Genomic DNA, 72,089 nt, shown 5'->3' with positions numbered 1-72,089 from the left:
AAAAAAATTTCTTTTTTTTTTCATGGAAGTGATTTGCAAACTTTATCTCTCATCAAAAAAAAAATTGAAAAATAAAAAATAAAATGAGGAGGAAAAAGAAGAAGAAGAACGGCCGGGCACAGTGAAAGAGGGGAACATCTACAAGTGTGTGTGATCAGTTTTTTTGACTTGGAAGTGGGGTTTTATAAGGAAATTTTGAGGGGTGTCAAAAGCTCAACTCTTTTAAAGGATTGAACAGCGGTTGCTGGGCCGAAATTACAACATAGATAAAATGTGAAAATGGGCCAAATTGAGGGGTGATATTTTAATTTTTTTTTAATGGAAATTGTAATAATAAACTATATATGCGTGTGTGAGAAAACGAGTATGGATGAATAACTGAAATAATAAAACATAATGATAACAATAATAATAATAATAATAATAACAGCGAATAACACGTCAAAAACATGTTGATATAATAATAATACACAATCCTCCGCTTTGGATTACTTTGCATCTTTGGTTCTTTAAAGTTTAATCCAGGTATAAAATATTAATTATATATCTTAAAAAATCACACACACAGACGGATTGTGGATGATTGGAACCATAAAATGCCATTAGACTTCCAAAATTCGGAAAAAAAAAATTAGAAAATGACAGATTGCTTAATTATATAAAAATAATAATTACGAATATATATTCTTATAGATATTCCAATTTCCAAGAATTCTCATTCATTTGTTGAGATTCCCTTTTTAATTATTCATGCGGTTGTCCACGAGCTTTTTGATTTTGGTCTTGAACCATTCCTTTTAAAATACCCTTATCACAATAAAGTATTCCAATTAGGAGAAGTTCTTTAGTATTCTTAGAGCATTAGTTCTTATTCACTATTTATCATCAATTTATTTCATCAACTTTCAATACTTATCTTTATGTTCAATTTTATTTTTTATAAGAATCGTTGAAAAGTATAAGGTCATTAATATTTCAATTAAACTATTTTTGTGTAATAATAATAATTTCAGACTATAATATTAACCAAAAAATAACATAAGGTGGCATCTTTTTTAACAGAACCAAAATTCAGCATCTTTTGATGTTTCAAAGCAAAATTTTTCTTTTTTCTTTAATTTATGAGCTACAAATATTTCACTTTTTTTTATAAAATTATTTTGATTAATAAATTAACCAGCAAATATTTGGAAATTTTGTTCATTGATTTATAAAATAACAAATGATGAACTAAGTTCAAGCATTTCTTTTTCTTGCATATTTAATTTCAGTTTTCACGAATCTCGAAGATGGTGCAATAAACAATTTCTTTTCTTTTCTTTTTGGTAATTTAAAAGGAAAAGATATATGAAAAATGATAATGAGGATAAATTGGGGTTTATATAAATTTTTTTAATGGGATTAATTAAGAGATGGGGTTGACACGATTATTATTATTATTATTTTTTTTTTGTGAAGGGTTGATTAGATAAATTAAGTGTTCACATTTAGGGATAGTAATGGTAAGGGGAGGGGACTGACATCCCTTTACCCATCTCTAATATTCTATTTATGTTCCCGTCCCATCCTTATCTTCATCAGAATTGCTTACGGGGATCTCTATCCCCTTCTTAAATAATAAAAGAGAATTTCCAACAATCCACGATCTCTGAAAAATATCTGATTCCAAAAAACTTTAGAATAATTGATATATTTTTAGTTTCTTAATTTAATTTAATTTATTAAAATAAAAATTAAATAAAAGTAAAGTTTGACAATATATTTTAGTAAAGTTTAGATGTTATAACTTTTGCTTTTGCTTCACTTTTTGTTTTATTAGATAAAAGCTTAAAACAAAAATTTGGGGCGAGGCCTTTTGAATAAGACCTAATCGAATAGTAATTCAAGACTACAAACAATTAACTAGGCCCGTAAGTTTTATAGTATATTTGTATAAGTATTTTAATATTTGTTATTTATACTGATATTTAATATTTAATAATTTGAATTTTATTATTTATTCATTAATATTTCTAAAAAATTATAATTATAAATCAAAATGAAAAAATGGGCCTCCTCAAATGGGAAAATTCCCCAAGGGGCTCCATCCCCATGGGGATTTCTACCATCATTATTTACATTATAATCATTAACCACACTCTATAAGAAGAGTGAAGCTATTTTCAAGCCTTCATTTTCAAACCCCATTTCAAATAAAATTTCATATAAGGACAAATAAGAATTAAATACACTTAAAGAATTTTTTTAGTAAATTATTATTATTCATAATCAACCCATTTTTTTCTTTTTTACTATTCGTCACTACCATCTAATCAAAATAAATAAATAAATAATTAGAATAATTTTCCTTCTCACCAAAATAAATTATCAAAATTTAAAACAATCTATTGTTCTCTTGTTTCTTACTGATTAAGAATTTTTATACGTAAGATTACTTTCAAATTATAATATAAAGTATGTGGAATTAAATTTAATGATTGACATTCAAAAATTCATAACACATAAAAATTTTTTATTTATATATAAGGTAACAACAAGATTTAAAAAAAACAGTAGAATACTATTTTAAGTTTTAACAAAAAAAAAAAAATAGAAGAGTCTATTTAATAAAAAAAAAAGAAAAAAAAAGAACAATTTTAAAATTAAAAATAAAAATAATTAAAAAAAAAGGAGTTTAATGAAGAGACTAGAGAGATGCCAATAGTCGACTCCGTAAAAAGACTCGTAAACGGGTAACTTCCACAGCAGTTGATTGGTCCCAGGCCGCGCCTGGACCAGCAGCATATCCGGCCGGCGAGATTTTGGATCCCATTAAATTGGTAATTTAAGCGGAAAGAAAAGGGTATTTTTGTCATTCTATTTTCCCCGAATTTTATTCCACTAAAAATGTTAGGGCCCATTTTATTCGGTCCGTGCAGAGTACGTCCTCCGAGGAGGTCGGACCCATTATCTTCTAACCATTCATCGTGGGGCCAATTTCTTTTGTCTACAAGGTAGGGATTCGCTGAAAAAATATATCCAACGGCCAGAATGAAAGATCACGTGCATCCGACGACACAAATGGAAAATCCCTTTCTTACCAATTATAATCTAGATACCCCATTAGAGAAAATTCAACAGTCTCAGATTTAACAATTTTAAATGGCACGTACAAGATTTTTCAATAAAAGCATAGTTTTATTATTAAGGAGGCACTAAGTAACGTAACTTACGGTCTTCTCATAATAACAGTATCACCGGTGGGATCGGGTACTGTTGCTGTGAGAGGTGCCAGCCTTATTATTAATATAATATAATTCAACCGATATATTTATAATTAAAATTTAACTAAAACTCCTTTAGATAATTATATTTTATTATTTTTAAAAGTTTTTATAAGATAAAACAGTCTTTTAATTTATTTGGGGGTAAAATTATTTAATAGTGTTAATGTAAAAGTGGCTAGTTGAAACAAATGTGAAAAAAAAAATGGTGCAAAATATATGTTAAAATTTTATAGTGGTTAGATGAACGTAAGGCAAAATAAAAGTGGTGCAATGATAATTTCCCTTCAATAAAAACATAGTTTTTTTATTAATATAATATAATTCAACCGATATATTTATAATTTAAATTCAACTAAACTCCTTTAGATCAATATTATTACAGAATTTAACTCTAGCAATTTTGGAAGGATATAACAATTTTACTTATACACTAGCTGGAGAAAAACCAACTCCTACCCAATTATATGTATAATTGGAAGGAGAATCAGTGATCTAATATCGATCCAGAGTTTCCAAAATAAATATGAGAACTTGAATAGTACCAATTTTATTTACTAAATTAATTAGAGTAGTATTGCTATCGTACGTTTGTCATTTGAGATTATGTCTAAGATGGCCACCAGTGAAAATATTTTCAAATAATTAAAAAAAATTCTTATTATAAACATTTCAAATCGATAATAGCCTATTTAGAAAATATTCTCAACTGAGATATCTTAACAATAAAAGAAGTACCCATTTCAAATAAGAAAAAGAAAATAAAAATATCTTAGTTATCATACTCAATGTTGAAAATGTAGTTGTTAAATCATTTTTTTTGTTTATTTATAATGGGAAAAATGATTTATTTAGTCGATTATTATTTTTTCAATAACTCTAATTATTTTGAAGAAGCCCAAGGGGACTAGGGGAGGGGATGTTCTAGAGTGTGAAGTACAAATAGAAACCACAAAAAATTGAATTAGGGATTTGATTTTCAAGTACAGAAAAATTGATGGGTTTGTTTGTACTGTACTTGTGTGGGAGCACATGTGTCCTCAAACGTCCGTAGATGCCACATGGGGGACGAGATACCTTTGATGTCTACATGGACATAGTTGAATTCGTGCTATTGGCTGTTAAAGACACCTCATTGTCGGCTATGCTTATGATTCTAAACCCTACCACCACCCACGTGTCCTCCTTCGCTCCGCTCACCGTCCACGTGTCTTGCTGCTTCAAAACTCTTCATTTTTTTATATAACGATTACTCCCTTGCCACTATTGCCCCAAGCCCCCAACTTCAACCTGTTCCGTTGCAGCAAGAACTACAACGACCGTCATATTATTTTATTCCACTTTAATCCAGCCGGGCGTCTAAAACGGCACGGAGCGTAAAATAAACCCTTTATATAAACCCAGTTTATTACGCTTTCTCTCTCTCTCTCTCTCTCTCGCTCTCACGCACTCTCTATCTTCTCTGTTTATGGGTTGGTATATGTTTTAATTTGTATTTGGGTTTTATTTATCGAATATGACCAACCAAGGTCTCTTTGATATTCTTTTGTTGCCCTCTTCAAGCAAAGGTATAACAGCAGACTCTTGACCTTTTTCTTTGTAAAGGTCTTCCTTCTATTCCAGGCAAGAAAATTAAAGAAAACTCCTATCTACGGTTTCTCTCTTCTTTTGTTTTTGTTTTTGTTTTTTGATTATTATTATTTTCAATAAAGGGAATAAAAATAATTAAGAATGGGCAGCGGAGAGAAGAATCTAAGGCACTTTCATTTGCACTTGCCTCATCTTCATCATCATGGGAAGAAACAAGTGATAAGAGATGTTCCAAAGGGGTGTTTGGCGATTAAGGTGGGCCAGGGAGAGGAGCAGCAGCGAGTTGTGGTGCCAGTGATATATTTCAATCATCCATTGTTCATGCAACTGCTGAAGGAGGCCGAAGAGGAGTATGGATTTGATCAGAAGGGCACAATCACAATTCCTTGCCATGTTGAGGAGTTTAGGTACGTTCAAGGCATGATTGATAGGGAAAACTCCCTTCATCACCATCATCATGTTGGCTGTTTTAGGGTTTGATTATTATTATTTTTTTCCCTGATTGTGGTCTGTGGTGGGTGGTTGATTTGCCAAAAAATTAAGGACGCCTAACTCCATTTGTATGAAGATATGGATGGATTTTGTTGGCACTATACATCGCTTGATCTTTGTAAAAAATCTTGGAGTCCTTTTAATATTTGTTACCTAGGTAGGTTTTTTTTTTTTTTTTTTCCCCCGTTTTCTTGCTTGACCGAGACGGTACCTGGGTAGTGGGTAGATGATGATGATGATCAAATTAAATTAAGAGGATATGATGACGAAAACGCTGCTTGCAATTGTACTGATGATGATGATTTTGTTGGGAACCGTAATGAACAAGGTTGAAGTAAGTAAATGCTTTTCTTATCTTATCTTTTTTTTTTTTTCTTTTCCTTTTCTTTGCTTAAACAATGAAGCATGATAATGAAAAATTTGTTAATTTTGATGGTTTTGGCATCATACGGTAGCATCAACAGTAACAACACTGAGAGAGAGAGAGAGAGAGAGAGTGCGGAAAGGGAACAGACAAATCAGCCAACCGACGGTAGGGCCAATTCAATACCAAAGCTTTTGCTTTAAGCCCTACAGTTCGCGTGCACAAGTCAATGATCATTTTAAATTGAATCACAGTCTCAATCTCTAGAATTATCAATCGGATCATAACTTTTGTTTTGCTTAATTACTTTTTTGATCTTCCCTAATCATTCATATCAACGCCAATTTGATTCACTCAAGAAGAAAACGGTTAACGTTTATTTTCTACCGAAGAGTATTTGAAGAATAAGTAATTAATTAACTATAAAAGTAGCATCATTAGTTGTTGTTATTCGTTATTGTTTTTATTTGGGGACCTGAAGAACAAAGGTGCTCAACCTTTTTTTTTTTTTTTAATTTTCAAAGTAGCATTGTTGTTATTCATGGTATAGAATAAATTGCAAAATACGAGGGACCAAAGAAATAAACTAAAAAACTAACAAATATAAAAAGGACCACTTACTCTCTGAACAGAGAATTCATTGAAATGGGTGAATGATGGAGATGAAGGAGAAGCAAGCGAGCTGGGGATCGGGGATTGTGAAGTGAAAGCATATGTATTGTAGATAATAAATATGTTGTTGTGTTGTTTTTTTTTTTTTTATTACATGAGACTATTGCTCAGATTACAACTCATATTACATGAGAATATAATTGATATTTACAAATCAGACTATTACTGGGACCAACTTATATCAATGCTAATAGAGCTCTGCCCAGATTTTAACCCTCACAAATATTCGAGGAATATCCATTCCTCACTCACAAATATTCGAGGAATATCCATTCCTCACTCATGGGTAAAGAAGATGGCTGCCTTCACTCAATTTTTAATTAAAAAAAGAAATACCCCCATAATATCTATTCCTCACTCATGGGTAAAGAAGATGACTGCCTTCACTCAATTTTTAATTAAAAAAGAAAATACCTCCATAATGCTTTTGCTGCTGTTTGGAATTGGAGCGCATTGAATTGAGTTAGGTGATGAAAAAAGAGAGAAGCGAGGCAGCAACATAGTCAAGGCGGAGTCAGTAATGGTGGGTACTGTACAGTGTCCACATACGATCGTTTGGTCAATTTTTCCGTTGGTACCAAGGTTTGTGAGTTGCGTAGGGGACCTAGCAATATCTGCCCTTAAAACAAGCACCGAGTAGAATTGTCGAAAAAAAAAGTAGAATTGAGTTTATAAAACCTCTTTCAGAGTGTATTTATTTATTAACAAAAGTATCTCTGGCACTGTTTATGTAATGTCGAAATTAAGCAGCAGTGCGAGTGTGGGCCTGGTGGTTGCTGGCGATGTTTCACTGGTAGTGATATGCACACTACATACATACCGATCAAGGAGCTCGTATTTTTCGGTTGATTAATATTTGGTGAGGATAGATAGTGACATTTTTGTATTCTTCGTTTTCCAATATGTAGAAATGGAAGGCTGATTGATGTGTGTGATAATGACAGTGGAGCAAATAAATATCATTGTGGAAGTATTCGATCTGGCATTTAATATTTATTTGAATTTTATTTCAATCATATGGTGGAACCGCTCTATCGTAGAGCACTAATGATAACCATCATATTATAACAATAAATATAAATTTAATATTTATTTTTACGGTCATTATCAGTGCTCTATCGTAGAGTAATTCTAACCTAACCAAACTCTTATTGTAATTATAGGAGAGAAAATTTTGTATTAATTATTATTAGAGTAGTGATATGCTTACCTAGTTAGGACATTTGAATTTTATTTCAATCATATGCTAATAATTAATTAATACTAAAATTAATTAATAGCATACACATGATAATAAATAATTATCCCGATTGAGTAATCATAATAGTACTGTTATTCCTTAAAAACGGTTGATTCAATTTTTCTTAACATAAACTACTAAATTTCATTGCACTCCATTCAATATATATATATATATATATATATATATATATATGACATGACATGACAATAATAAAGTCCATAACAAACTTTTAATTCATAATCAACTAAAAAAGATGTTGGATAAACCATTTAAACACTCATCGATGAAAAATGGGCCTACATTAGTGTAGTACATAAGAGTTATATTAAAATTGGATTGTAAATAAATCAAAAGGTTTGTTATGGACTGGTTTTGCTACTAATCTACATTGGTGAAGAAAACTCAGCATAGATATTTTATATGAACGGGAGCACCACTTTTTCAGGTGGTGCGTCTATCTCGCAAAAGATGTTTCGTTTTCATGCCAGAATATGTCACGTATTTACTCTTAGATTTCTTAGCGTTTGGCCACAGTGGCTTTGACGTAGTGGCAGCAGATGCCCCAGCAATTACATTAAGGACGGCTGTTCGAGCACCTCCCATATAGAGGACTGAAACAGTTCATTTCAATTAATTTCTCCTCCTAAAATGGACAGGAGCCGATATCTCCTTAGAGAGAATGTTCTTGGTACTTGGTAGACCTCTGAGCTGTGCTGTATAATTATGCCAATTCAAATTCTCAGAAGACCTCTTGCGTGAAACCATTATCGCACTTAGTAATTGTGGGCCACTCTGATTAAGCAAGCATCCTTTGAATGCCGAGAAACAAAAGGGGCATATGTGCATTTAACTTTATACGTGCCTACTTGTGTTGCCTAATCAGTCTCGTCCCATATTTTGGCATACAAAGACGTAGGTTTCAATCATTCTCGATGGATATATAATTCCATGAGAAATCCACTGCTTTAACTTTTGGAGCTCTCTAATATTATCGCATTCTAAACCCAAAGAACGCTATAATTAAGAAAGTTTGCTGATGGGCCGTTTAAAGGGAACATTTTACCTTTCTTCTCGTCCTCTGTCAGTGCTTCCTTGCCATACCGCTTTGTTTGCAAATATGATAGAATAAATGTTCCCATTAAATTTATGTTTAAAGTCTTGTATAGATGATATTGTCAAAAGAAAAGGGGTCTTGTATTGATTGTACTTGTACATTTTTTAATGTAATAAACCTACGGCAAGTTCCCAAGATTGCGCATTTGATACACGTCTAATTCATCAAAGGACGTGAGTGCAGCTGAAGTGTTAAATAAACTATCAAAAACGGATTAAACAAAACATTTCATCAAGTATTTTTAGATACGGATTGCGATTGGACAATAACTCAATATAAATTCAATTTAGAAAATGTCGGTTTAATTACACAAAGACCAAATCAGTACTTTGTTAAGTTTGAGTTCTCTAAACTTCAGTATGTGAATTATGTCAGATGCACGTGCAGTGTATAATATTAATACAGTATATAGCCTCTACATCCTCATGTTTAATATGGACGTATGACCAGAAATAGTTTTTATTTATTTATTTTTTTGGGGGTTAAAAAAGTGTGCGAGAACTGAGAAGCGTGTCACGTTAAATCATATTTTAGCTAGCTAGTTAAATGCCTAAATAAAACATCATACAAAAATCCTTAAATGAAAAATAACAAGAAGAAAGAAATGTTGGTATTTGATGTCATATATGTTTCTGTGTCATCTTCGTAGGTAACTACAATTTATGTTATGTACGTACTACTCTGTTAGAATTGTAGAGTAGTATTGTGTTCTTATCATTTTCATTCTCCTCTCTTTTTCCATAAATAATGAAGTATATATATGTGCCTTACAGGAAAAATGAAGAAGAAGAAGAAGACGAAGCCTGTAATTTGTTTCATCAACATTTGTCAGTTGACTAGCTAGTGGTGCACCACAGTAGTCATCACCAGTGACAAAACTAACCGACTGCGTTTTAATCTTTTTGAGAATTGTATGCAACGAACTCTTCAAGTTAACAAATATTCCTCGTTAATTGCTTTAGCAAGTGCAACCACCGATTTCTTCAGGGGGCCAAAAAAAAAAATTTCGATGAAGCGCATCCTACTTTGTTCCCTCTAAATAGGTTTTAAAATATTAGGACTTAGGAGGGAACGTACCAACCGTTTAAGTTTTCATCAGAGAGACTATGAATCATAGGAGTAGAGGCATCGTTGAATCCATAATTATCAAGGGATTTTTTTTTTAATTATTGTTTTATTGTGGAAACATCAAACATCTGCCCTGCTTGCCCTTAATTGCCTCCGTCCCCAGTTTAATAATTAATACTACTAGAAAACCGTAATTATGTAGATGATCCATTTGAAAGACCAAAAAAAAAAACCAGAAAATAACCTATAATATCTCGTTGGATACTAATTGCCAGTATTATTTGAGTAAGCAAGCCTAGAAAAGCCAGAAAATAACCATTAATATCTCATTGGCTACTAATTGCCTATGTTATTTGAGGGAGCAAGTCTAATAAAATCTTTAAAAATTAATGTACAAATAAATTAACACAATCTTTCACACAAACTCTTCTTAATTTTTAAGGTATAACTATTCAGCACATTCCAATTAATCTTACATCATTTAAGTATGTAAAAGTAAGATTTTTTTTTTAATTACACAATAAATTAACACCATAACATGTGAAAACATTTATGTAATCGTTTTTTTCTTTTAATTAAAACAATAAAATATAATAATTTTAACTGTTACAAACGAATAATTGATTTTTATTTTTAAAAAATAAAGAAACAAATTGGTTCACGATGTAACATAAAATTAAAATGAATCGTTCTTGCACTCGGGTAGAGGAATTGGATATCTCTTACTGTCCACGCAATAAGAGTAAGTCACGTACTTGCTCCGAAATTCCTTCATCTTGTTCCTTTCCTCTGTGGTTAAACTGTCATCACAGTCTGAGTTTGAGCACGCTTGGAGGACAAAATTGGAATACTGAGAAACAAAAGGGGCATATGTGTAATCAACTTTGTATTTGCCTCCACCCGTTGCCCAATCAGACCCGTTCCATATTGTGGCGTACAAAGACATAGGCTTAGATGGATAGTCCCCTGCCATGGCTTCAACTTTTTGTGTCACTCGAATGGGTACATAATCCACATAAAACACCGTCGTTTTTTCGGTCCAAAGAATACTATAATTATGGAAATTTTCCGATGGGTCAAAGGGAAGACTATACCTCTCTTCACGGCCTCTCCCAATGCTTCCATTGCCATAGAGATTTGTTTGCAGCACCCAACTACCATTGTTAGCATGTCCCAAGAACTCGAAATCAAGTTCGTCGTGAGAATCCTTGTAAACGTCACCGTTTGAGGTGTAAAACGTGACAACAACTCCTGCTGTGTAATTAGCCGCAGGTAGTTTAACGGAAGTACTGAAGAATGCGTATTGATAGGTGCTTCTGGATTTGAAGCCACAGCCGGTGTGTTCATCGAGTGAGATTCGGACTGACTTGCCTTCTTTGAGGACGATCAAGTTTTGATCTCCATAAAGCCTCGAAAACGCTTCATCGAAGTATGAGGTTGTGAATTTTTTTGAAAGAGAATAAGCGGGAATGAACAGTACTACTGATGTCATGAAAAACAGACACAAAATCAACTCTTTAAAAGAAGCAGCCATTAATGTTGTTTTCCAATTCTTTATGTGGGTAAAAATTAAGGCAATGAGAAAAAGATGAACATTGATAATTCATATAGATTAATTAGATGTATGTGTAATGCGGTACTTAAAAATAACAGCGGCCGTGGGTGCTCTCGATCCGGATTGACACAACACGTATAAGGATATTACAGAAGATATGCATGCATATATGGAAGATCATAATGAGCTGTAAATTATAAGTCATGCAAATATATTAGGAATCTGCGATATCAAAGTATTATTAGCCAATAAGTGAAGGGATGATTAGCTATTAAAAAAACGAAGCTAGTATTTGGCAACAAAACAACTTCAAGCTTTATTATAGCTGTGATTGTGAATTAATTATACACTGCCCATGAGGCCATGAATTGAATTAAACTCTAGTATTTGAGTTTTGGCCGCTCCCAAGTTCCAATATTATATGTAAACTAAATTCGTTTCTACGGAATATATAAATCTTGAACTTTCTGAGTTCTATTGGCTATAAGCCCATCATCATTATATACGGGGGTTCTTTTTTTTTTTTAAGGTGAATCTCGACTTGCATGTGTATGTAAATATATAGTTTAACAAGCATGATGTCAGGGTGGGCAGTGGGCTCTAACAATAATAATTTTTTGCGTTTATAGCTAGGAAAAAGAGTGGTTTATTATTAAAGCGCATTAGTTGTAGAATTTATCCAAGTCAAGACACTATCATGTTGCAAATCATAAGTGATGCATGTGGTATAATTAATTTGTATTCCAATTTTTTTTTTTTGGTAAGGCTGTGACGCCCTTCGCTTTACTTTTCTCTATTTTATTAATGCTTTAGATTTTTTCTCTTTAGCTTTAAAATAAGTTTTTTTCGGACGCATCGACTGGTGTTAAGAATCTCCTTTTGGGCAATTACCAGTTTTACAACTGCAACTCAATCTGTGACCGAAAAGATACGTCAGCGAATGGGAGCCAAAAAACTGGGAATACAAACAACAAGGCAATTAATCCAGCCTGCATGCTGCCATGCCATTGTAATCGCAAGGCAATCCAGCTGCAATTGCGTTATTCAGCCTGCGTATTAATGCCTCAGTCACAGAAAAGCATTCAGTGACACAGAGGGTATGTGTAATTTGCTATTTTTAGATTCCTCTATCTTGAAAAGATACGACTACAATATTAAGATAAGAATTCAATCACTATCGAAAATGATTTAATAAATAAACATTTAAACATTCCAGTTATTTTCAGACCCTGATTGTGACTTGTGACATGAACGGCAACTAAACATAAACTTCAATGAATTCAACATTGGATTACTCAATGACCAATTCCAACAGGCGAAGTTCTGAATTTTCTTACCAATAGATAAGCACAGTCCAGATATATACAAGTGCTGCGTTCATCCAGGCTCCACCATATCCCATTTATCATTTTGAAGATCTGAGTGGTCATTAGACGGACTTAGGGTTATATATTTCGGCATAGCAAGTCAACGGTGCAGTTGCAAGGGTCGACTTGTTTAATCCATTTGGCAACACTGACTTGCATCAATAATGGCAGCAGTTGCCGTCTGGCTCTCGGCCCACTTTTTACTTATAATATCTTTTTTTTTTTGTCACTCAAGTTGGATTAAAATCCTCTCTCTTATGATATGAAATTTTAAGAATTTAGGTCACTTATTAATTATTGATAATTTGGTGCGGAGATTTAACTATTATTATTATTATTATACTTTTATCTATTAATTACCTACATGAATTTTTGTATTTTTGTTAAAAATAAATTCAGATCAGAAATAGACTTCTTTGTAAGATTCATGATATTAATCAATATAAAATGTAATTTAAATGTAGGAAAATCACTTGAATAAAATTGGTTAGACTATGCTCTCACGATCATTAATGAGATGGTCATGAATTTAGGGATGGCAACTGGATCGCTCCATAATGGATATCCATAATATCCATCCAATTGGATCGGATAATTTCCATCCAAAATTTTTTAGATCTTGAAATAGATATTTTAAAATTATATCCAGATGGATATGGATAATTATTTTTACCCAATGGATATCCATTTAACCCAACACAAGTTTAAAAGGTTTTAATTTTATAAAATTAAAAATGAAAAATATAATAAACAAACAATTGTAAAAATATTAAAAATAAATAAATACAAAATTGTCCTCAACTAAAATATTTATTGTCAAATATACCCCCACAATAAAATTATAGAAAAATATTTTAAGTTTTGAAAATTTAGAAAAATTCACCGTTTACATTGTTCCACCGCCACCGGAACCACCGCTATTCCGTCGCCGGCAGTAAAACTTCATCCAATGTTGACACCGCTGACATAAATATATTGGAAACTACATGATCTATACAAATATGGAACTGATCAACAACAATCACGAACAACGATGGTGCACGCGCCGCAAACGTGGACAGCCATGTGGTGGCCGCGGATCTTTGCGATGCGCGTGCGCCTCCATCATTTGGTAGTTTCTAAATCAAACACCACCTTTAGATAGATCGTTGAATTTCCGATCTGTTAGTGTGTGATGTGTCGACTAATAGTGATTTTATGGCGGCGGCGGCGGGAGAGACGGCGGTGCCGGCGACGGACTAAATTGTAATTTTTTTTCAAATTTTCTAAAATAATTTTAATTAACTTTTTAAATTAATGATTTTAGGAAATAGAAAATAAAAAAGATTTTTTAATGTAATAAATCATTGATTAATTTTTACTTTATTATTATGTTATATTATTTTTTAAATTTTAGAAATACAAATTTAATATCTATGGACATCCATGGATATCTATATTTATGTGGATAAAATCCATATCCATATCAAATATTTAATATCGGATATAGATATGGACAAATCCATCATGGATAATCATGGATTTACACATGGGTGGACAATATCCATATCCAACTCGATATTTGCCATCCCTGTCTCATGATGATATCGACTTTTAATAATGCGTGGGAAGCACGGCAGCAAAACAATTTAAATAAGCACATTATGATAATTTAGATTAATAATATTCCCTAACATGGATAAATGTAAGCAAATATTAGAGACTATAAAACACACACACTCGCGCGCGCTCTCTCTCTCTCTCTTTATATATAGTTCTATAAGTGAAAACTTAGAACAACTTAATTATTTGGATTCACGTTTCATGTCATTAGTCATTACTCCCCATTTATGGAAACATTCATCATTTCATTATGCCTGGTTAGGCAGGCCGCAGTTCTTGGATGATATTGTAAAGCTAACAAATGGGATGTTTTTGATCCAGAAAGAAGAGACCGCTTCATATTTAATAATACTTCCTAAAAGTGGACTGCTCCAATTTAATTTGTGCAACAACAAATTTAATGAAGCTTATGTAATGATGCTTCCCAATATATATATATATATATATAGCAGTCTTGATTCATGCGAAAAGAAAACTCGCGGGAAGTCAACTTAGACCCACCCCGCTTTCATTCCCAAATTCCGAAAGAATCAAGTGGCCGACCATTGCGATTGCCTCGGACCTGGACCTGCTCTTAGATGTTGGAATTTTACTGTGTTGACATTATCACTACTTACTAGCATTGTGTGCCGCATGCGTATATGTCCATGGAGGTCCTTACTCTGAAGCCCATCATCATCATCCTAATCACAGGATATCAAATTTTAATTATTCAAGTAGAAGAGCGATAATTAGCAAGATTAATAAAAGTTGTGTGTGTTTTAATACAATCAATATGAACTGTTCTCGACGGAAACGATGCAGGATGTGATGTTTTTAGATTATTCTTTAAGGATAAACTAAACTAAATTCAAAGTTGATTGATTGATTCCCTAACCGCTAACTCGGTCAAATCTCGCTGAGTCGATGAATACTGAAAAATAACTAATAAGCAACCTAGAATTCACTTCATTGAAATAATTGATCACTAGTAACTTGTTAAAAACTTTAAAATTCTCTTCCTTCTCATCTGCATCAGAATTGTTATTAAAGAAACAAACAGTTAGAAGTTGATCTATCCTGTTGTCGATTCAAACATCCATCAACAATTGTATAGAAATATTTTTGGTGGTCTTTGTTTGGAATACTCTTGATATATTTTTTCAAAAGAAAAAATTAATAATAACAATAATAACTTTTATATGCATACAGTATAAGGCTTGGGATCTAAACAACCTTCACTGTATGCTGTAGTTTCCAAAATTCGTACAAAATCGTCCCATAGATTTGTGGGCGTTGAAATAACAAGAATAATTCCACATGATATGCAATTTAGGATGAAGGCCTAATAAGTAATACTGTAATAATAATAATGTACAGCAGGTACAGCAACAGAAAAAACTGAAAGCAGCTGTTATGCCGCCTTTAACCATCCGGCATCCACATATTAACCAAATAATCACAAATTGAACTCAAAACCATAATCTATATATGGTTTGCAAAAAATAGGGCATGAGCAAAGAAGAAAATTTTCAATGTAAATTTGCCTCAACATTCTCATAACTGACTTTGACTATCATTCATATTTATGCACATCTTTCTGTACCCCCTCTCCCCGGAAGAAAAAAACAAACCCCCAAGTTCTCCAAACGCATGAATTTTTAAAGAAACTATATGTCAAAAGCTAAAAACTAATGGTGTCTTGTGTTTGAGCTACGGAGGGTCACACCATGTAAAAATTTTGTATATCCATGTAAACTAAGTTTTCCGTCCGAGTTTCTAATCCAATCTTTGAGAAACGAATAAGCTGAAGGACCAACATTCAATTCCTGCAGTAATGAGTTAAAACAAATGGAGATGAATAATAAACATATACATGATGAATAATAATAATACATCAGTCAAAAAAAGTGGGACTTCAATAATTTTGAAATAAATGAGCATACCCTTGCCAATTCCTCTATTGAAATGACTCGGTTGCCCTCCTCCTCAAAATACTCGAAAGCAGTGGAAGCTATCTGTTCCCACCCTTCAAGGGCCTCCAATTGATGCGTGCTGATTGCAGCGGCGCAAAACTCTTCAAAATACATCTTCCTATAAGCAAGAGATTCCATCTGTAAATCAATGGACCAGAGTGAGATGTAGATAATTCAAATACATAGAAAACCAAATATTTCAGCAATATCATTAAAAAATAAATAAATAAATTCACAACACGCAGATAGACAAAAGGAACTCGATCAAAGTAAGTTAAAAACTTCTCTAGATGCGGATAATGAAATCAAGTATATTTCAAACCATCTATTAATGATGAAGGAAAATTGCTTTCATGTATAGAGACCCCCCCCCCCCCCCCCCCCAAAAAAAAAAAAGAAAACTAAATTGTGGTAAAAATTGAAAAATTATAAGATGCCTTACTGAACTAAGAACATCAGGAACCCTTGATTCTCTCATGGCATCAGTTGCATTTCGCCCTAGCACCTGCAAAAGAAAATTCCGATGACTACATATTTCTTTTAACTTCCAGATGAAAAAAATGAAAGACCATTAAAATAATGGTATGCAAATAAGCCATTCAACCAATTTCTTCCATATTTCATAAACCACTCTAGACTGGAAAAAGAAAATATTATAGATGAGCAGATTACCATTCTGAAATTTTCAAGAGATACGCTCCCATCTTTGTTTGGTTCCAACAACCTAAACTGAGCTCTAAGATACACCAACTCATCCTCAGTCAATGCTTTTGAAAGAGCCTGCAAGCACAAAGTATTAACAGAGAGGTGAGTGCACTAGACAATCTATTTGCTCTAACTTTCAAACTTCAGCCCCACGAAGCAAAATGTTAACCCAAAAGCTCCAGATAACCAATTAATATAAAGACCTTTCAATGATAGCAACTCAGGTTATTTCCATATTATTTTCATAAGAAACTCAAGGGTTAGCTCTGTAGGAAAATTGAGATTTTATTTATCATGAAAACAACTAAGAAACCCTACATAAATTTGTGATTAGAAATTATAATGTCGCCTGTTCTAAAAAATCTCAGTGGGAAATGCTAAGGCTCTCAAAATTATATACAATAAGCATGCCACTTAAATCAGCAAATATTTTTATGAAAATTACAAGAGCATGGACACGTAGCTGAATGAAATATCATTCATTTTGTTAAACAATACAATAGGTCAAGAGTCGCTTTGTCATATAATGGTCAACAGGATTAGGTGATTATTACACAAAGAAAATACTCCCTCCTCCCCACAACACCCAGTAAGAAGAAAAGGAGTGTGAATAGTATGATTATGCAAGAATGATACCTTTAGTGCCGCACGTTTGAAAGGTGTAGCATGAAGGTATGACTTTACCAACTTGAAGATCAATATATCCAAAGGTACTGGACGACTATCATCACGCAACCATGGGTGAGCTACAGTTGTACAATTGCTTTTATTAGTATTAAAACCAATTCCACTTGGTACATGAGCGAGCAATATTATGCTAAAAATAAAACATAGATAAATTTAAAAATATCTCAGATTTGAAACACTCCACAAAGGTATAATTGCAATAGCTGTCTTGTAAGCAGTCACACCAGCTATGCATAATATTTGAAAACAATACCATAGAAACAACCAAGCAGCTTCTCAAATAGTCCCCATTTTTGCATGGAGTTTGGGAGGCTATGTTTATCAACTTACCATTTAAATATATATTATATTTACAGATAAGAAGAATCCAATAATTTATAAGGAAATAAAGATGACGGCGATGATGAAGTTGCAAATCTAAATATACGACCAATCATTCAATACCTGCATACTATCCTAAAAGACAATATAGGAACCACCAACTTACTTAGAGCTTGAACGGCAGTCATTCTTTTCCTATAGTCCTTGTTCAGGAGTCTTTTTACAAAGTCCTTAGCCTCAGGAGAGACAGAAGGCCAGGGTAGATCGTCAAAATTGGGATCCGATCTTAGCACTGCTCGGAAAATTCCTGATTCCGTCCGTGCCCAGAAGGGCCGGCTTCCACATAACAAGATATAGCTGATCACACCTATGCTCCATATATCTGCTTCCAGACTATAGGACCTATGCAAGACTTCAGGTGCAACATAGTATGCACTACCAACAATATCATTAAGTCTTTCATCTGCATATACGTAGTAAAAAGTAAAAAGTTAAAAAGGATTTTCAGGCTTCAACTGACTAATATTAGGTAAAAGAGATTGCAAATGCACTCTGGTAGTATGAATCAGCAATATCACAACAACGGTGCATGCCCTGGAATCCATTAACTAAATTGCTAATGCTGATAATTCCCATTTTTTATTGTTTCTTCCTCTTTGACCTCAAAAGATAAGTTAGATATGCCAATAGTTCCGTAGTGCCACATACCATATTCGTCATCCAATATTAGATCCAACCTCTGGGCGAATCCAAGTTTGGTAAACTAAAATTTCCATAATCATGGCCCACAAAGGAGCCAGACCACTGATCCAAAATTATCCCTCTGACAAATTGTCATTTGGACACTGTCCCTCTAGACAGGAAAACTAGTAAGCCTATTAGTAGATTTAACTTCCCACTTACGTAATTTATGACGGAAAGGAGATAATGTGACACGTGCATAGAGAGAAGTTGTGAACTTCAATTACTACCTGGTCTGATAAAGTCAGAGAGACCAAAATCAATAAGCCTCATATCAGCATCATCACGTCCAGAAGTAAAAAGAAAATTCTGTTACAAACATGTGAAAGGTATCAATAAAAATTTATTAAATAGAGTGAGGGAAATGAGACACAACACACGACCTCTTTGCACACCCTCCAACCCCACCACACATGCTAAATAGAGAGCAACAAAAGCCCAAGTGTCACAATTCGAGTAACTTAAGAATGAATCACATAAAGACCTCTGGCTTTAAGTCACGGTGTACGACGCCTTGAAGATGGCAAAAGGCAACCACACTTAGAATTTGCACAACTATAGCTTTTGCATCCTCTTCTGTGTACCTTCCCCCCCTGCAGTAGAAAAAAAATCACCTAAGAATTTGAATGTTACAATTTCAATTATACACATGCCCATTTTCTTGTTCATAGAAGCTGAGTTGGTTCATTATGTTTAGAATATAATTTGCAAGTAGTTCTTCAATGCAGTCATAGAATACACAAAGTGCTAACTACATCATCACTGAAAGAGAAATATGATCAAGGGCAATTGTAAATCTAAAATCTGATATATCCCATTTATAATGGTATTTGAATCAAGTTTAGCAAATAGCTCCATCCAAGATGATGGTTCGGTGCTTTAGATGTCCATGTTATATACATCACTCTTATAGATTACTTCAGATATTATAAGACTGAAATAAAATGCAACGAACATTTGTACCTTGCTAAAATTCTATCTAGAAGTTCTCCACCCTCACACAATCTGCCAAGAGGAAAAATAAACTTTGTAAAGATTGCTACTAAATAAATTGTGGCAACCAAGAAAATGAGATCCTAACGTTGTTAGATAATATATCTGTAGCTAACTTCAGATAGAAGAAAAGAAATGACATACTCCATGACTATGTACACATTGTTCACATCCTCACAAGCATCACAGAATTTGACTAGATGCTTATGTCCTGACAATGCTTTCAATATTTTCACCTCCCTCCGCACATCCTCAATTGATATTGCTGTCGTCATCTGCCAAATAATTAAAGTAAAGATGTTGCGGTATCAACAAGCAATTATTAATAAATTTGAAAAGAGAAACAAAACATTTCATAGATTTGGCTGGTGTAAGAAATGCAATGTTAGATGGAAAACATCATTAATGTCTACATTTACTGATATATGCACACATTAATAAATCATTGATTACCATTAAGTAGAAGAGGCACAACTTCCGAGTTGCCCAAAAAGGGTGAAATTTTAATAAATTGATGACAAGATCCGTATATGTATTCCAGGATTTTGAGTAAAAGGGAATTCAATAAAAACCAACAACAGTACCCAAGCTGTATGACACTAACGTGCGAAAACACAAAGCAGGGTTTATAGCAATCAGTGAGAGACTATCTGAATTTCACAATCGGATAGCAAGGATCAGCTTTGGGTAGGGATGCCTTTTGAGTCATGCAAACTATGAAACATGAATTTTTTTTTTTTCCAATTAACTATGAAAGTTATGCCATAAATATTGTATCATGATTCTCATTTATTTACAACGATGAGTATATTTTAGGTCCATAACATCTCTCCATTTGAAATATTGAGAGAAATGAAAGCGAAGTTTAGGTAAATATTTATTGGTTCGTGTATGGTTGGCCAATAACTCATTATATGGTTATTATATAGATGGCCAATAACTCTTTCAAGCATTATGAAGCTAATAATCTGGTAGTAAAATATGCGATATATAAGTGAAAGGTTGACAACTGTGCATCAAGCAACATCATCACTCAGAAACAAGCAAACAGCATCCATTTTATGCTGCCATGTATTGCAATCAGGCTGAGACATGTCATTATAGTACATTCTCCCCCTAGCATCTAACACAAATTTGTACAGTATAATCTCGAAATGTAGAAAACAATAAACTCCATAACCTAGGTATTGCAAGAAAGATGCACCCAAAGCATCATCAAGAGATCCACAAACCACAATGTACTAATAAGGTTATAGCCAATTCAATCTCAGCCACCTCAACGAAATTTAAAAAAAAAAATGCAGCCCCGGTATGCATCTTTATTAATTTGGAAAAATGTCAATCTAGATCTACTGAGTTTGAAATAGTTTACAATGTCATACGTGATTATGCCATAATTTCCAACTTAGCAACTGCAGCTTCCGTCTAGAACGGAATACTACGACAACACATGACAAGCTCCAATTTGTGCTTCTTTCAACTTACGAATAAATTGAAATAGTGACCACTTGAATAACATCTTATTATGTTAGGCTGCAGCTACAAAGCATAGAACCTACCAATATAATTATCCATCAAAACTAGTTAGTTATCTTGTTTTACACTTTTACCTGAAAATGTATCTTAGATAACTAGAGGCTCTTATTTTTCACCAACTACGATAATAAGCCAAAATGTTGTGGAAGAAGTAATGTGCTTATTCTTTACTTTTACTCAATCTTATTCTTTTCCTTCCACTTCCATCAGATGCTCACTACCAATGAGATAAGGCACTTTGGATAACAACCTTTTTCTTTAGGAAGAATTTCACCAATGTGTCAACACGATACGAATCACATCAGATAGAAATATACACCATATGAAGCATCTCAGGTGCTTAAGGAACCTTTTTCTTTAGGGTGAACTAATGAGTTCCAGGTCATCATTTCTTTATTCTTAAAAAAGGAACTAACTAACCTTGTTAAACCTGGCATCTAGTTTGCTTACACTACTTAGCATACATACTATTTTCAATTATTTGCCTGTTTGTATTAAAGCTCCATGGCAACCCACCTCTTAACTATAACAGTCAGCTACATCTTAAATGAGAAAAATAGTGCACGAACTAATCTAGTGTAGTATAGATCCATTTCATATGTTTTTTCCCCTAGGATACCACATGCTCAGTAATAGACATTAATGAATTCCCAAGATGCATTCAACTTTTTCCCTTTCACATCTACTGTCCAGGTTTGTCAGAAAGAACCTGAGTAAATTTCAAAAGAACCCATCCGGCAAGGTGCTTATGAAAGATGCTTTAACTTACAAAATAAATGACAAAGGAAAAAGAAAAGGGACTTCAAAACAAATACGAGATGCAATCATTTAAGGTGAACAATATGTCATACTTCAGGGATGGTCAACAGGCATGAAAAATGGTTCTATCACAATTCCGTTTGTAAACTAGTACAATTAGATAATGATCGCCCCGGGGGGGTTGGGGCTGTTTAGATCTACACTACTGAACAAGGCTTTTTTTTGCTGTGTCTGCAACACTTGACCATGTGCATATCATGAAGCAACATGTCTATATTGCCATAGCACATTAAACCATTCATTATCAAACGTCTTTGAATCCAAGCCCTATATTCTCTTCAGGTAACGCAGGTCAAAATCGGACCTCCAAAACCAAACAGGGTTCCGATCTTCATGTTTGAACTTGCCATTTCAGTGACAAAAAGATACTGCTGAGTAGCACACTTGAAACAGAGTAAGCTCTGTAATATCTCCACATTGAATAACAAGCTGCCAGTCGCCCTTACACTTTTAGGCAAAAGATATCCTTGTCAAGCCAACAACAGCTTTGATTGTCATCAATTTATATACCAGTCAATTTATTTAAGTTTGTTCATCTAAAATTATTCACACTGCCACCATGTGCCCCAAAAGTTGGCAACATGGATAAAGTTACATAGCATTTGTCCGAACAAAAAGATCTCCACGTATACCAGTTATTCATCAAACCACTCCTAGCTTTTTTCTCATTTAATATTCTTATCAGTATATTTCTTCCTAAGCACATAAGGCTATGGCTCATTTAAGGAGACAAGGAACTCTTCAGAAGCTATTTAAGGTATGACATATTGGGAGTTGCAGAAATCTTGGATTTACCAGAGGTGCCGTTAATTTCTCAGATTCAGACAAAAGTGCTAATGTTTGTGGTGTCAACATTATTATCATTATTGATCACAATTGATGATTCTAGAGCTTCTAACAGCAGGCATAAACTTCTAAACTTTCATCCATCATTGTTCCAAAAAATTTTAAAACTAGAGACAAATATCTGAAACAGGAAATTCAAGCACAATCAAATATATCCTAAACAGACTAGTCTACTATTGGTATCAGAACCAGTCATTTGCATACATAGTTTTCACTTCTGATACAACCTGATAATCACATTGATAAAAGCGCACCATATTTTTGCTGTAAAAATAGTTAAATCCCCAAACAAGAACCAAACAGCGTATTTAACAAACTAAATCAATGTCTACAAGCCCGTACAATAACAACGGGAGCAATATTTTCAAATAATTGAATAAGAAAATTGAACTGAAAAACAAATGGACAGTAGCATTGTATTGTACCTTGGCTTTAGATATTATCTTGACAGCAACTTGCTGATCCTTGAGCTCACCCTTTTTACCTCTAGCAGAGCAAGTATGACCAAAATGGCCTCGCCCTACTTCCTTTCCAAGCTCATACTTAGCCCCAAAATTCTTGTTGTACCCGAAGCTCTTGTCGAGCGACTGCTCCGGTTCGGTTCCTCGCTCTTCGGGAATCGTACTTTCTTTTGGCTTCCCACCGCCAAGTCGCTTAGCTAAAGACGCCTTAATGTGTTTCGCCGGAGATGGCGGAGGGAACGGCCTTCTAAAAAATCTCCTCGGCGTCGACGCTCTAGCCGGAGACGGAGAGACGCCGGCAGGCAGTGGACTGGCCGAAACGCCGTGAGGATAAGGACTCGGCCAGGGGCTCGGGTGAGAGGACCGTCCCGGGGTATTCTTCACCGGCATGGAACCGTTACCTGGAGTTGACGGCGGTAACGGCGTTTGATTTTGATTGGCGGATACGACCATAGTCGTTGTGGTTGCGCTCGTTGTGGCGTCATTTTCAGTTGTTGGGATGGTCTTACCGTAACACTGCCCCATCGTAAGGAATCCAGCACCGGCTTCTCGTCCGATCGAGACTCAATCAAAGTCCACACATCGGACGGTACAAAATCTCCAACACGGATCTGATGATCCCCGGAATTTTTTTTCTTTTGAAGTAGCAAGAAACACGATAGAGTATAATAATAAAACAGAGAGAGATCTACGGCGAGAAAACGATAAAATAAGAGAATTTTTGAGTCAGAGAGAGAGAGACTGAGACAGACAGACAGGGAGAGAGAGAGAGAGAGAGAGAGAGAGAGAGAGAGAGAGAGAAAGCTCTGCTCAGAGAGTAGAGTTAAACAGGTCGAGCTGAAAAATTAGTTGGGGAATTATATGCAACATCACGGCACACAAAAGGGAAATAATCTACCGACGTTAGATTTTTAGAATCACAATTGGAAAGTGAAAATCATCCAAGCGAAGTTCATGATCTGCGACGTGGATTTTCTAATTAGGAAGCTTCAATTTCGGTCATAATGTCTTCTATAGTGAATGTTTCTATTTTCTTTTGTTTTTTTTTTTTTGTTTTTCTTTTTCGCTTCCTTTTGTTTACAAAGTACTTTTCATTTTGTCTTTTGCTACTTTTCTTGCCGTTATTTTATTTTTTTATGTTAATTAATTTAAAAAAAAAAAAAAAGCGATGGTGGTTTTCTATCTTCTGTTGTTTAGTGTACACATTGTCCTCATGCACTGCCATTTTTTACCATTTTGTTTTGCCTACGTAGGGGTAATTGGGTAATTTCAGTGACAAATGGGCATCCTCAGTTGGTTGTTGTTTTACTTAAATGCCGTGTTGGACACGTGGCGCCTTGTGGGTTTAAGTGCGCATGGCAGACCCGTGGACCGAGTAGCATAAACAGAGTCCGCTGATTGGGTGGTTTTTTGAGAGAATCGGAGAGCTGACGAAGACGAACATACACACCCTGAACCGAAGGTTCTAACTTCTAAGCGGGCCAGAATTAAGTGCTGGTGAAGAAGAAAACTGAATCCAATATGACAAAATCACAGCCGTTGATTTCTTTCTTCCCTTTCCCCTTTGTTAGTCTTTCAATGGGAAATCTAATTTGATCGGTGTGTGATTTTGCCCTGGAAAGCACTTTATTTGCAAATTTGCATGAATGGATGACGAGAACTTATGGAAACTTGTCTTTTTTTCCACTATTAGGCATTCAATTTTATAAAAAGAATCTTATCTAAATATGACAAGTCAATAAATTTGCTTCTAAGCAATTAAAAGTTTTCCGCGTGATTTGAATGTGTCAAAACAAAAATAGGAAAATGCGAAATAAATATAATAGCACAAAGATGTGACGAACATTATGATGATGCAGCCATATATGATTATAAGGCTGAGAAAATAAATGAGTTAAATCAAATTGGTAAATTTTTGTTTTATTCAATTTATTTTTTAGTTCAGTAATGTTGAAATTGATTCACAGTAAAATACTGTTGATAACCGTACAATCATAAACATAAATATTAAATTTACACTTATTGTTATAATCTTATAATTATCATTTGTGCTTCACGGTAGAGCATCTCTACCATAACTAGTGTAGATGAATGACACTTCATAGTGTGTTTTGTCCCGAAAATATGGCTCAGAGGCAACAAATATATTATATTAAATTGATAACGCAAAATTAATTGAGTTTAATTTAATTCCCCCCAACACACAGACATATAGAGGGAACTGAAGATAAATTAAACAAAACAAGAATTTAATGGCATGACTCATGAGCATGAGCTAACTTGATCGACAAGAGGATTTGATTATTTTAATCAGAGTCTTTATACCCTAATGTTTGTTTGTATTAAATGCTACACATAAAGTTACAGGGAAGAAGAAAAACAGAAACAACGAAGTTGTAAAACCTACCCTCCTGGCTGTATTACATGGTAGTAAATTTTATTACTCAAGTCGGTTAAGTCTAGCCCTCAGGCTTATTTATTAAATGTTTGAATTTTAAAATTTTATTAATTTAAATAATTTTTAATTTTATTTATTTTCTTTTATAAATTATGTTTAATTTTTCAAACATTAACATTTGAATAGAAAATGTGAACTTTTATAATTTTTATTTGAATGAAAAGTAAATAATAATTTATTTCAAAAATATCTATGTTAAATATACTAATTTTCTAAACTATAAAAATCTAATCATTTCTTTATTTATAAGGATATGAATGTCAACTATATTTTTTTAATTTAAAAAATAAATAAGATGTCACTTATATTTAAATATTACTAAAAAAAAAAATCAAACATAACATTCAAACATTTGTATTCAAACTTAAAAAATATTCAGATTCATAAAGATTTTAAATAAAACAATAAAGGCTACCTAAATTTCTAACCCAATGACTACAGACCAACAAACCAGCCTGGAACCACTGCTATATCGTGTGCATTCAATATACGCTGCTGTCAAAGTTTTATTGCACTGTTTTATACAATTTCGGGAAAAAAAAAAGGGGGGGGGGGGGAAGAAGAAGAGAATTAAGGTTTAAATTTATTGTCTTGTTTGGTCCAAAAAAAAAAATAATAATAAATGAAAAATAAATTGGACAAGAAATAAAAAGACTGATGAACTGAAGAGTGAAGACAGAAGTGGGATATGAAAGCCCAGCCGCAGCAGATAAAGCTGGAGGACACTCTTTCTTACGCTGCAATGAACTGAAGCCATGAGAGGCTCAGCACTTTTACGTTACGCTGCTCCTCAGTCTTTACCTGTGGAAATTTATTGCTATAAATGAAGACTGGTAGAGGCTGCTGAAGTGAACAAGCAAACTCGAGACAAATAGGGGAGGGGCGGGGGGACCCATTGTTTTATTACTTACTGTTAATTGTGAATATGGACCGAACCCAAAAAAACCAAAGAAAATATCATTATTATTTTTTTTTTCTTCCCAACATAGATAATGCTGCAGCAAAATACGAGTAAGTTTGTCTTGCGAATAACAAATCAGGAAATGTGTTGACGTTACAGTTGTTGGTTCGACCGAGATGGGGAGATTTGCACGATCAAATTCTTTCTATTCGCAGCATTATATATATCCGACCGGACCCATCCAAACACAAACAGCCGATCCAAAAAAGAACTCATGCCAATTGCATGCCCAGATCCATGAATAAAGAATCTATTCGCAGTAAACCCATCAACGTTCAAATCCAAGACCTGGTCGTTTTGTCGAGTTTTGCCCCCTTTTAAGCTGGTCTCGTCACTTCTCTCGTGATGCATGCGCGAGTTTCGATAAAATTTCAAGAGTTGAGTTCCTAAAAACCCCTTATAATCCTTGTAAAATCTCACTTCTTATTTCAATAGCATCAACTTTATTAAAATTATGAAAAAGGATGAAATATTATAATATAACTAATTATATTTTAAACATACTTTTTAATAATAAAAAATTGGGTAATTTATTATTTCATTGTGTCAAAATTAATTTGAGTTTACTCAAATAAAAAATTAATCATATTACAAATCAAAATTTAAAGATGGGAGAGTTCATAATTTATGGTTGTGAACATATTTTAATTTAGTTAAATTCAAAACTGTCTTTTTATGTAATTTACTCTAACGACAGTAGCATGATTTAAAAAAAAAAAAAAAAAAAAGCTTTACAAGGATTTTAAGGGAGTGAGAAAAGTAACACTCGTTTCTCAAGTATAATATGGGTCAAAACTTTGAGGCCCATTAACACAGGCCGATGATCATCATTTATTGGCAATAAGAAGAGTAGTGCTACTCACCCCTCAAAAATCATTTTGTACGAGTAGAGTTATTGGCACCCCTACATTATTCTTACAAAATCTCACTTTAAATAAAATTATAATTAAGAATAATTAAAAATTAAACACATATAGATTTTTTTTCCAGCAAATTACTTAATTCATTATCAATCATTTTTAAAAAAAAAATCTATATGTTACTTCCTATTTAACTAAAATAAATTGTACAAATTTAGAATAATCTATTGTTCTCTTTTGATTTCTTATTGATTAAATATTTTTATACTTCAAATTTCTCTGAAATTATAATTTAAAATATGTGTTATTTCGGCCAATGATTAACACTAAAAAAATTATCACCCATATAAATTTTTAATTTGTGTGTACAGTAATATAAAATTGAAAATAATTAAAAAATAACACAATAATACTTTTAAGTTTTAACAATAAAAAAAATCAAATGAAAATTGAGAACTTAGAAAAGTGTATATAAAAAAAGGATATTTTCGAAAATAAAATTAATATAACTAAAAAGGAGATTTTATGAGAATATCATATGGGTGCCAATAGTCCAACTCTTTTTGTAAACCGGTAAAGTGCTCTTACGAAATGGATAATTTTTAAAAACCTCCCCTGAGGTTTGGACTTGTTGCAAGTAGATGGCGAGAATCTGTTTATTTGTAAAAAATCCCCTACCGTCAGTTAACTTTAACATTGACCGTTAGTTGACTGTGCAAAGACAATATTACCCTCAACAACAATTTGTAGACGGAAATAACTAAAAAAAAAATTTAAAATTGTTGGCGCGAAAAGTACAAACCCTATTTTTTGACAATTTTATCCTTGTCAATTCCAAAAATTTACAATATCATAGGTAAAGATTATAACTATTTTATTTTCAAGTTTTTAATTTTATCTTTTTTGTAGAAACTTTAAGAAAATATCAATAATTTAAAGAGAATTTTTAAAATTTTTAATTTTATCTTTCTTGTAGGAACTTTAAGAAAATATCAATAATTTAAAGAGGGTAAAATAACCAATAATTTTAATTTTTTTTTAGTTATTTCCGTCTACAAATTATTATTAAAGGTAATATTGTCTTTGCACAGTCAACTAACGGTCAATGTTAAAATTAACTGACAGTAGGGGGTTTTTTACAAATAAATTAATTCTCGCCATCTACTTGCAACAAGCCCAAACCTCAGGGGAGGTTTTTAAAAATTACCCCTTACGAAATCTACTAAGCCCAAAAAGGAAAAATAAGGGGCTTTAAGAGGAGTTTTAAAGGGTGCAAGTAATAGTAGTTCCACTCCACTAAGAATAGCCCATCAACGAAACATTGCCCAATCGGAAACCAAAATCCAAGATTGCAGAAGACGGCCATGCCAATTGCTAATGTTCCTTGATTAATTTGTTAATATTTAGTGCATGTTTGATATAACTTATCTTATGATCACAGGTATTTATTTAGATTCTATTTGGTATTAAAATGCTGTGAAAAAAAATTATAACTATAAAATAAAAGTTAATAATAAGTAGTAAATATAATTTAAAATAATAATTTTAACAAAATTAGCAAGAGATAATAGATTTTTTTTCATATAAGTATAAAGTTAAATCTATTTTACTTTTAAACTACAATTGTCCAACCTGAATTATAAATGGGGATTTAATCTCAAAAACTCTTTTTAAAATTATTGTTGTTCTTTGATTTTACTTTGAATAAATATTTTCCAAAAAATATTTGGTCACTACTAGCAAAAATCCAGAGTAGAGAGAGCTTTATTAAAAAGTTAAATTATTTGAAATGTCCATTATTTGGTTTACATTCTTATTTCGTTCATTTAATAACATAATTTTAAAAACTCGACCCCTAAAGTAATCTTACAATTTTAGGTAAAAACTCTCATTGACAACTAGGACAACTAAAAATGGTAAAATCCTCTATGGGTTTGGAGGCCCCGCCTAAAATGGGGTAAATTTTGAATAATTTTTAGAAAATGAAGTGAGGAATGAAGAATAATCCCCAAATTCTTAATGGAGTGGGGTTTGATTTTGCACTCCCTACCCCACCCCCAACCCAATCCCTATTATATATAAATTTTTAAAAAAAATTATTTTATCAATTACGATGATGGTTAATAATTTTTTTAATTTTTATATAATATAAGTAGGATATAACTAAAAGAAAATCTTACAATAGAATTCTTATTTAACCTAAAACATTGTTACATTTTTTTTTTCTTAAGGCGGTGCTCTCTTCAAACATTTTTCAGTTTTGATATTATTTCAATACATCATTTCAATTTTTTGGAGACTTTTTAAAATAATTTAAATATTTTATAATATGGTGATGATTTTATTTGTGTCTCTAATCTTTAATTTACTGAATTCATGTATTTATACTTACTATAAAATAAGTAAATATGGAATGGGGTGGGGATGGAAAAATCATTCCCCACATGGGATTTCCCTCTCCCACCCCACCCCATTGCCATCCTTATAGACCACTAAAAAAAAAAAAATTGGGTAAAAACTCTACATGAATAAGATATAATTAAAAAAAAATTAAACCAAACAAAGTGTTAATACAAAATTTCAGCAAAACCATTTCAAATTCAATTAGCCGATGCCAAACCCCTAACATCATCATACCTTAAAAACTTAAACCCTGTCGCTGTGAAAATATTGCTGGTAAAAGTGCCAGAAAAAAAGTGTATTGACAAGTTATAGTTTCTTAAAATAAATAATTAATCAATCAAAATTTTAGCAAATTAATCCACTGGTTATCTAGCTTTGACTAATAACCTAATTAATAACTTGTATAATTAAATGGCTTAAATCTCAAACCAAAGATTCAGTAAGAATGAAGTTCATTTTAGTTGATGTTTTACTTAAGGCCATACACGGATGATATCATTTAACCTAACCTCCCAGTCTCACGCCATAAAGGATCATAGATTGTGGAGTAGCTTGAAAGAAACTGATAGAAAACTAACCCGATCATAGAAGAAAATGCCTCGCTTCCTGTCCTTTTACATCTTCTTTTAATTTGCATGTGTGAGTATGTATCTGCTATGATTTGATGACATCAAGCAAATAAACTAAAAAATAAAATCTTTTTTAACTAATGCAAATACTATGTAATTTGGTAGGATATAGGTGTGAAGCATCATAATCGTCATCAATTAAATAATTAATCGATTTGTAATTAAATGTCGAAATATAAACCCAAGTAAAGATATTAGACCTCAGGGCATCGGTAATCTTTTATATTACAAGTTTCAACTGAATTTGACATCCATCGTTTACCTGACACGATTTCTTGGAAGTCGGATGGAAACTTTCAAACTTAATTTGCTGTGGAGATTAGTCCAAAAATACATATACATAGAGATTAATTATTTAAAGAATTAAGCCCTATTGGTCCACTATATAATTAATATATTATATTGTTTTAAACGTAATGGCCTGTCACAAATATCATATAATTAGAGCTAGCAAAACAAGTCATCGAGTCGTGTTCGTGTCGTGTCAAATTTAGGTCGACCCAAACCCGACCCATTTAATAATCGTGTTAAAATATTGAGACATAAACCCGACACGGAAAAATAATCGGATTACCCAATAATCCGCTTAATATCTATACATTAAATAAAATTTACATCAAACATTTACACATTGTCATACGTACATAATTTATCAATATTATAAAATGTACATATCTACCAAAATATTACACATTTACACTATTGAAGTTTTAATTTTATATATATATATATAATGTTATATATCGATATTATAAAATATACATGTCTAACAATATTTTACACATTTACATTATTGAAGCTCTAAACGTATATAAAATTTTATAAATAAAATATTGTGTTTATATTCATCTTTTCAAAAAATAAAAATAAAAGAGAGAATCATCTCTAATATTTGAGTTTTGATAACAAGTACCTACAAATTATTTAAAAATAAAAAATATAATCGGGTCATTTATCGAGTAAATGGGTTAAGAACTTTAACCTTAGTCTGATACGGAAAAAATCGTGTCGACCCGAACCCAACCTATTTAATAATCGTGTTAAATTCAACAACTCATATCTATTTATTCATGTCGTATTCGTATCAAGTAATCGAATCGTGTCAAATTTGACCAGCTCTGCATATAATACAGGTCTCCCCTTTCATTGTTGTCATTTGGAAGCATGCAGCATGGGAAAACATTGAACGGATTAAAGAGTCAAATCCATGAGGTCAAATTGCCATGTTTGATCGATTACTGATTCATCCTGAACCTGAAGTTATGCTAAGCGTGGGACTAAATAAATAAATAGAAATTTTCCAGAAGATAAGACAAGCATTCATAAGTACTGTATTATTAGGATCTGCCGGCTTGTCTTATCACGTGTTATTAAGGAATCTAGTACTACAAGATCAATGTGTTTTGATTTTGGAAGACAATTGTAACTTGTAAGCATTCTGAATAGGTACTTTCTGATGTAGGATTGAATTATAAATAAAAACAATACAAAGAAATGGGCAAAAAAATATACTCTAATAATTATTAGACCAAATCATGATTGTAAGTGCCCGAGAGACAGAATGACTGACAATCTATCCCTGCAGTTATCACATAATACCCCCCCTATATCTCTTATATCGAAATTTTTTTCTTCAGAAAAAAATAATAATCATTTTATGGCCGAGATAAGGATTTTAGAAAAATATTTTGGCATAAAAAAGTAATTAATATAATAAATTATGAAAACTACTGGAGAGATATTCGACAAAAAGCTAAATTAATAATGAATTACGATTCTTTCTTTCTTTCTTTCTTTTTTCTTTTTCTTTTTACCTGCATAATTTAATGAAAAAAAATGGCTTAATTATCAACGTGAAACATAAAATTCACTGCAAACAAACAAAGAGTGGATCCTTATTCAAAACTAATATAGAGAGAAATTAAAATGAAATAATCTCCGAGAGAACCATTCGACCGGGTGATTGATAAATTAATATTTAAAAAACTTTACTTACGAATTTAGTTATGAGGATATATAAAGTGGCCACCGCAACCATCAAATTGAATCCGTGGTCCCACTCGCTCTTGGGAATTGGGGACCGCAGTCCCGCAGTCCATATGTATGTACGTGTACAGAGTTTACAAAAGCAAAACCCACCGTCAGATCAACGTCTAGCAGAGGTGTCGGATAGCTGTGGGTTGCATGAAAATGTTCACGTGCCAATATGCCATGACTGTTTTTCTACTGCTTATTCATTACTATATATATTATTGGATTGGTTATTATCGGAATACGATGAGCGATTTTATGTTTGGAATGATATGGAAATAGAATGGCATCAAATTTATGGGACCTGAAGCTGGAGGTTCTTTTATTGCATTAATTAATGGTGAAACTGCACGATGATTAAGTGACTGCGTGAGCCCACGGTGAGTTTGAGTTTGGGAACAAGAAAGGAACAATTCACATGTGACCGTCTAATATAATGTCAGGATTCGGGAACTAGATAACAAAACAGCGAAAAGCCTGCCAATTCTTCATAGACCCTAAAATTAAAATATACAGATCCGGACCCTCGTTCCCAAGGCGACTTCGTACACGTGTGTTGTTTATTGCTCAGTGCTCGCAAAAAATCTTGAAATCTCTTCTATAAAAAAATCTTACCGAAAGTAAACAATTCTTTTCCCTTTCAAATATATATTTATATTAGGGTAATGCTAAGTTACATGCATGTACCTTACAATCCTCTCACATAAATAGTATATGGATACTATTAATGTAAGATGGTTGTAAGGTACATGCATCTAACTTAGAGGGATCCTTTATATTATTCGAGAATCCAAGCAAAAGCTACGCTCGCTAGCCTTTAATCAGTCCAAAACTGAAAACCCACGTTACCACCACCTTCTTATTATATTCTCTTGAATTATTAGCAGCAATAAACTTTCTTTAATTTGAAGTCCATATATAACATATAACAGCACCTCGAGATCGTGTACGTGTATATATAATTAACTAACAAGAAAATTAATTAACTAATTGCCATGCATATCCACGTTAATTTGTAACGACCGATCTTGGAACAATCGTTCTCGCTTAAAATTTAAGAAAAAAAAAAGGAATTAAAATCGTCTCTTTAATTGCTTGAATCACTGAATTTCATTCTACCAGCCAAGAAGAATAGAGACCCGTGACCGGTTGACCACAACAGACCCTTAAATTAACGTAAAATCACCACTTTGTAGTTTAGTTACTTATTCACCCTCCCTCGAATTCGATCGTAAAGCAAAAACACTTAACCGAAGAAGAAGAAGAAGAAGATAAAAAGATAAAATATTATTTGTATCTTTGTTTCAACTTGGCTACTCAAAACTCTGAAAAGATAAAATATAATTTTGAATAAGAGAAAAAGGAAAGTTGTACTGCTAATTATTAGATAAGCAAACACGAAGTAAAAAGCAAACGGAATGTCTCCATCAGCACTCATCACCATAGCCATTAGCCACTGGCTGTCTATCTATCTAGTACCTCCTTCTGCCAAAATCATTCCTCTTTCTCTCCTTGAAGCAATCTCCATTGAATCTCAGTTTCTTCACCCCACCAAACCCCGCCACCTCACCCCCTTCTTTATAATTAACTCTTTTCAGTTATCACCCACATTCATTGTTTACTATTTTCATTTTCATTTTCATATTCCCTCCTCATCCTTTCACTGCATGTATACAAATTAAGTAATTAGAGTTTCAATGACTCGACACTTTCGATCCAAATCTTGCGGATTTGTTGGACTCACTGAGTTCAACTCCCCTCCTCCGAGTCCTTTCTTTCACCACAGTAACAGGAACAACGACTACGACGACGAAGAGGAGGAGGAGTTCGAATGCGATACTGATACTGATAATGATAATGAGGGTTATGATAACATTTCGGGAAGCCCTTTATCGACACCGTTTATAATAAACCCAGGGTCAAGATTTGGAGGAGTAAACGGAGATGGGCAAAGTGGTAATTCCACCTCGACTCACCACCACCACCACCACAACAACCAGTTTCAGATTCGTGATATTTTGGTAGCCGCTTTGAGGAAGTCACTGGTCACGTGCAGTGTTGAGGGAGAAGATGAGGCTTCCATGGATATTAGTTGGCCAACCGAAGTGAGACACGTGTCTCATGTGACTTTCGATCGTTTCAATGGGTTTCTCGGTTTGCCTACTGAGCTTGAGCCCGAGGTACCACGAAAAGCGCCTAGTGCCAGGTCCGTCTGTAGTATTTGAATTTCTTTCGATTTGATAGGTGCTAGTCTTTCATTATTTTCCAGTTATATACATATATATACACATTTTCTAATGCTTATCATATTTTGAAATGTTGTTTGATAATTTGATTTTTTTTTCTTTATTATTAATTAGCCAGAATTGTATATAAATAATTCTGATATGCGGCATCCAATTTACTTCTGTACAGTATCATTATTAATACTCTAACAGATTTGTGAAAGGAAGGGAATTAACCGTTGAAGTTTATGTTTAACTATCAGTTGTCTTTAAGCACTGCTCTGCTCATCAGGATAGATGCAAGAGTGGGAACTGTACAAACCTCAATGGAGCGGTTGAATTTTCGTGGGACATCTGATTATAAACCACATTAAATATCTATATAGTTTATAGCTGTATATTCCTTATACGCCATCCAATTAGAAAGAGGGATTCCAACTGTATCAGTGGGGTTAGCTAAGGAAATTGTTGTACATCATAATGGTTACTTCATGACTTTTGTCTCGTATGTACCTGCATATTTGCTTTTAATTAATTAGTGTTATGTAATCTGCTGTATTTCCTGTTGCGGTTTGGTGTCAATTGAAGAATTGGATAATTTAAGTGCTTTTATGCTTTCCTGGAATATTGCCTCTAAACAAGATTATTTATGCGTTCAAGTGCTCTATTTATATCGTCTCTCCACACATGTCCTAACCGCGAGAAAAATTAGAATACGTTGAAGGTATTATATCAGTTATATAACAAGTAAATGATGTTATGTCGTGTGTTTGTTTATTTTGAAAAATTAATATGGAAATGGCAGTTATATTAAATTTTATTGCTCATGTAACATGTGCACTAGTTGGTTATATAATCTCAGATGTACCGTAGACTATCTCACTAACCTCTGCTGGTACTATATGAGATTAAACTATAATGTGTCAGATCGACGCAAGACAGTTACACAGAAACAAGTCAGGGATTTATGTAGCCTGTGCCTGTAGGGATGTGTCGTGTGTGCATGTGGTAATGATTTTTGCCTTAAATTATCTGCCGTAATGATTTTTGCCTTCCAAGAATAAACATCCAATAAACATATTTTTTTTTAAATAAATTTGATTCTTAATGGCGGATCTGGGTAGGTGGTTTGTTATATGAATATACTGGAAGTTAATTTCTGTTTCATCGTTTATAATCCTCTGCATTCATTTTCTTTTTTTTTTTTTTTTGACCCAGCTGGCCAGCTTCATACGCGTTTTTCATCTTTCATTTAACTTACATCATATTCTTCTTTTTTTGGTCCAGTGTAAGTGTATTTGGAGTTTCTGCAAAGTCTATGCAATGTTCTTATGATGACAGAGGGAACAGTGTGCCTACAATTCTTCTCATGATGCAAAGGCATTTGTATTCAGAAGGCGGCCTTAAGGCATGTTTATGCTTGTACATCGGTTTTAACTTTTATTGGTACATGTTATACAAAGTTAAATGGTTTTGATCAATGCTTTCTTTATTTCATGCAGGCAGAAGGAATATTCCGAATAAATGCTGAGAATAGCCAAGAAGAATATGTGCGAGATCAGCTTAACAAAGGTGTAGTACCTCACGGAATAGATGTCCATTGCTTGGCAGGTTTGATAAAGGTATGCTTACATGATCATGCTATATCTTGCATTTATTTACATTTAGAATTGATGTATTTTGCTAAACACTAGAAGGAACATGTCAGTTTATTGGATTTGAAAGAATTAATCTTTGGTCTTGACATAATAGGATAGAAAGTTCAATAGACAATTTTAAGTTTTTGATTTAAAATGGAACTTTTGATAGATTTACTCTACATCATTGTTCACGATTTTTTATTCCTCAATTGATTCATATTTGGGTTGATGGGTGTTTGTTTCTCTGATTCTTCGCAGGCATGGCTTAGAGAACTTCCTACTGGGGTACTTGATTCTCTTACGCCAGACCAAGTAATGCACTGCAACACAGAAGAGGACTGCACTCAACTTGTGAAGTTACTTCCTCCATCAGAGGCAGCTCTGCTTGACTGGGCTATCAATTTGATGGCAGATGTGGTGCAGCACGAACAGTACAACAAGATGAATGCACGCAACATTGCTATGGTTTTTGCGCCAAACATGACTCAGGTTAATTTCTTCATTGTTTCATAACTTCCACTGTTTCATTTCATCGTTCCGACTCATGAGGTGTCGCTAGTTGGTTGCTATAATGCCACACCCATCTACAGAAAGAACTTCTTGTGCTTCTGCCAACAATTTAGCAGCCTTATTTTGTGATTATAGCCATCCATGCATTACGGCTGTGGTCTAATGTGGTCTCACAAAAGAAAGAAATATTTTTGATGCAGATGGCTGATCCTCTGACAGCCTTAATTCATGCCGTGCAAGTGATGAACTTCCTCAAAACACTTATCTTAAAGATCCTTCGAGAAAGGGAAGAAGCAGCTGCCAAGGCTCGGTTGCTCTCACCATGTTCAGATTCTCCCAACAACAAGAATGATTCACATTTGTCAAATATAAAGACAGATCCGGAGGTGGAGGTTCCATTAGAGCTAACTGATCAGGATTCTTGCACCCCTGAAGGACCTGAAATTAGTAAGTTCTCAAGGGCTGTGACTTTGGGTAGACTGGAATCTGATGCTGAGGAGAAATTTTGGAACTTCCATGAGAAAAGTGTTGGGGAAGAGGACATTGAGTCAGTCTCAGACAGCAGCAAGCCTGCTTTATGCGAGAGAGAGACGGGAGCATCAGAAAATGGGTTTGGAGTTGGATACAACAATGGGGACTGGCTAAGCTTAAGACGAGGAGTGAGGAGACTATGCAGGCATCCTTTATTTCAGTTAGGTAAGCCAGCTAAGAAGACTAGAAATCTTGGCATTGTAAATACTGAAGAAGGAGGTGAAGAAGAAACATGTGCATGATTACATACACAGTTGTTCTTCTCTTGTTCTGTACCATTTTCTGTGTTTGTGAGTGAGTCTTTGTCTGTGTAAAAGTTAATGTAACAGAATAGATGTTTTAGTGTTTTGTCTAAAGTCTAGTCAAAGAGCTAAAAAAGGGAAAATAATGTTGTATGTTTAGTGACACTGACTTATGCTTTAGGTTAAAATGAGCAAGTACATTTGGGGGGTTAATCCTCTTCTTGTCTGATTTATTACATAGTCAGCCTCAATTAGGATCAATATTGGCAACTGGAAAGCTACTGCTTCGCCACTAAGCCAAACGGGTCAGTTGGGCCTTGAAAGTCGGCCCAACTTTTTTCAAGAAAAATAATTGGCTTCGAATGTTTCAAATATAAAATTATTCGGTGAATTTTTATACTTAGGTTTCGAAAGTCATTGATTTTTATCCTATAAGCTTTAATTTTACCAAATACAATAGTTATTACAACCTTTTTTTTATAACAATTATAACTAAAAAATTACAGTACCTCATTACCAAACAAATACTTAATCCATATAATTTAAGCAAATTATCTAATTAATCTGTGTATTTTAAAAAATTAATCAAACTTGAAGATTCTAATTAATCTAATTAATTATTCTCTATAAGAGAAAATTCTCATTTTACCCTCAAACTTGAAGATTCGTACCTCAACCTCAATGATGATTGGATTGTGATGGCATGAAAGTTATTTGATTGTTAGTGTACCGTTATGACACAATTGGTCTTAATGAGTGGGTGCGTACATTGAGGGCACCTTTCGCTTTCAAGCCTGCTGTATGGTCGGAAAATTGAGCAAATACTATAAAATCCCATATCACAACAATAAAATTTAACGTATTTTATTTACACTCCTCGTATCAACTAACAGAGTAACAGAATCAGGCTACCGTGCTACAGTTGCATCTAATCGTTGGATGCAGTTAAATTGGTGGAGTCTACTGACATCCAACGACTAGATGCAACTGTGACACGGTGCCACAGTTGCACCTAAGGTTTCCCCCCACTTTTTTCAATTTTTTTTAATTATTGCTTGAATCACAAGATTATATTAAACATAAAAAATTCCTATATACGTAAGTTTAAAATTCTTAGATTAGGGTTTAAAAATGAAAAGAGGATTTATGGTACTTGTACCTGTTTGAGAAAAGATGAGAAAAACTATGGGTGTACAGAGTTTTTAGAGTGGGTCTAAACGGAAATTACCATTTTGCATAATTCTGTCATTTTTTAGGCTGGTGTTGTTAGTTGGGGGAAACCTTAGGTGCAACTGTGGCACCGTGCCACAGTTGCATCTAGCCGTTGGATCAAGTCTAAGTAAGATTGTTGTATCAATGGAAGTGCCAAAAGAATTTAATATTACTTGTAAATATTTTAATGCGGTAAATAAGAAGATGAGTTGGGGCCTAGGGGTGCCAATAATTCAACTCCTTTTTCAATGGTGTTAAATTAAACGGATGGCAAGTCATTTGGCACGAGTATTCTGTGGAGATATTGCAAAATATTTTATTTGGAATTGGTCAACTTTGTTCTAAGTTCGGCTTTCACACTTTTATCAGTTACCACAGAATGTGAAATGTTACACACTTACAACCACCACCACTGAAAGTGAAATGTTACCTTTTTTTTTTTCAGCGAAATATCATTTTAATATTACGTAGAATATAAATAAATATACAACTAAAATCTAAAGTAAAGGCCCAACATGGGACGTCCTCAAAAATATATTCACACAAATAATGTATGAAGACTCAAATTCTTTATTAAAAAAAAAAAAAGAAAGGTGTTAACCAACTCACTTATTAGCATATAATTTTTTATATATATAAAGATAAATATGCGCATGATTAACATACTTTAGAAGTAACGGAGATTTTTTATTTATTCTATCTATTTCTCTTACCGGTCCCCAATAATCATTTTAACATTAATTTTTATATTCTCCTAAATCAAATTAGAAAGAGATTTCTCTGGTTTTTTTTTTTTGTCTTAACCACGAGGTATTCTGAGGAGGACCCCAATTGTGAGAGACACCTTTAAGTCCGTACCACAACCTAGACTAGAAGTTCCTGCTCGAACCGGGAGGCACAAGTTCTCCCAACAAATGCGACTTCCTTGTGACTCGAACTGGGGAGCAAACTCAGTCAAGCCACTTAAGAAGACTCCGTTGTAAGTGGAGCCAACACTTTGTTGGTAGATTTCCCTTTGTTGGTAGATTTCCCTAGTTAATGTAAGTTATATTCATTCACAAATTGAGTTGCGGATCCCACTTGAGCCCACAATAGATAGAAAAGACTCTACCTTAAGTTAATTGTAAGGTAGCATCTCCCTTACAAATTGTAAGAAGACAAACAACTTTTGAAGTAATGATTATTATATATTATGTTTTTCAATTACTGGTAATGCTTATGCAACTCATTCATCATCCTGGTCCTAGATCCACGATCATAGCGAGCTTGTTAGTCAGACGATATCTATCTAGTTCGTCGCATGATCATGGGCAATTTCTTAGACGGAGATCTTTTGGGTTGCCATATATGCCAGCACATGAGTCAGATCAAAGTCATTCTGAAGCAACAATTGCAACACACCATATTCGTTATCAGATCCTCAATGTTTCGCTTCTCAACGAGGCTAAGATCAATAAGATTCAACACACACATTTGAGTGATCTTATCTGCAGTGATTGGTTGGGTTCATTGAACCAATATAAAACGAATAATGTTTCTTTCATATGAATTCTCAAAATCTTATTTCTTACTATGTGTAGCATGGTCCATACTCTTAATAGTAGCTTTGTTTTTTTCTTTTTTAATAGCCGCCGCCCGCAAGTTTATTAATTGCTGTGACATTATTATTAATTAATGGTCATATTCAAACTTAATCCTCCTTCACGTGTTATAAGCATTTAATTATTCTTTCGTATCTAGTTAATAATCTTTACCGTAACATACAGTCATATATTTTCTCAACCAATTATATATGCACATGTCGTATGCAAAATACTTCCATGATTCATTTGATTTCTCAAATTCTCATTTTCAACGAAAAACGAGAAATTGAATTGATAAATTGCCCATTTAATATAAAATTTTACATTTGGCCCCCTCATGGTTTATACAATTATGTTATAGCCTAAACATTATATAGTTTATCCATTATAACCCGTAACGTGGTGCGCTGCAATTTTACAGATTTTTTTGTTATAGGTTAGCCAAGTTTAGAGTTTCTCTGTTTTGTCCCTATCAAACCCAACCCAAAGCTTAGTTCTACTACTGCCTAAATGGATTGTTTGCATTATAGAATATTAATCAAGTAGATGCATTAACCAATAAAATTCAGGTTTCTATATATTTTTTAATGTGTAAAAATAATATAATAACGTGGAAGCTTCTTACGATTCGGCCCCTCTTCATTTAAACTTCTTTATTTCTTATGCTATGGAATTAATGAGGACATAAAATGCAAAGGCAGTGACTATAAATTCGGCGACATTGAGCTGGCAATTTTGTACCAACAGACACAGCTCAATGAACGATTGTCATCAATATTGGCCCTGCAAGAAAAGGACGCAGTGATGTTGAATGGTGAATTTTTAGACATCAAAAGTTGATCTTAAATGAAATGATAGCAAGGCTAGAAATGGAATATTGGCGTGATTTGTTGACTTGAGATGTGTATAATCTAGATGCACGTTAGTCGTTAGGCGAAGTGTGCAGACCCGAGTTTTTTTTTTTCCTTTTTTATTGTTCCCTTCAATTCCGTTCTTGAAGAAGATGTTAGTTAATCCTTTTACTTGCATATTATGATTGAGAAATTTTAAAGTGTGTTTAGGATTGAAATTGGACAGTTGTAGTTTTTAAATTATAGTATTAAAGTATTTGGTAAACACTATCTACTGTAACTTAAAAGTTATATTGATATGATTTTTTACTCGTATAATACAAATATATTATATGTTTAATAATTTCGTCAAAATGATTATTTAAAATTTATATTTATTATATATTATTAATTTTTATTTAATATTTATAACTTTTTTTTACAGCAGCTATAGTTTAAAAATTATAACATCTCAATCTCAAACAAGACCTTAATATATAAATTTGGGTGCCTTCTTCTTCCTAACCCTTTTTGATCTGTTGATTGAATATTGCAAATGGAAGATCATAACTCTTTTGTATTCGAAGAAGTTGTTTAGGTGAAAGAGGAAAATTTCAATGGAGTGTAATCAGTATCTATACTAGGGTTGGCAATGAGACGGGATGAAATGAGATTTTCCAATTTTAGTCTCGTCCCGTGTATGCAAGTAGGATGAAAAAACGTCATATTTCCGTCTCTATATTTTTGTGGGACAAAAATATGTCCTGACTCATTCATAGTCAGCAATGAGACGGGATGTAACGAAATTTGTCAATTTAACTCCTGTCTCGTATATGCAACTGGGATAAAAAAATATCTCACTCTCGTCCCTAAATTATTTTATGGGATAAAAATATGTCTCAATCCCATCCCATCGAAAAAAATTACCATCCCTAATCTATACTAAGATTTTGTGTGATAATTAATTGTATTATTTTAAAGTCGTTTATTGTTTCCTGCCCAAGCGCCTTCGATTGTTTGCATTAAAATAGTAAATGTTGCTGTATGTCTTTCGTAAGTGATGAAACGTTTCCTTCATTTAGTTCATTCGATTCTTCAATTAATTAACGATGGTGAAAAGCGAATTTGCAAGTTGGGTGTCTCAATTGTGTTCGAGAGAGCAAGTTGTGGACGTGACCTTTCAATTATAACGCTATCTTATTCTAATCAACATAACAAATTAATTAAGAACCGGCCAATTAGGTTGGACGGCTTGGCCAGCAAATTAAAAGATTCAGTATGTTTGTCGCAGGGGATTGAAACGATGTTGTGTGTTATTTTACCAAACCCAATAATGCTACACATCCCAAATTTTTTATCTTAAAAGGTTTTCCCAAATGATGTGTCATTAATTGAGTGGTTGATAATTCTTTACAAGATCTAAGTGAATTAATTGCATTATCTCACCAATTAATTGATAAATACCACATAATTTAGGATAACTTTTTAGGATAAAAAATTTAGGATGTGTAGCATTATTGTTACCCAATATTACATGCTTCACATTTATAGAGGAAGAAGGAATCCAAGAAAAGAGCAGATATTATTTCATATTTTCACTGCGAAAGTGATTAGAACTCCATGTTGTTCAATAAATGTATCGTTTTCCAAACCCATCAAAATCCTCCTGTAATTTAAAGAAAAATAAATTTATTGACTTCCATTTTTTTTCAATTATATTTTTCCTCTGAAATGATCAAATCCACAATTGATCAATAAACAAATAAAAGGAGCAAACGGTCATGTCAAAAAGATTAAATTATAACAGAATTTATCATTATTATTATTATTATTATTATTAACAGTAAGTGTGTTTGAAGACATGAGAGAGAAAATGATATTATTGACACCATACGTATAGAAAGGTTTTTTTTTTTGGATTACATGAGACTATTGTTTAAGACTACAACTCATATTACATAAGATTACAACTCATATTTATAAATTAAACTATTATTGGAACTAATTTACATCAATTATTATGAAGCACAACTTAAATTTTTACCTCCTCTAATATTCAAAAGACGTATACTCTACTTATATTTCAAAGAGGAGAAGATTGCATATTCTTATAAAGTACAACCCAAATTTTTATCCTCTCTAATATTTGAGTGACGTCTACTCCACTCACATTTTGAATGGGAGAAGACCGTCTATTCGTATAAAAGGTTTAGTTCAATTTCACCTTGACAAATTTCTTCTTGGCAAGGAAAACAAATCTTCAGTCAATTATCTTTCCCATTAAGCATCAAATAGTTATTAAGTGGAAACATATATCTTTCTGGCTGCTATTTTGTAACAAATAATTGTCTTTGTAATTACATCTGTTACCCCATGACAAGTCATTATAGAATGCGAAAATGAACATACCTAATAAAAATAAATGAGCCGCTAGTTTTTGGGTACCGAAAAGGCAAAGTGGAATATTAGTAATAGCTCGCAATAAAATGATATCACGATCATCCAGTGAACGACAACTTGCCTTGTTTTTTTAAATTGGACATAGGGGATGGACTCGATTCCCTTTAATTTGTTTATTGGTTTATTGGGTAAAGCATGAAATTGGGTAAATTTCTTTATATAAATTACTCGCATCTACTATATTGTTCATGTGTATATATGACTATTAAAATCAAATCTCCATAATTGGATTTGTATTTATCGATTGGGTCAGTCGATCGAGCCCTGACAATTAACTAAGAGGAAATAATTACCCCATATTGTGGAACATACGTAGGTCCAATAATTTTAATCCATATATCTCAATAAATTGGCATCGATTCGGACGTATGAGATGTGGCAGTCTCAACCAGCACCGCATGTGCGTAATTCGGTAACATTTATCATATTTTTTATTACTAAGCACAATTTTTGTTAGCCTATGGTTGAAGTAGCAAAAGTAAACACGGTAAGCATAATTATTTCAAACTTTGAGATACGGAATAGAAATGAATATTTAATGCAAAACTAGTTATCAAATTTGGGATTTTTTTTAAAGAGTAACTTTCAAAAGTTTAAAAAATATTTTTTTTTGCTTAGTAAAGTTTTATAAGAATTGCTTTTATTAAAGTCACTCATCCTCCAATAAAATTTGAAAAGTATGAAAGGAGTAATTTTTTAAAATTTAATTTTATATTTAATACAATTCTATATATATATATATATCCTCATATATGTTAAAAAAATTTCAAAATTATCTTTATTAATTAGGAAATAAAATCACTAAGTTTAAAGAGGTTATTATTATTGCAAATTATATTGAGACAATAAAATAAGAAAATAATATTAAAATACTTATTTTTGTTATCAATCATTATACATACACAATAAAAAGTATTTTGCACATCTATTTATAAATGTGTAAATAAATTTTATTAAATATTATTTTTAATTTAATTATTTACATTCTTACAATAATTTAATAGTAAAATTTACTAAATACATAAGATTTTCAAAATAAGAAAGAGATAGAAATAAGAATTTCAAAATAATCACTTGTATATATATATTTGGGGTTAGGTGTTAAAGGCTCGGAAACTTATGATTTTTTGTTGTTTTACCACAATCTACAGGGACTTCTGTATAATTGAACTAGAGGATGGGTGTATTGTACACAGTGAGCAACATAGTTTCGTGCATATAGATGGTGGAAAAATAATTGAATGATCTCACATATATTATTTTTGTGTGATGTTACATCATGGCTTACTACAATATCTTTTATTTGCATAAAGATGATTGGCAAAAGACAACATTAATTTATGGCAACCTGCGAGGTCTTGTCATCATGATAAGTTTGGAAAATAAATGATATTATTTCAATTGAAGTTAGAAATTTAATGAATCGTATTGCGTACTACGCGGTATTAATTAAAAAAGAGTACATTGTTCGCTAGGAGCAAAAAATTGCCATCGTAGAAAACGAATCGATTGCCCCCCAAATTCGTAACCCTGCTTGTTCATATGGTTAATTATGTATTTATTCAAAGCGTACATTTATCCTGGTGGTTTTTTATTCGTTTGTTTGTTTGTCGAAAACAATATCAACTCAGCGGCTATAATTAATTAATTATTCATCCGAAAAAAAAAAGGAAAGAAAAATGATATACAGGCTTGGCGTGGCCAAAAAAAGAGCTGGATCACAAGTCCGGAGAAAACGAAAAGAAAAATGGGAAGAGAAAATATAAAAAATCAAAACGAGTAGTATTTTTTTCGAAGGTGGGGAAATTAAACAATGATGTGCGATATATATATGTCTAGGCCAATGCTGCAGGCGTATAATAATAACGAAAGTCTAAAGATCAATGTTTTTCTGAATCAAACTCCGCCTAGCTACTAACGTCCTCTGTCTTTTAAAATTCTACTTTATTCTTTAGGGTGTGTTTTTTTTGTGTGTTTGTGAGTGTATGAAAATTATGAATGTCATCGTCGTTATATATATATATATATATATATATATATGAGTTCGGCTATTTGTCATGGGTCAAATTCCACAAGTAATAAACGACGTCGTTTCAATCTTTTTTTTTTTTCCCCTTTCATTCAAGCTAAAACGACGTCGTTTTAGCTTGGTTAAGGTAAAATTGTTACAGTCCCAAATTGCTTTCTCTTTCTCTTTGTCTCACAACCTTTCTCCTTCTATTTCTCTGTAAAACCATTGCTTTCTCTTCTCCTTCGTTTCACAACCACCATCACGCATACCCAACCATCAACACCCACCATAAACTAATTATATTTCTACATAGTTGAGTGTTCGCAAACTGTCACCATTTTGCCATAACATAAATCGGCCATACAATCGAAGCTAAGATTGAAGCATTACCTTAAGCTGCCAGGCGTGATGGCTGTCAGTGGTGGTGGTGCCGATGACTGGGTATGTGTGATAGAACCCTGGGTGATGGTGGTTGCCGAGCTGATGGCTGTCGTGGTAGTGGGTGACGATGGTTGGGTATGCGTGATGATGGCTGTGAAACGAAGGGAGAAAGAAACATAGAAATAGAAGGAGAAAGGGGTTGTTGTGATACTAAGAGAAAGAGAGCAATTTAGGGCTGTTGTCCACAAGTATTTACCAAGGTAAAACGATGTTGTTTTAGGGAGAATGAAAGGAAAAAAAAAAAAAAGAATTGAAACAACGTCGTTTATTGCTCTCGGGGTTTGACCCGGGGCTTGACTCCAAGTAAGTAGCATTTTCCTATATATATATATATATATATATATATATATATATATATATATATATATATATATAGACACACACGCAGACAAGATATACATGCCAATTGTATATTAAGCTAGCTATAAGATATTACTCTTGGGCTTCTTAATTTGTTGTATTTTCACAATCAAATTAATTATCTTCAACTAGGGTTGCTATTGTAGTGTTCTACCGTTTAAAATAAGGGTAAAACTTATTTAGTCATTATATTATGAGGTTAATGCTTGTTTATTTCTTATATTTTTAAAAATACATGAAAATATTTTTGCTGTTAAATCATTGACATCCCTTACATTACTTTTGTTTCTTTTAACTTGCTTTTACAATATTATCTTCTTATAGTAATGTGTCTTTTTTTGGACATTAATAAAAAGAAAAAAATTACCAATTTAACTCTAAAAAATAACATAGAATCAAAAAGAATATATTAATTTTTATTGAACACTGTATTGAGGAGTTAATATATTAATTTTTTTATTAATGTCCAAAAAAATTAGTAATTTAATTTTTCTACAATATTAATTTTTTTGGACATATGTGAGATTCCACATAAATTAATATACATTCTTTTGTTTTTATTTTATTTTTAAGGTTAAATTAGTAATTTAATTTTTATTTTCATTAATGTTCTAAAAAAATAAACATTATTATAAGAGAGTAATATTGTAAAAATAGATTAAAAGGAACAAAAAATAACAGTAGAGGTATCAATAGTTTATTGACAAGAATGTTTTGATGTACTTTAAAAAATATATAGACTAAATAGGTACTAATATCATAATATAAGGACTAAACTAGTTTTAACCCTTTAAAATTATTATTGTTAACTGTAGTGTAGAAATAATTAGCTGTACGTAGAATTAGTTAAATATTTGATCAAATTTATTTTCAAAAATGCTATGAGTTTTAGAAGCAGCTTATGTGTTTGGTACATCTTATTGTTAAATTGTTGTAAAAATATAAATAACTAAATCATAATGATTAATAAAATTTGCTTACACATTTGTAAACATGTATATAAAAATATATTTTATTATGTATATGTAATAACTGATAATAAAATAAATATTTTTATATTTTTAATTTTATTTTTTTTGTTTTCTTATCTCAATAAAATTGAAACTAATAATAATCCCTTAAACTTAATGATTTTATTTCCTAATTAATAACGATAATTTAAGATTTTTATAATGTATGATTATTTCTCAAAATCAAATTTTAAAAAACTACTATTTCTCTATCTTTCAAAATCTATTGTAGGATGTGGTGACTTTGCCAAAAATCATTTTTTAAAAAAAAAATTTACTAAATATTAGAATTAACTTTTAACTTTTCAAAATTATTTTTGAATCTTCCAAAAGTAATCAAGTTTGAGGCACTTAATTGTTTTCAACTATAAAAATAAATTTAATTAACTTTGTGATTAAAGCTAATATTGGTGGACTCTTACTTTACATCTTAATGCTTGGATCAAGAACATAGTTGATAGAGAAGAATCAAATAATGATAGAAATAAAACCAACTAATCAAAATAGACAATTATCTCCAACTCTATCAACGAATATAAAACATTCATCGTCAATCAATAAAAAAGATTAATCGACTTAATCTTTTGTCAATCAATCAAATTTTCTAATCACAGTTGTATCATTTCTTTTTATCATATATATTTTCAATCTTTATATAAATTCATGAAACAATAAGTGAAATTTATCTTCTCTCTTTATATCAGTCTTTAAAACTTATCCATTTCTTTGACTATGTTATAAGAGAAAAATTTCTCTATATCATTCATTTTAAGATCCAACTAATCTTAACATAGAACTCATCATATATGATTCATGTGGACCGTAAAACTCTCACTTAACGTTACTATAGATTTCATTTGAATTATCTATACACCTTCTTTCACATAATTAATTAATGTACATCCTGTTACATTTGATTAATTAATGTCCATGCAATTTGACTTTAATGAATTAACATAATTTTATTATTCGTATGGAAGTGTCTAATAACCTTTTGGTTCTCAAAAACTACTACACGACAAATCAAAATAACGAGACAAAATTCCGTCCAGTTCGTTGTCGTTGTATGCCTATTGCGTAGTTCGAAGCTGGAATCCGAGACATCGTATCGTATGAGTGGCAACACAGAATTCAACTCCAATTTGTATATTTTTTTAAATAATAAGATACAGAAATTAGAAAAACTGATATTTAATATATATATATATATAGAGAGAGAGAGAGAGAGAGAGAGAGAGAGAGAGTTGGTGCCATGCATGCGGTCACTAGTCTCTCACTTAATTAGGGCATTCGTTAAATTCGTCAGTATCTCGGCCAAAGAATAAAACAAAACTTTGTTTTATCACAAGTGACTCATAAAATAAGAGACGAGCTTTATCAATTAAATTTTGTTGTATCGTCAATAGATGATGGATGTGGATCACATTAAAAAATTCAAAGATGCATGAGGGCAAATCCCCCAAAAAAGATTGCCAAATTAAGAGAGCACTTTAAAAAATTATACAAGTAAAAACTGTTCCTATATCATGCTATCTTTTTATTGTTATTTAAACAACACTAAGGCAAAACCACGGAATCAGAAGCTACGAGAAAGCTGATGTGTTAAGATTGGGATACAACTATTTGAATATATTAAATTTTTTTGTGTTCATTAGTTCTGGTAGGTGTTATTTCTCTTAATTAGTAATACCGATTATTTACAGTTAAAAAAATATATCTAAATGAACTTATAAAAATAAAAATAAAATTAATTAAACAATCATTTACATAATAGAATTTTTAATTAAAAAAGATGTTGAGAAAAAAAATTAACGGCACAAGTAAGCGTCCACTTTGCAACATCTTAAAAAAACACGTTACAAAATGTTAGCGTGAGTGAGGACCACAAATGCAGTGCAGCACTTTAAAAAGAATTATTATTATTTTTTTTTAATTTTTTGTTATTTTTCAAAGAAAGAGGACATGAGTTAAAAAAAACAAATGATTGTACGGAAAAGCCTTCAGAGTTGCGGTAGGTAGTGGACAGACGATTCACAGGCATCAGAAAAAGTAGAAAATGAAACACGAAAGCGACGAAATGTCTGACGTCAGCACATCGGGGGTGCGTTGATACATTTTTTTTTTTTAATCGGATCACCTATGTTACGTTTAACCGTAACATATACACACTTACAGTAACTATATTTATTGTAATTTATAATTAACAAAAACAATGTAAAAATGGGTGAAATGTAAGTGGATTACGTGGGGTTAATAATTTTTTTTACCTTATTTTTAATGGTTGTAAGGAACATTAAATATAATTTAAGAAGACTTCTTTTTTTTTTTTAATTTTGAGCATGTGGGATTTTATTTTATGGAGACACTAATTTTTATTTTTAATTATTTAATGTATTTAAATTTTGAGATATGGGTACTATAATTGAATTATTTTATGAGTAATAATAAAGTTACAACCATATTTTATAAACAAATATATATAAATTGATATGACATGAAGAGATTGATTGTATAAAATTATTATGGGCTCATATATAATTAAAAAAATTAATTATTATTCTTTTTCAGTCAATTTTTATGCCACAGTCAATGTACACACAGTAATACAAAATTATTTGTGATTGTGCCACTATTATTGTTTATTGTGGTATTCTTCAACTTTTTACTGCATATGTCAAGTGTTTTAAATCAATTATTTTATTTTATTTTTAAGTATTTAGGAGCAATGATATTTAGATAGAAAAATATGAGAGGACATTAGTAAAATCAATTGTAAAACAAAGTTATTTTACACGTAATTAAAAAATATCATTTAACACGATAATATAAGTTTATAGCACAATCGTTTGTATCAACACTTAATCAGCCGTTAATTTCTTTTATCATTTTTCTTAATTATAAAATATTGTACTTTTATAACTCAAAAAAAAATTAAAAATAGAGAAATTTACCTTTTTTAAAAAAAATAATAAATAACAAGTGTAGTCAAATACCAGTGATTGATTCAAGGGAAAGTGCAAAAGGTCACCCAGCAGGGCCCGAGGCTCGGAGGCATAGAGTTGCTAATCAATAGTCACTCAGGCTCGTCGCTATCGGTTCACGTGCTAGTGGTGACTGGTGGCCAACAGTGGCACAGTAAGTAAGCGAATTTGGACGGTCAGGTCCCACCAACACCAAACTTTACTTCTTCTCCTCACCAGTATTTATGGAATAATGTTATAACTGGAGATTTCGGACGTTATTAAAATATGAGATCTTTTATAATTTTTTTTTTTAATTTCAAATTCGAATAGATTTGATTTTTTTTAAAGTTTGGATAGATATAAATACAAATATATGAATAATATATATTTTTAATATCTGAATATAAATAATATTTTATTTTATTTTATTAATAAATAAATCTTAAATATAATTATTTGACATTTATATCTTTATAAATTAAAATAAAATAATAATTAAATTTTATAATTTAAAAAATAAATAAATATTATAGAGATAACTTCATAATATAATATTTACTTTACATTCAGATCTTTTTCTATTTAGATAAAATTTTACAAAAAATTATTTTTTTTATTCACATATAAATATAACATAAGTTACAAAAAAAATAAACAAAAAATTTTCTGAAAAAATCTAAAATTCATAAAATTTCAAACTTAAAAGATATTTAACAAACAACCCCAAAGAAGCCACCTTCACTCCACTTCCTTGATCAACACCTCATATCCTGATCTCTTTTTGTTCCGTTGTATTTGTTTCTACTGTAATTTCTATTTAGTTCTAATTAGGGTACAATCATAAGGCCCCCACGTAGCTGGTTCACTCTGTTCTGAGGCGAGTTATTTAATTATCAAAATTAATAGAGTATAATTAATTAATTAATTAATTATATTTAAACTTATATTCTACAGTAGTACTTCGTGTTCCTTAACAGCCCTCTATATTTATGCTCCCAGCACATCCACAAATTCTGTAATATGTTGGATACAAACCTTGTTTCACTACTTATTCCAGTGAAATTAATTAAACAAGGCTAGTCGGCCATGGAAGATCTAATAATATCTCCATCTTCATCTTCTTCTCTGGTATCTTTAACTCCAGAAACCCCACCACCAACACTACAACAAAGGCTTCAATTCATAGTGCAGAGCCAACCAGAGTGGTGGGCTTATGCCATTTTTTGGCAAACAATATCAAACGACGATAACGGCCAACTTTTCTTGGCTTGGGGAGATGGCCATTACCAAGGAACCAAAGACGCATCGCCAAGAGCAAGAATAAGCATGCCAGCGCCAGCACCAGGTGCAGCCTTAGATAATAACATGGAGAGAAAGAGGGCCATCAGCAGCATCAGGGGAATCCAACAATCATTCATGGGCCATGAGATGGATTTGTCCATGATGGACGGCGGTGATGTCACTGACACCGAATGGTTCTACGTGATGTCGCTCACGCGGTCTTTCGGTGCTGGGGTTGGCATTCCAGGCAGGGCTCAAAGCTCTGGTTCTTTGGTGTGGCTAACTGGCAGCCACGAATTGCAATTTTACAACTGCGAAAGAGCTAAAGAAGCACAATCGCATGGCATCGAGACTTTTGTTTGCATACCCACTTCTTGTGGTGTGCTTGAGTTGGGCTCCTCTGATTTGATCAGGGAGAACTGGGGTCTCGTCCACCAAGTCAAGTCTCTGTTCGGCTCCGATCTAATTACCAAACCACTGAATCCGAATCCCACCCCAGCTGCACCGCCGATGCACTTCCTCGACAGGAACATATCCTTTGCTGATATTGGGATCATAGCCGGAGTACAACAAGAACAAGAAGAAGAAGAAGAAGAAGAAGAAGAGCTGAGCCGGCCGGAAGAGGAAGACCAAAACAAGGTCAAGAAACCACGCAAAGATCAAGGCTGCACTGTTAAAAGTAGTACTGGACAATCATCTTATACAGTAGATTCTGAGCATTCGGATTCCGATTGCCCCTTGCCCCCGCCAGTGAATAATATTAGTGCTGTGGAGAAAAGAACGCCAAAGAAAAGGGGAAGAAAGCCAGGACTCGGCAGAGAGACGCCACTGAACCATGTTGAAGCTGAGCGGCAGAGGCGTGAGAAGCTGAACCACCGGTTCTATGCACTGCGAGCTGTGGTTCCAAATGTGTCAAGGATGGACAAAGCATCTTTGCTCTCTGATGCTGTGTCTTACATAAGGGAACTCAAGGTCAAGATTGATGATTTGGAGTCACAGCTGCTTCAAAGGGAGTCCAAGAAAGTGAAGCTGGAGATTTCTGATAATCATAGCACCACCACATCCGTGGACCAAGCTAGGCCTAGTTCCGCTGGTTCAGGCGGTGGGTTCAATCTTGAAGTTGAGACCAAGATTATGGGCAGTGATGCCATGATCAGAGTCCAATCTGAGAATGTGAACCATCCGGCTGCTAAGCTAATGAGTTCACTGCGTGACCTGGACTTGCAGTTGCATCATGCTAGCATGTCATGTGTTAATGATCTCATGCTTCAAGATATTGTGGTTAGGGTTCCTGATGGTTTGAGAACTGAAGATGCTCTCAGATCGGCTCTTCTTAGGAGACTAGATCAGTAAGATTGTTATGATCATGTATGTAATAGCTCAAATCATAGCACGAGTTGTGTTCTTTGGATGCTTTTATGTTTCTTTAATCATCTTTTCAGTTTTCTCCTCTCTTGGTTATTTCCACCTCTTGTAATTACGGAAATCGATCAGCTGTTTTATCTAAAGAATGTTGGGATCTTGAGCCTTAGCTAATAATACTACTGAGTTAAACTTTTGTTATGATATATATACGTGTTGTTTTAATTTCTTCCCCAAATTTATCTAGCACAGTAACTGGCCCTCGGTATATATAGATGTTGTGATCATTATTTGTGCACGTTTATATTAGACCAGTTATTCAATAAAGAAAACAAAACTTGTGGAAGGGCAATCCTCGAATGGGAAGGGATAATTTTCGTTCCCGAAATTATCCAATTTTGTCCCTCATGTTGTGGACATAATAAATTGATAAGAGGGTGCTTTTGGGACCTGGGAATCTGAAAAACTTGGACCACATAGTACGTGTACAGTAAAATATATTATTTAGGTCAGCAGTCAGCAGTGACAATTTTCCCATGTGCAATAATGAAAGGCTCGCCAGGGGGTGTTACAGACTTTTAGCGATGGCACAATCATGAAACCCAATGGGAACGTACCAGGTCATGCAGTTGGTAAATGAAATATCTCCTCACATCTATATTCCCAGTTCTTTTGTTTGTTGCGATTGTGGACAACCTGCAAATGAATGTCTCATTTACAACCCAACACCAGGCCAGTGGAATAATCGATGCTGGTTGACTGCGTGGACCAGATTCAGCAGAAGTAAAATGAACGAGTTGCAAAGGACCCTAGAATAATGAAATTACACGCAAAAATGGGGGCCAAATTTAAGAACACAGATAAAGTTTAAGGGCGTAGTCGGATTGTTTGTAGTGTAACTGTAGCCTCTATTAAAATTTAAATTTGATTCTTGGGGGTGGTAAGGGGTGTAAAAATTATATTTGAGTTTGCTCACCTCCTTTACCTTTTTAAAAAAAAAAATACAAATCAATACAAATAAAATATATAGTAAATTAGCTAATTTTTTCGACACGAACCAAAAATGGGGACAAAAATGATGTTTATTATACACGCTGCGTGTGTTAGACTTATTGATATTTTGTGCTCTAAAAACATGCCATAAAATAGTAATAATTTCTAAATTAGATGAAATTTATTCATTCATTATTTATTTCATCATACATTATAAGTCCTTATTTATAAAATATGTGATTTCTATATTGGGCATATGATGCTGATACAAAGATATAAATCACAAACTTTTTATAAATAAAAAATTTATTCATAGTTATGAATGAAATAGACATTTCATTATATAAGGTTGTAACTTTCTACTTTTATATTGAATGATTTTATTTTGATCATCAAAGTGGAGATTTCAAGTATAATAGTTAATATGTATATGTGATATGCATATTGAAAAAGACTATATTGAATTATGATTTGGTTTAACAAACGTTGTTGATTATAAAATCTCACGAGCTTTAATAAGCTTAATCGACCTTAATCTTGAATGGGCGATGAACTTGCATTCACGTACTATATATTTTGAGTTATCACAAAATGAGATCCATATAACAATCAATACCTCAATAGTTTAGAGATATGATTTAATGGATCATAAGAACATAAACTTACAAGATAAAATCTATACAAATGATGCTTACAAAACTAGTTGTGGCCGTTGTTTCTATAAATTGTTTATTGAATGATAATATTTGTTTATGATTTATTTGCAAATATAAATATATTAAAAGTGATCACTACAACAAATAGTAACTTAGGGATAAATATATAATTACATAGGCACGATATTTATCATGGCCTAACTTTAATTAAGAGTATCAAATAGAGATGAGAGATCAATTAAGTGGTTATTATTAGTCTAAGACCAAGCTTAGTTTTGATTAAAAAGAGTTCTAATTAATTGTGATTTTATTTATTGCATCCATCACCAGAGAGCAGCCTCAGGCTTTTAGTGAAATAACTTAGGTTAACTTAGTAGTTTTGGTGTGTCATGAGATGATGTGCATTAACTATTAAGGTAGAAAGCTCATGAGTCTACGGTCCCTCCACTAATTCAATTGTTAGTCAAACTCTGACTCTAATATTTAATTGCCTATATGAAGAAAAGGAAATTAGAACATAACTAATATTTATATGCAAAGATTTTTCTCTTAAAAGAGAGAGAGAGAGAGAGAGAGAAAGAGAGAGAGAGAGAGAATGTTATAAGATTGTCCTCTTTTATACAAAAATTAGGATTTAATGTGTGCCCACACTTGTGAGAGAGATAATTGAGGATAATAGAGAAGACTATAATCATATTCTACAAATCCTAGCAATTGTGGTGAAAAATATTAGAAACGATGAGGTAATATCATTGTGCATGAAAGCTAGGTCATACAACAAAATAACCAAAGGAAAAAAAAAAAAAAAGAGTAAATGTGAAAACATTAACGATTTCGTTTCTTTTAGATAAATTATATGCCCGGGATAATGGTCGAATATTCCTTCAAATGTCGCGAAATAATTAAGAAACACAAAATGAAAGTGAATATTCCAACTTAAATGATAATGGTGAAGTTAAGGAAGAAAACGATTCTTAAATTTTGGCGTTTTCGAATGATTTTTAGCTTTGTTGTTTTGTTATTGTTACGTCGGGTGTGAAACGATGGAGTCATGGAGCTAGCTAATTTATTTGTCTTGCTTTCAGATAATTGCTTCAATTTTTATCATTTTTAAAAAATTTCAAATTACTCTTAATTTTTATTCAAAAACTAAGAAAAAAAAACGAGAGTGATTGATTTTTTTTTTGTCTTCTTAAAAAAAATAAATTAAAATTTTTAAAAATAAAGGCAGAATTTAAAAATAGTCAAATTTTTAAGAAAATAATCCAAAATTAACCCTTTATAAAAATCAAAATGACCATATTATTAATTATTTTTATGTCCAAACAAGAGACTTTATGCATATGGCAGTTAAAACAAAAGAACCACTGTTGAGTTATCATAAGAAAATGTTTTATACAACGCTTATAAAATCCCTCAAAAGCTAAGCAGGGGTAATAAAGTAAAAGTAACATACATGCTACAGTGTTGGACGACAGTGACAAGCAATGGTAGTAAACTGGTGTGTCTTTGAAAATGTCTAAGCGAGACACGTCAGCGCTTAGCTCATCCGCGTTCTTCTTTATTTTTGTTTGACGTTAATGTTTCAAACTAATTTTATACAATCAACGTTAATTCGATTTCCCTGTGTATTGTGTGCGCGGGGTTGACAACGCCATTAGATCCTGAGCATTTTTTTAATTATTATTATTTTCTTTTTCTGTTAAAAAAAAAAAAAAAAAAAAACTTATTGTGACGCATTACACTACAATTGTTTGTAGAATAGAAGAATGCACGTGCAAGGAAAAAAAAAAAGTGATACAAAAAAATTTTCCAATTCGCACACGATTAATTTAAAGAATATGACGGAGACATGATGGGCAATAACCAATTTTTTTTTTTGGGTAATTTTTGAAAACCTCCCCTGAGGTTTGCCCTTGTTACACTTAGAGTGAATGTATGCATATATTGACATATAGCACCCCTGACCGTGTATCAGTGTTAGACTGTCGTTTGCTCTGTTACCGAAAGTACAATAATGCCCTTCACTGCACAGTTCAATAACTGACAATACTTGCAGCAACGTGGAGTTGCAGACTTGACGATGCTTCTTGCATTGCAGAAGATAACAAAACAGAAGCTTTTAACTTAATTAAAAGGCCTGGTGAATCAAGATTTTGACATGATTTTGTGAGGATCTTAGGGTTTGATTGAAAGAACTGTGCAACACCGTTTGCAACACACACGCAACGTTCACAGCACACCCTCTCTCGCTCTCCCTCACAGCTCATGCCACTAATCTCACCAAGCCACCAATCTCCCATTCTTCCTCACCATGCTTCGTCGACAGCTCTCACTCTCTTTCCCCTCCAAATCCAACAGTTGTGGGTCACGGGTCACACTCTCTTTCTCCCCTCGGATCTCCAAATCTAACACAAAACGCACGGTTCACTCTCTCTCCCCCCTTCAATTCCAGCCGCCGTGGGTCACTCTCTCCCCCCTCCAATTCCAGCAGCCGTGGGTCACTCTCTCTCCCCTCCAAATCTAGTAGCCGTGGCCCGTGGGTCAAATTTGTGGAGGTAATTTGCCCCCGAGGTTCCACTTGAAGGAGCAAAGAATCTCATTTTTGTTGAAAGAATAAAAAAGGGAGTAAATTTAGGAGAAAGAGAAGAACCTGGAAAACACTCGGCCACAGTCAGAAGAATGGCCTCTAGTACCACAATTTTTTAGATGTGCTTTATAATTAGATTGAACAGCATATAAAAACCACCTCTCATCTGGATTTATGCGTGTGTGCGTATCAAACAAAAAACGGAAAAACAAAAATTAAAACTTGCAATTCGCCTTAAAAGAATTGAACCCATATACAAAAGAAAATTGAAAAAGAAAGCTACATGGGGTGCCTGCTGGTTTTCTTTCTCTTTTGTTATGAATAACTAGTGCACCATTTTCTAAGGAGGTGAAAGAATCATAAGAAGAAGAAGCATTAATACTGATGTTATTTTTTAACATGGGGTTAGAATTTCTGTTGACTAGCAAAGCAATACGACAAACTGGTGGTGATGCAGGAATAGTGGCCTTTGTTTTTCAGCTTTACTGATCAAAGAACGAAATGGGTGGAGAGGAAGGGGGGGAAAGAGAAAGAAAATAAGAATTTTTTTTTTTCCTTTTCTGCCTCCAAATTCTTTTGAGAGAGAGAGAGAATAAGAATGAAGACATGGAGAGGAAGCAAAAGCTATTGCGTTCTTTCTGGAGTCAGCCTCTTTATTTTTGCAATTACGTTATTGCCCTTAACAACTAAACGGCACTCTAACGCTCATACACGGTCAGGGGTGCTATATGTCAATAAATGCATACATTCTCTTTAAGTGTAGCAAGGACAAACCTCAGGGGAGGTTTCCAAAAATTACCCTTTTTTTTTTTTCCTTTCCTATTTTATGGTCCTGGGTTTAAGACATTTGGCTTTGAGTGAAACAGAAAGCTCAAAAGAAACTTAATTAATAGTTAATAGTGGATTTCCAATCATGGATTTATGGTTTTATTAAAAGTTAGGAATAAGATAAAATATAAAAAAATATAAAATTTAATATATTATAACATAAAATATAATGCATTAGAATATATTTTAATATAATTAAGGATTCCAGATTGAAACATTTCTATGGTAGTTAATAAATAAGAATCATTATTTAGTAATGTATGAGATAAGTTAAAACAAAAAAAAGAAAAATATATATATTAAGATATTATAGAATAAAATATATTAGTTTATTATCTTTAAATTATTTCTTACTTTATTAAAGGATAGAATTTTTTTATTAAAAAATAACTCAACATGTAATAACTTAAAAATCAAAAGCCAAGAAGCTGGAGGTGGCCTTGTTTTTTTTAATTTCCGTCTTTAGAGCATGTTTTTAACACTAGGCAATGTTATTTTATCACGCGTCACGGCGGCGTCACTACCATTTTGAAATATTTACAGACTTTGTATGATAAATCTGGTATAAAAGGACCAATGCAATGAACCAAGTATTTTGTCACATGGTCCATATTTTTCTACGTAACCATATGGTTCATAACTGACACGTCACAGAATGTATTTTCTAAATAAAAACAAAAAATGTACATTTCATTCAAATGCAAATAATGACCGTATAGCTTGTAGTTAAACACCACCACCCACAACGTAGATAATATCACAATCATTCGATACATTGAACAATTACACATATATTTTAAAAATATCTCAAAATACTCATACAATTAAATATAGGGTAAATGCTCTTTTAATCTCTATATTTTGAGTTAAGTGTTTGTTTAATCTTTATATTTTAAAAAATGACTCTAAGGCACTCTCTGCTGTTAACTATGTTATATTTTTGTCCTTATTATTCCTTACTTTTATAATAATATCTTTGCAAGAATATTCTTAGTGACACTAATGAAAAGAAAAAAAAATGTCAATTTACTAAATTAACACTAAAATAAAAATAAAAATTAAACTAAATTTCTCATTATTATTTTACTTTTAAGGTTAATTTACTAACTTTAGTTTTTTTTTTATAGAGATTTACTATCAAGCGAGTAGAGTATTTAAATGTAGCTTTAACTTGGCTAGTATTAAATTTTTTATGAATAATTATTAAAAGATTGTTGCAAGGGTTTAAAAAATACTAGTTCTTTTAAACTAACAATTATTAATCAATTTGTTAATTAACTTTTTCATGAATGAATTAACTAATGCTCTCAAGATTGTAGGAAGAGTATTATTATTGTAACGATAAAGGAAAAATAAGAGCGTCAAATATTTAACAAAAGATGTGTCTTGATGTATTTTTCAAAATATAAAGACTAAATGAATACTTAATTCAAAATACAGTGACCAAAAGAGTACTTACGTGTTAAATATATTATATTCTTACATTTATTTTTTTTCCTTTCTTTTTACAATGATACCTTTCTAATAAAATTATTGAAATTAATTAATTTTATCTATTAAAAAAATAATCTAACAAATTACCCAATAATTATTTATTAGTAAATTAATATTTGAAGCAGATGAAAATAAATGAGTGCACTTCAGGTTTACTCAAAGATGCCTCCATCTAGATTACACAACATTTTCAAGCTTCATATGCTAAAACAAGACAATCATCCTCGTGTCTAAAGAAGGAGGAGGCGGCTAAAGGGCAAAAAAAAAAAAAAAAAAAAAAACGTTTTCCTCCGGAGATAAGGATAGAGAAAGAAGAAATAGGAAAGTGTTTGGGTTGCAGAGGATTTTTCGAGAGACAGAGACAGAGAAGGGACGTTGACAAATTTAATTAATAGAACGTGGACGTTGATGACCACGTTATCCAATCCAACGAACATTGCTTATTAATTGTGGCCATGATAATTTTATGAATACAAGTAAGAAAACAACAACACTTAAAAGGATTGTTTGGTCCCAGAATTGTAATTATCGTAGGATTACAAATTCGCTTTAAAAAACAAACAAATAGTAAAACTATGACAACTATTAACTTTTGCTGTACCAGACGTTGCTTTAATAATATTATAGAAATTTGTTTCTTCCATAACCTGGCTTATAAGTTTGTTGGGTCCCTTGGCTTTGTTTGTGTGGAATCAAGAACCTCGGTTGAAACAAAAGAAAGAACAAAATCAAAGCGATCCGAGTAGATGATATTAAAACCAGCGCTGGGTTTTCATACTTTCATGATTGGGAGGTATGAAAGTAATATGGGGTGAGCGCATACAACAAATCTAATCTGACAAAACAGGCCTTAGAAAAAATAGATGCTTAAATACAAGACCGTGGCCAATGTAGAGTTACTTTATCACAGAGTATTGATGATGATGACCGTCAGATCATGATAATAATTATAAATTTAATATTTATTTTTATAATTTGATATTCATTGTAACAGTTCTAACATAACCAAATTCTAAATACAATATTTCGATTTCCTATACACCCCCACCTTTGCTGAGGTAAACGCTTATACCTTAACGCTAAAAAATGAAAAATGAAAAATTGGCGGGTGTTTGAGAATATGTACGGATGTTCATAGGAAACTCTAAGTGATGTGTACAACCGTACAAGCCCCGTCTATACTTTTCCCAGACTCACTCTGGGTACGAAAGCCCAAAAATGAACCAACTCTGGATTTGCTCAATAAGGCCCGTCGTTTCTATGTTGGACTATTGGCACCCCTTTCAAAATCTCATAAGCCTCTTTTATTTATTTACCCTATTAAAATGTTTAATAACAACATAATACGACCGTTAATAACAAAACAACCTTAATAAAACTTATTTATCATAAACTCCGTCCTTTCCTTTTTTTTTTTTTTTGGTATTGTTTAAACTTCATAATTGTAAACTAAAAAAAAAAAAATGCTCATATCAGTGTTCAAAAATCATGAAAGAAATTTTTTTTTTTTCATGATGTCTCTCTCTATTTACATGATTATCTTACCCTCAACTTTTTTACTGATATGTTGGGCTTCTGGTACTTGGTGTTAATAGTTGTTAAGAAAAGAAAAGAAAAATTATGAGTCTAGTTTTTAATAAAAGGGAGCGTGGGTTAATTAGAAATCATTCTTTTTATGTAATTTTATTAAAAGTAAAAAGATTGTAAAATATCTAAAAAGTTTTTAAGAGATTTCTAAAAAGGTGTCAGTAGTCCAACTTTTTATTTTTCATTTTTCTTCATATCGAAGGATACTAAAACCAAAACTGTAATAAGTTCAGGCCTTTGGTGTATGCCACGGGCTGGACTGGTCATTAGTTTACATCTTTGAAAATCATGGACTTCTTCATCATATCGCCATCCACCTGTCACATGAGCATTAAAGATTTACTAGTGGAATATACTTCTCCGTCTCAAACTCCTAGAAAAGTCTCAACGAAATAGAGGACTGAAAGACATTTGACAATTGACAATTTGTCTTTGTTAACTTATTCACATGTCAGCATCTAATTAATTAAATTGAACGAAAATGCAGTTGAATGCGGAATTTTTCGTCATTCACTACGTTTCCATATTTATTTTTGCAATAATATTGTATTTATTTAGTTAGAACACTTATGGTGTATTTATTTATGGGTTTAAAAAATTAGAATGAAGGAATGAGAATTAAATTATTAATATTTATCATTATTATTATTTATTAAAAATAATAATAACAATAATTAATAATAACTAAAATAATAAAGTTAATAAAATTTAATAATAATAATAATAACAACAACAAAAACAATAATGATAATATTGTTAATAATGATAAATTAATTACTATTAATATGGGTATTTTGGTAAATTAATTATCATTCTCATCCCTTATTCCTATTTATTTTGCCAAGTAAACACATCAATGACATTTCAGCACATTCACATTCTTATTTATTTTTGCCAAGTAAATATTGAAATCTCATTTTCATTCGTCATTCTCATTCCAACCAATTCTCATTCTCAGCCCATTCTCATTTTACTCTATTTCTATTCTCATGAAGTAAACACACAATTAAATTTATATCTTAATTGATGTAATAAATAACTTACTATTATTATATAATTAATTCAAGTGATGAATAATTTTTTAAATTTTTTTATTCAAATAATAAATCTCTATTTATGATACACCAATTAAAATACAAACAGACTAAATATTCCAAGTAAATAAAAATAATATCACTCTTACTTTTCAAGAGTTGTTATCTCATAACCAGCAAACAGACGGCAACAACCAATAACGGATCAAGCAACCCTTTTTTTTCTGGGGGGTGTAATTTTGAGTATCACATGACGGGACGGGAGATGACAGGTATACACGAGATACATATGTGAAAAAAAATCTAAGCATTAACAGCAGAGTGGATGACCCAGTGCTGCCCATCAATTTGAACTTTCAGACCGTTAATCTTAGCAAACAAATTTACCGCTCTCCTTACGCCTCTGTTATCCGCAGCAGTAAAATAATCGTGGCCAAAAATTACCCCACCGGGTCTCAAGATCCGCCAAGCCCGGTTGATATCCGCCCAGGCCGAGTTAAAGTCATGGCCCGCGTCAATTTCTATCAAATCACCCACCACTCCCCACTCACAAAGTTTGGTTAAAGCCGAGCCGCTGGAAAACGGCACGGGCAAAACCGAATCGATGGCGTTTTGGTAAATTACATTCTGCAGGAACTGGAAATAAAGTAAAACGTTGCCGTTTACCATCGGAATTTCCTTGAATTTATCGCGAAACCCAGGCCAGCCACGGAAGTCGTCGATACAGAGAATCTGAGAATCGAGTCCCAATTGGCGGGTCAAGTTGGCCATGTGAAGAGCTGAGGCGCCGAGGAAGGACCCTACTTCGATGATGACACGCGGCCTGACTTTATCAATGAGGTTTCCGAAAACGGCACCGTAGGAGCCCCACCCCTTGATGCGACGCCGGCGAAGTAGGTGACTAATATGCGGCGGCGGGAAATTGACGTAAGGGGAGGTGCCGTTGAAGATTCGGTCAATGATGGTTTGACGGACGAGTTGAGGAGGAACTGAGTCGGCGGCGCAGCGAGTCGTGACTCGGAAGTTGTCTAGTAGACTTGGAGGAAGCTGGATGGTTGAATTTGAAGTGGCTGTGGCTGTGGCTGTGGCTGCACCTGCACCGGCACGTGGACGTGATGGTGGTGGTGGTGGTGGTGTGTGGGGTTTTGGGGAGGATAGGTAACCCAGGGCGTAGGATAGCAGGAGGAGGATAATATACGCCGTTGGGTTATTGAAGAGTTTCTTGGTTATGTACATGTTTACTTTGTGGTGGAAGCGGTGGTGGTCTTCTTTTGCTCACATGTTTTGTCGTTTATTTGGTGAATTCTTGATTGTTAAGACTAACTAATTACTTGATACATACGGTTGATTTAAAGAGAACAACATCAAGTAATCAACTACCAGCGGTGACTAACAATATACAATTATCTTTTCCACAATTCTATCTGTGTTTTAATAATAACAACTACAATAATAATATTAAGGTATGCTTATGAAACGACTGTCGACTAGGACTACAAAACTACCGAGAAAAAAAATGGTGATGATGGTTAGTGTTTGTGAGAAGGAAAGAGGATGGATCTGCTTCTGCTGTGTGGGGTGAGTTAGTAGAAATTGCGTGTTTACTACACGGATGATCATGAAAAGACTCGAAAACTTGTTGATTACGATTTCAGAGGCATTGTAAAATACGGGTTGAGTTTTACAATTCAGCTCAAACCTTTCCCAACCTTTGATTGGAATGAAATGGTATAAGCTATGATGTATTGATGAGGGAGATTATAGTCTATTATATATATATATATATATATATATATATAAATATATAAGAGGTATTACATACATGTGTGTGTGTGTGTGTGTGCATTTTACAAAATTATAATGTAATTAGTAATTGCATATATTATATATGCATTGACCGGTTATAGTACCTATAATATACTCTATAATGTATCATTCGTTATTGTCAACATGACCTGATCTCATTTCATCTTTATTAGTATTTCATCACATATTTTACAATCTAATTATGAGAGACTGTCAGTTCTCCCGTACTGAAATCAATATATAATATTAACCTTCTACTAATTTCATAATACCCAATAACCCCTAACATCATAACTTTATTGTATTATCTTTATTTTCAAATACACTTTTATTCATATTGATTGTAAATTAAATAATTCATATAAATTGAAATTAAAATATAATGATTTAATTACTAAAATAAAAAAAATATAAATTTCAGTACGAATAAAAAATTAATAATAAGACTTTTTTTTATTTTAGTTTTTTAAAACTTTTTTAATAAAAAACTGTTATTTTATTATTCATAAACTAAAATATCATCCAAATGACAAACTTACCCCCTCTTTTCCCTTAATTTTTTTTTTATTAAGAAAATTTTTAGACATTATAAAAACAGTAGAAAATAAATAATATATATTGATTTTAGTAGAAAGAGAGACCAACAAACTCCTCTACTGAAGATGACAACTTCAAGTCATATAATTGTGTACTAATACAACATTATTCGAAGCAATCGGTTACTTAGCAACTTCAAGTCACTATTGAAGCAATCGTGTTTATCTTTTTCCCAGTGAACGGAGGATATTCTATATTACATACAGTTCGGATCATACGAAACGGAGTTTTATATACGTATATTTTGCGACAACCTATCAACGTTGACTACGAATTTTATTTACTTATTAGATTCGAAAATTTGTTTAAACGATCAATACTATTAGACGACTTCAAACTTACTCTTAGGCTTGTTAATTTTTATTTCTGTTATGACTCGGAACTTTAATGTAATTTTGTAGTCCAGAGATTCCTTGCAATGTCACTCTCTCTTCTTTTTTAGATGCCGATGGAGATGTCTTTCTAGCTGCTTCTTTCTTCTACTTTTTCTATTTCTCTCATCTCTTTCTTCAAGTTCTTCTCATACCAATTTCTCAATAATTCTGTTTTCCTAATTCAAGATAACTTCAAAATCTGTAGTTTTTAACTACCCACCCCAAAACTCAGAAGAAAGCACTAACTTTACTTAACATACCAATTTTATATTAATTTGGAACATATATATATATATATATATATATATATATATATACGTCACCATCAGTAATTGGTAAGTCTATGTCATTTTTCCCATTCCCTTTACCCAGCTTCCTGTTCCTGATTGAAATTGGAATCAGAGGATAACCACTTACCACAACAACAGTCGAGAGGACGCCAACTTCCTCTTCATAAACGCACCACGAAACTAAACACAAAGACACAGCTCATGCTTGTTTGACCTACTTGTCAACTACCCTGTGGCCCCGTCTGCCGTAATTGTGATTCACAGACTTTTAAGGCGCCCATTTAAATACAATCTCCCAACGAAAAGTTCAGTTGGATAATCACACTGCCAAACATTCAGTCTGAGACTTTTTGTGATGTGCCAGACTGTCAATTTCTACCTCTGCTGGGAATCTCATGACACAGCCACCAATCAAAATCATGCGTTCTGAAACAAAAAGCATGCATTTCAACTTGTTACTAAATGACAGACATGGGAGGCATCCAAGCAAACCGACTGCCACTGTTTCACCACTTGTTTGAGATTTGTATATCAGCATGCCAAGACTAACAACAAAACTTACCTACCTAATCTGTTAGATTTAAAGCGCAACAAAAAACTTCCAATCCTAAGCTCCATCTATGAAAAAGCACGAGAACATTACTATTGTTATAAGCATCTACTATGAACAGTCAAAGGCATCCAAGCACACTGGGCCATGTCACTTTGCCTCCTCTCCATCCCCACCATGCCCACCAGCCGAACTGCCCTGGCCATCAGCACCAGTAGTCCCAGCCTCCGAGGCATCTTGCTTATTTCCACCACGTATGTCACCTGGGCCTGATGCTGAAGGGGGTCCTCCACTGCTGCCACCTCCAAGAGAGCTTTCAGCATGCATGGGATGCATACCATTGTTAGTGGCACCCGGTCTCATTCCCATTTGTGCTTGCATGGCTTGATGTTGGTGTAGCTGCTGTTGAGGATCCTGTAGTTGATGAGGGTTATTGAATTGTAATGGCATCTTTTGGGGAAAGATTCCTTGTTGCTGAGCCATTGCTGCCGCCTGAGGATGTTGCATGTAATACCCACTAGCTTGCATTGCAGGATGTGGAGCCATCTACAAAGTTTAAATGCAAAAATGAGTAAACAGTTTCAAGGTGGATGAATTAACAAAAGAGCCCTCAAGTTCCTTGCCCACCTGAGGAGGCATTGTTGGTGCTTGTGGTTGTGCATCAGCAATTGCAGCTAAATACATTAAATTCTTTTGAAGCTGAGCTTGATAGCTGAATCAACAAATTTTTACAAGTACACAATATTGATGGCAATTGGCAAACACATAAGCCAGCAAACGAACATGGTTAGATAAGGACAGGTGTTTTATTATAACAATAAAGAACAATTCCAATCAGCAAATTCCTAAAAACTTTATAGCAGAAGAAAATCATTATATCTTCGGACAAAAAGCGACAACTGACTTCTTTTTGGCTTCTTTTATTCACATCTTAAGTTTCATTTATTATAACGGTATAAAACAATTCCAATCAGCAATTTCTAAAAACTTTTTAGCAGAAGAAAATCATTATATCTTTGGACAACAAGCAACAACTGACTTCTTTTTGGCTTCTATTATTCACATCTTAAGTTTCATCTTTATCCCAGACCCATTATCACTTCATTTTGGCCCTCAATCAACTCATATTGCTTAGAGCCCACAAATAAAATTATATAGCTCCTCAATGAAAAGAAAACACAAAGATGGATAATATCTTTCATCTTTGTGTTTTTTTTTTAAGCAATTTCAAATATAAGGGTTCAAAAACCTAAGTTCTTGTATACATCATTCATCCTCTTTGAAATGACACTGTTAAAGCTAGCTTCAGCAAATGACCAATAGGAAGAGCTGAAAATAAATGTGAGATTGGACTCCTGACACCTTTCCACCTGATTCATAGCATCAGTAATTATATGATGCCAATCATTTAAAATATAGACTTCAAATGAAAGGAGCAAGTGGGATATTACACAGGCAAAAGATTGTGCAGCATTTAAATTTATTGTTAAGTACACAAATACGGGTCAGAAACAATATTTACCATAGGTCCAGCGTTAACATGGAATAATTTATAAATTTTATGATTTCCAGGCGATCATGCATTCATCTCAAATTTGTCAAGAGCACCACCAGAAAAAAAAAATATTCTGCTGGCTTGACAGAATTGTAAATCAAAATGCACACATGGATAATCAAAAACTAGCAATCCAGCTTCCTCTTATTTTTGGTTAAGGGAGGTGGGGAAAAAAGAGAGAGAGAGAGAAGGTTGATAAGTGACTTACTGGGCACATTCTGTAAGCTTTCCAAGATTTTGATTGTCCAAAATTGCCAAAATCAACTTTTTGTTCTCATCAAGGTACTGCATCAAGCATTGAAAAAATATGAATCAAACCTCTAATATGAGGTTGTAAAAAGGTAGGGCTGGCAAAAAGTGAAACTGCAGCAATAGATCTTTGATGAAAAATGGGAACAGACATTCAAACTTCTTTGAAAATTACATAAAACAGCAAAGGACGCAAAATCAAAGATACACACTTCATTCCAGGAACCAGCTGACGAGCCATCCCATTCCCATAATTTGAAAAAATATCCTCAGAAGGCTAGCAAAAGTCATCTCAACTATTCCCCCACCATGGGCATGCAAGGAAGGCTCTGTCCTTCAGAAAAGAACCATCACACTCTCAAAAGAAATCTGCTAGCTTAGACGAAATTTGACAGCTACAAGAAACAGAGTGCATCCACGTGTCAAACAACCACAGTTACATGCGACCCTGAAGACCTTTTAGTTCTACACTTGCAATGCTACCAGAAATCTGCCAACATTGTAATGCATTGATAAATGCATAGATGACAGATACTGCAGTGGGTCTTTGAGGTTAAGTCATCCAGATCTTCAAACATCAACACCATGTATCATCATCATTCCCATAGGGTAAAGTCCATTTCTAAGGAACAAGGGATGATTTTAAAGAAACGTAAGAGAAATGAAATCTCCTTTCTTCATTTCTCTCATTTTCCAAAATGGGAAGTGGTAGGTAGGATAAGACCTATTCACAGGATCACACTTGGATATATACAATCATGCACGTGATACAACACCACGTGTTTATTGCAGATCGAGTCGCCTCTGCCTATGAAATCACATGAGGCCCACCAGCCCCACTGCAGGAATCATCGTTGAAGACCTTTAACAACAGAATCCATATAATCAGATGCCGCTGTAACAGCTGCCAAACAGATTTTGGAGGCTGCCCGGACTTCTAAATTTGTGACATTGGTGCACAGAAAGATGTCGTATGGGAAAATCACACACCCGCAGGGTGAAAAAAAAAAACAAACAAGTGCAAATACATTTATTGTGTTCTTTATCCCATACTAAATACTGCCATTCATCACCAGACACCATCCTATATGATATGGCACACATAAGTACACGACAAAAGGGAATACGCCAATAATAGCCAGCAATTGTGACACATAAAATTAAACACTCTATGACAACATTAACTACATTCCTTCTTTCAAGAATAGTTTGCAAAATAGTTGGTTATCTAGACCGATCAGCCACTGAAATCATAAATCTTTAAATTGATCCTCCAAATCTTCTTTTTCCTTTTTTTAACTCACCATAAGCACAGCCAAATCCAGGTAAGTCACTAACAAAATGTTATACACAGAGAAGAACTTGCATATAGCGAAAAGGCAATTTACCAGCATAATAAAATAACCAGATATTCTTCTATACTCAAACCACTAATCGCTTATGAAGATTATAAAAGTTTGTTTAATATCAATATTTTCCACTAAATTGGATTGACAAAATTGGCTAAGCAACAAGTTCAGAGCACCCACTTTCTTTAATAGAGAGTCATGTTTAACAAGACTATCACTTCAACCAAATCACCAAAAGCAACTCCTCCAGCTCACTAATATCACACACGAGATATATGTTTATTTTGTGAGAAGCAAATAAACAAACAAAGAGAGAAGAGATTCTACCTTTTGAATCTGCTCTGTGGTGATGTTGGTGGGTGGAAATGAAGGCATAACAGGGATCATTTGCGGTGGCTGCTGCATCTTGTAACAAAAACCCTAAACCCTAAACACACCGGTAAAATAGACAAAAAAAGAAGAAGAAAACACTATTAAACTTCCCCAAATCAACAAAACCCTAAAACAGACAGAAAATGAGAAAAGCATGAGAGAGAGAGAGAGAGAGAGAGTACCTGAAAGTAAGTGAAGAAGGTAAAGAGATCTTTTAGATGTCGACGAGGTCTTCTGGAATTTAAGAGGAAGTCGAGAGAGTAATTTAATTTTATAAAGTAATCTTATAATGTCTCACCGAAACATAAAACAATGCTAGATTCGGTCTGTCTCAGCCCTTAAAGACAAAACTAGGGCCGTTTTAATTTAACACCCCCCAGCCTTGTTGTTTATTTGTTTCGCACGCACGAATGCGGTGTGATCATGTGTCAGTCAGTCGCTTAAGGGCTTCTTGGGCTTTACGTGGGCAATTGACAGCTTGCTCGCGGTACGAATCCTCTAGATGCTTATGAGTGTAATCTTCTTGCAAGGGCCTTCAAATGAGTTCAGGCTGTTCAGCTGTACTGTATACACCATGCACATCCTATGTTATAGATTTTTTTTTTTTTAATTTAAAAAAATAAAATTTACAAACGATTAATATAATACTAATGCACATTTTACAGAGTCAGTTCCCTATTGTTTCAATAAATAAAATAAATCTTTGATTGTTGGTTTAGATATCTATATGATGATAAATTAAATTAAAGTTTCGATCAGTTTTAATTATTTTTGGGATTCGAAACAAATATATATATATATATATATATATATATATATATATATATATATATATATATATATGAAAAAAGATATAAGACATGTAACTCATACTTTACAATGGTACGTAACATTGTTGAATTTTATTTTTTTTCTAAATCTTTATAATTTATAACTTCATTAGCTCAAATTAAGAAGATAACCTTTCTCTATAATGACAATGTTTAGATAATTCTTATTTCATATGATCGTCAATATATTTAATAGCTCGTATATGATAAACCCTAAATCCCCTAATGGTAACTTTTTTCTTTTTCCTCTTTTCTTCCGTAATCTATAATGAAGATGCTAAATTGACATTATCTCAAATTATTGAACAAAATCAGAAAGTAAATTTTTTAATTATGTTACTTTATATATCAATAATTATAATGCTAATAAGGGCATTATTTGAAAATGAAATTATTAAGTTATATACACGTAGGATTATTTTATAAAATCATTTCCCCCATTTTATGGCGGTGGAAGAAAGTCCCACAAAATCTCAATAAAAAGTTTTCAATAGATGTAGAAGAGACAGAAGAAATTTGGATTTTCCATAAGATTATCTTATGACAGAGAAGTTGAATTTTGAGAAAAAAATTATAATTAATTGTTTTTTAAGTTATAATTAATTGTGGTTGAATCTTCATATATCTTTTAATTTGTACTATTGACTTTTTGCTTGAGTTTTTTTTTTTTTTTTTTTTTGCTTGAGTGTTAAGATAAAATCAGATGGGCTGTCTTAGGAATTGTTATTTATTATAAAATTATTTATTAAAAAAAAAAAGACTCTAGGTTTAGCAATAACTATGACTGACCTCAATTCTCAATTAAAATTGTTATTAGGATTTCTTTATGATGCTCTATGTGCTTTCACAACACGATAATAATGTTATTGTGGACCTTAGATTTAAGTGTTTTAATCTTAACAATTCATTTAATTTGATTGATAAATAAATAATAATAATCATGTAAGAGCATCACCAAAAAACTTTTCAAATAAGAATTTATTACTTATTTGAAGAGTTACATCAACATTTAAGGTTTCAAAAAACACTCCAATTAAGATTTTTCAAATAAGAAATGATTCCCTCTCTTTAAATTTGAAGAGTTACTTTCTCCCTCTTCAATTTATATTTTATTACTTTTTGTTGAAGAAAAAGAGAAATGTGATTTAATTACTATTGACTTTTCCTTTAAAAAAATAATTATTTAATTAAAATAATATTAACTCATTTCTATTTAAAGAGTATTTTGGAGAACAATATACTTTTTCACTCATTTATTTGTCACATAGGTAAGTAAATGAATATTTGAAGAGTAAAATTTATAGAGTCTTTTGGAGATGCTCTAACACATGACTTTCATTGCAGGTAAATGTAAGTTTTTTTTAAATTTTAAATAAATAAAATTAGTTTTGAGGTTTTATCACCAAATAGGCAAAATTAAATGAAAATTATTTTTGAATTCTTTTTTTTTTTTTATTCAATTGGGAAGTAGATAAAACATTCTCAGTCGTTACTTTTGCCCTCTTTTGGTACTATTTTTGTACTGCCACAAAATTAAT

The 72,089-nt window shown here is 32.7% G+C and overlaps 7 protein-coding genes across 9 annotated transcripts; 3 read left to right on the top strand and 4 right to left on the bottom strand.

Annotated features, from left to right (window-relative positions):
- The first annotated feature begins 4,522 nt into the window (after positions 1–4,522).
- On the top strand, positions 4,523–5,704 carry LOC102614790 (auxin-responsive protein SAUR32). Of its 2 annotated transcripts, none has more exons than XM_006491280.4 (2): positions 4,523–4,831; positions 4,976–5,704. In XM_006491280.4, the coding sequence occupies exon 2, from the start codon at positions 4,995–4,997 to the stop codon at positions 5,331–5,333; it is 339 nt and encodes a 112-aa protein (XP_006491343.1). In that variant the 5' UTR covers positions 4,523–4,831; positions 4,976–4,994; the 3' UTR covers positions 5,334–5,704. The 2 variants fall into 2 exon arrangements, with proteins under 2 accessions (XP_006491343.1, XP_006491342.1); XM_006491279.4 differs by having other exon boundaries at positions 4,523–4,886.
- Positions 5,705–10,482: 4,778 nt separating this feature from the next.
- LOC102630204 (probable xyloglucan endotransglucosylase/hydrolase protein 28) lies at positions 10,483–11,340 on the bottom strand. The gene has a single exon (XM_006491421.1). The coding sequence runs from the start codon at positions 11,338–11,340 to the stop codon at positions 10,483–10,485; it is 858 nt and encodes a 285-aa protein (XP_006491484.1).
- A 3,326-nt stretch (positions 11,341–14,666) lies between these two features.
- On the bottom strand, positions 14,667–24,461 carry LOC102615289 (CDPK-related kinase 3). Of its 2 annotated transcripts, none has more exons than XM_025092534.2 (11): positions 23,359–24,461; positions 19,877–20,007; positions 19,703–19,744; positions 19,224–19,332; positions 18,970–19,048; positions 18,165–18,461; positions 17,627–17,736; positions 16,958–17,065; positions 16,728–16,790; positions 16,256–16,423; positions 14,667–15,013 (listed from the first exon to the last, which is right to left on the bottom strand). In XM_025092534.2, exons 1-11 carry the CDS (start codon positions 23,917–23,919, stop codon positions 14,861–14,863), a joined length of 1,821 nt encoding a protein of 606 aa, XP_024948302.1. In that variant the 5' UTR covers positions 23,920–24,461; the 3' UTR covers positions 14,667–14,860. The 2 variants fall into 2 exon arrangements, with proteins under 2 accessions (XP_024948302.1, XP_006491344.1); XM_006491281.4 differs by lacking the exon at positions 14,667–15,013 and adding an exon at positions 15,648–16,138 and having other exon boundaries at positions 23,359–24,454.
- A 9,671-nt stretch (positions 24,462–34,132) lies between these two features.
- LOC102615569 (rho GTPase-activating protein 3) lies at positions 34,133–38,120 on the top strand. The gene is made up of 5 exons (XM_006491282.4): positions 34,133–34,942; positions 36,249–36,369; positions 36,464–36,583; positions 36,860–37,090; positions 37,312–38,120. Exons 1-5 carry the CDS (start codon positions 34,434–34,436, stop codon positions 37,882–37,884), a joined length of 1,554 nt encoding a protein of 517 aa, XP_006491345.1. The 5' UTR covers positions 34,133–34,433; the 3' UTR covers positions 37,885–38,120.
- A 13,448-nt stretch (positions 38,121–51,568) lies between these two features.
- On the top strand, positions 51,569–53,603 carry LOC107178701 (transcription factor MYC2-like). Its single transcript, XM_015534207.3, has one exon. It carries the CDS (start codon positions 51,841–51,843, stop codon positions 53,386–53,388), a length of 1,548 nt encoding a protein of 515 aa, XP_015389693.1. The 5' UTR covers positions 51,569–51,840; the 3' UTR covers positions 53,389–53,603.
- Positions 53,604–62,690: 9,087 nt separating this feature from the next.
- Positions 62,691–64,255, bottom strand: LOC102616160 (uncharacterized). The gene has a single exon (XM_006491284.4). It carries the CDS (start codon positions 63,813–63,815, stop codon positions 62,883–62,885), a length of 933 nt encoding a protein of 310 aa, XP_006491347.1. The 5' UTR covers positions 63,816–64,255; the 3' UTR covers positions 62,691–62,882.
- A 1,815-nt stretch (positions 64,256–66,070) lies between these two features.
- Positions 66,071–70,068, bottom strand: LOC102616744 (GRF1-interacting factor 3). The gene is made up of 5 exons (XM_006491286.4): positions 69,904–70,068; positions 69,677–69,776; positions 67,960–68,036; positions 66,824–66,908; positions 66,071–66,742 (listed from the first exon to the last, which is right to left on the bottom strand). Exons 2-5 carry the CDS (start codon positions 69,752–69,754, stop codon positions 66,347–66,349), a joined length of 636 nt encoding a protein of 211 aa, XP_006491349.1. The 5' UTR covers positions 69,755–69,776; positions 69,904–70,068; the 3' UTR covers positions 66,071–66,346.
- Between the last annotated feature and the right edge of the window lie 2,021 nt (positions 70,069–72,089).

Source organism: Citrus sinensis, chromosome 3, assembly GCF_022201045.2.
Source record: "Citrus sinensis cultivar Valencia sweet orange chromosome 3, DVS_A1.0, whole genome shotgun sequence".
Lineage (NCBI taxonomy): Eukaryota > Viridiplantae > Streptophyta > Magnoliopsida > Sapindales > Rutaceae > Citrus > Citrus sinensis.
This window is presented reverse-complemented; position numbering and strand designations above follow the sequence as displayed.

Bases quoted from the DNA above. Each gene is read 5' to 3' on its own strand.
- LOC102614790 (XM_006491280.4), top strand. From the start codon at position 4,995: ATGGGCAGCGGAGAGAAGAATCTAAGGCACTTTCATTTGCACTTGCCT.
- LOC102630204 (XM_006491421.1), bottom strand. From the start codon at position 11,340: ATGGCTGCTTCTTTTAAAGAGTTGATTTTGTGTCTGTTTTTCATGACA.
- LOC102615289 (XM_025092534.2), bottom strand. From the start codon at position 23,919: ATGGGGCAGTGTTACGGTAAGACCATCCCAACAACTGAAAATGACGCC. The intron at 20,008-23,358 runs GTACAATACAAT...ATTATTTGGCAG, and splicing joins AGATAATATCTAAAGCCAAG to ATGACGACAGCAATATCAAT. The intron at 19,745-19,876 runs GTATGTCATTTC...TCCTCTTGGCAG, and splicing joins AATGTGTACATAGTCATGGA to ATTGTGTGAGGGTGGAGAAC.
- LOC102615569 (XM_006491282.4), top strand. From the start codon at position 34,434: ATGACTCGACACTTTCGATCCAAATCTTGCGGATTTGTTGGACTCACT. The intron at 34,943-36,248 runs GTCCGTCTGTAG...TTTTTGGTCCAG, and splicing joins CGAAAAGCGCCTAGTGCCAG to TGTAAGTGTATTTGGAGTTT. The intron at 36,584-36,859 runs GTATGCTTACAT...GATTCTTCGCAG, and splicing joins GCTTGGCAGGTTTGATAAAG to GCATGGCTTAGAGAACTTCC.
- LOC107178701 (XM_015534207.3), top strand. From the start codon at position 51,841: ATGGAAGATCTAATAATATCTCCATCTTCATCTTCTTCTCTGGTATCT.
- LOC102616160 (XM_006491284.4), bottom strand. From the start codon at position 63,815: ATGTACATAACCAAGAAACTCTTCAATAACCCAACGGCGTATATTATC.
- LOC102616744 (XM_006491286.4), bottom strand. From the start codon at position 69,754: ATGCAGCAGCCACCGCAAATGATCCCTGTTATGCCTTCATTTCCACCC. The intron at 66,909-67,959 runs GTAAGTCACTTA...TTGTTGATTCAG, and splicing joins AAGCTTACAGAATGTGCCCA to CTATCAAGCTCAGCTTCAAA. The intron at 66,743-66,823 runs GTGGGCAAGGAA...TAAACTTTGTAG, and splicing joins CACCAACAATGCCTCCTCAG to ATGGCTCCACATCCTGCAAT.